At 59.1% G+C, this 68471-nt stretch overlaps 2 protein-coding genes across 7 annotated transcripts; both read right to left on the minus strand.

The window, feature by feature from the left end:
* Positions 1 to 2718: 2718 nt before the first annotated feature.
* DNAJB5 (DnaJ heat shock protein family (Hsp40) member B5) lies at positions 2719 to 18635 on the minus strand. Of its 5 annotated transcripts, none has more exons than XM_075740391.1 (4): positions 18579 to 18635; positions 11867 to 12111; positions 9171 to 9769; positions 2719 to 4808 (listed from the first exon to the last, which is right to left on the minus strand). In XM_075740391.1, exons 2-4 carry the CDS (start codon positions 12075 to 12077, stop codon positions 4575 to 4577), a joined length of 1044 nt encoding a protein of 347 aa, XP_075596506.1. In that variant the 5' UTR covers positions 12078 to 12111; positions 18579 to 18635; the 3' UTR covers positions 2719 to 4574. The 5 variants fall into 5 exon arrangements, with proteins under 5 accessions (XP_075596506.1, XP_075596504.1, XP_075596503.1 ...); XM_075740389.1 differs by lacking the exon at positions 18579 to 18635 and adding an exon at positions 16395 to 16560; XM_075740388.1 differs by lacking the exon at positions 18579 to 18635 and adding an exon at positions 14602 to 14801.
* A 16935-nt stretch (positions 18636 to 35570) lies between these two features.
* Positions 35571 to 45494, minus strand: PHF24 (PHD finger protein 24). 2 transcript variants are annotated; one of them, XM_075740577.1, is made up of 8 exons: positions 45086 to 45494; positions 40347 to 40719; positions 39159 to 39344; positions 38629 to 38707; positions 38336 to 38538; positions 37843 to 38009; positions 37505 to 37606; positions 35571 to 37404 (listed from the first exon to the last, which is right to left on the minus strand). In XM_075740577.1, the coding sequence occupies exons 2-8, from the start codon at positions 40713 to 40715 to the stop codon at positions 37308 to 37310; spliced, it is 1203 nt and encodes a 400-aa protein (XP_075596692.1). In that variant the 5' UTR covers positions 40716 to 40719; positions 45086 to 45494; the 3' UTR covers positions 35571 to 37307. The 2 variants fall into 2 exon arrangements, with proteins under 2 accessions (XP_075596692.1, XP_075596691.1); XM_075740576.1 differs by having other exon boundaries at positions 37164 to 37404; positions 38252 to 38538; positions 45086 to 45435.
* Between the last annotated feature and the right edge of the window lie 22977 nt (positions 45495 to 68471).

Consider the following 68471-nt stretch of genomic DNA (forward strand, 5'->3'; position numbering starts at 1 on the left):
AAACATCTCAAGTATGTAACACATTGCCTGGCAGATCTCAGTGGGGGCTCCATCAAACCAGCTAGATCTAAGGGCAGAGGGGAGTCCCAAAATGGCAAAAGGATGGGACTATCCAAAAACGCGGCTTGTGCGTAGCAGTGGGGAAAAACACACTGAAATTGGGAACACTGTGTTTAAATAGCACAGCCTCCTGCCGGGGCGGGGGCGGAGTGAGGCCAGGAAGGCCCCTGGGGACGGTGGGCAGCTCAGGTGCTCTGTCCTACTTCCACACTCTGCCAGCATGGCGCTTGCCCTGTCCTTGTGCCACCTCTGTCACAAAACACTGCTGCTTGCTCTGGCGGGGACACTGGCTATCGGTCCTCCTGTGGTACTGAGGTTGGGGGGGGGTGGTGCTTCCCTTGCCCCACACCGGGCCTTTTTTTGGGTTAACTGGCACCTGGAAACTTTTGCTCCCTGCTTCCCTGCCTGCAGTTTGTCCTGCTGCTCTGCAGGGACACAGATGCTGGCTTTGCTTTTTGTGTCCCACCAGCTCACTGCTGCAAGCCTGAGAGAGGCAGCTCCAGCCCGGGGTGGGGGGACCAGGAACCAGCAGCTTTCAGCTACTCGGGAAAGGGTAAAGGGCTGCTCTGTCCCCATGCAGGGAGCTGCCCAGGGTTCTCCCTGAAACCTTCCCCGGCTCTGGCAGGAGGTGGGTTTCTTCCTCCCCACCACTTTGGGACCATTGCCAGGACAGAGCCACCCTGGCATCTCTCTCTGCTGTGGAGGCCGGTGCAAGCAGGGCATGGGATGGTGGGGTGTGTGTCACAGCCCAAGTCTTCCCTGCTGCCTCTCCTAATTGCAAATGCTAATTAAAATTAGCAGAAGGCCTGGAAAATGTTCTCATCTCTCTTCTCTGCCACCTGTGGGACATGGCTCGTGGTGGGTACAGTACCCACAGGAGCGCCAAGAGCATCTGCCCCTGCCCTGAAGCCCTGTAAGCCTGCTGGGGGGCTGAGGGTGTCCCCCGAAACAGAACCTGCAGCAGCTGCTGAGCTTGGCTGGGTCCCCCCGCCCCCATGAACCCTCAGTTGCCCCAGGAGAGCAGTTGGCACCAGGGACTGGGTTTGGCCCCGGGCCTTGCTCCTTTCCAGGGGCCACTCCCCGCCCTGCAGCAGAGACCCCTGGTAGCTGCAGGGGCAAGATCCTTCCCACAGCACCCTCCTCCCCTGCCCAGCACCTTACTGGGGGGACTGGGCAACCCCCGAAGGTGGTGCGGGGAGGAAGGGGCTATTGGCTGCGTCTTGCCCTGGATGGTGTGGGATTAGCAAGGGGGGGCAGCTGAGGGCAGCCCTTTCATTGCCACCATGGCTGACATCTCCTTCTGTCCCCTTGGGGTTCCCCATGAGGCCCCAGAGCCACATCCCCCCTGCACCAGCCCTGCAGCCAGGCCCCACAGGGGACAATGCGACCTCATAGGGACCACAGCCCAGCCACGGTGGGTGCAGGATGGAGGACCTCCAGCCAAGGCATTGGGGTTAGAATATGGTCCCTGACCCAAGGGACTGGGGCCCTCCTGCAGCACCCCAAAACCCTCCAGCCCGGCAGGCCCTCCTGCCAGCAGAGGGCAGGCAGCTGCCATGCTCAGCGGGTCCCCTTCCCTCTCTTGGCCGGCACAGGTGCCCTGTGGGCCTCCCCGGCGCCAAGGGCAACACCCCCCCCCCCCCCCGGGCATCCCCTGGCCCACGAGCATCCTCTCCCCGTGGCTATCCCTGCCCCAAGGGCATCTCTCCAGCATGGGTATCCCCTGCTCTGTGGATGTGCCCTCCCTAGTGACATCCCCTGCCCCATGGCATCCCTTCCCCATGCGTGTTCCTGCGCCAGGGACATCCATCCCCCTCCCCATGGCCATCCCCTGCCCCATGGACATCCCTGGCAGCACTCCCAGCCCCCATGGCCAGCGGGGCTGTGCTGGTTCTGCCCCTCAGCCTGCCCAGCCCATTAGCAGCTCACAGCCCTGCCTGCTGACTGCGCTCCAGGGTTCGCATTTTCCTGCGTGATTTCATGGCCCCGAGCTCTTGCCTGGGAGGGAGCAATGAGCCATGGCCCCTGTTTGGGGTTTGTCAGCCTCTGCCCAGTCCCCTCCCGAGGCACAATGCCCATGGGTCTCTCTTTCATTACCTATCCTTGTGTGCTGCTCCTGCTGGGTGATTTTTGGGCAAACTTCCTGAGTATCAGCATGACTTTCCCTGGGTCCAACTTGTGCCACTGCCTCTTGCCCTGCCACAGGGCCTCTCCAAGAAGAACGAGGCACCCATGTCTCTCCAGCCTCTCCCCACACAACCCCCAAGGAGCCCCCTTCACCATCCTGTTCCCAGCTTCACCACCCCACTGGGAGCCCCTGCTCCCGCACTGTGGTTAGCACAGCTAACGCCATGTTATCAGGCGAGCAGCCATCCTCTGTGACTGAGCGGGTCACGTATTCATTCCCTTCCCCTCATTATCAGGCCCTGAAGGTGCTGTGCTCCAAGCAGACGAACCAAACAGATTTCTTCTTCCCCTCCTTACCAGCCTCAAGGTTCCTGGGCACCAGGTTGGCTACTCCCTTCCTTACCAGCCTTGAAGGTCCCAAGCACCCGGCCAGCTCAGTGGTGGGGCAGTGACCCCGGTGTAGAGCACAGTCCCCACTGCCTGCGGGAGCGCAGCCCAGCATCTGTCATCACAACATGCCTCAAGGAAGTGTATTTTTTTAAAATATTTTATTTTGTTGTTCTCTCAGTACTGACATTACAAAAAAGAAAAGGAAAAAGAAAAAAATTACAAAAAACCCACTATAAAACATTCAGGTCTCATTGAAACCGAGAAAAACAAAGCAGCTTGCATCTGCGCGCTGGCCTGTCTTCTCGCTCGCGGTGTCCACCAGGTTTCTCTACGTCAAACTCCACAGGGACCAGTGGAGGGAACCGGTGGCATCTCCTCACCAGCCAAACCGGGTGATTAATTAAGCAGCGCCTAATGGCTCTCCTCATCCTGTATGATACACTGTACAGCTGTACACCCGGCCCCGATGGATGCTCCACTCTCACCCCCCTGCCCCCAAAAGACCCCTTGTTTCAAGTTAGTGATTTCTCTTTTTAAAAAAAAAAGATTCCTGGGGCTGGGGGAAATATTTTGGCAGGGGTTTTCTCTGTGGTACTGTGGTGGAAGAGGAGCCATACAAAGCCAGGTCGAACGCGCCTCCTGTTCCGTAGGAGCCCTTTCCCGGGGAAAAAAACTGGCACGAGGCAGAGTGGGCCGAGAAAGGTAAGAAATATAAAAAGTCTCCTGATGGAAATCCAAAGGTTTTAAAAAAATACAGCATTTGAAAACTAAGCCACCAAGCAGACTGCCTCATGCGCCTCCCAGCTCCACCCCGACGCCCAGAAATACCTTCAGAATGAATCGTCCCTGTAGAAAAATATATACACTTGCCTTTCTCTTCTTATTAAAATCCCTAAGGTTGACTTCTAACACTAGTAAAACCCACAGCTCTGCTCACGTTTGGCTCTGCTTTTGCACCCAGACTTGTGCTACAACCCCCCCCCCCCGAGGGGTTTGATGTTCATGTGACTGAACTATCCCCTAAAAAAAAAGTCAGGGTGCACCACGCCAGGAACCCCAAAACGGGCAGAGAAAAATCTTTACAGAGTTTATCTAACAAGCTCTCTATATATGTATTTAAAAAAAAAAAAAAAAAAAAAGCAGCAATGCAAACTCAACACATCTGAACAAGAAAGCTCCACGCTGGGCTTTCCCCCTCCTCCTGCTGGCTGGGGCTCTGTGGGCAGCGGGTGCAGGCAGGGGCTGCCCATGGCACTGGGAACAGCCCTGGGCAGGGGCAGGAGGCTGGATGGGACCATCCCCATGTGCTCCATTGTTTGGCACAGCCGAGGCTCGGTTGTAGTCTTGGCACAGGAGAGTAGACTGCGGTCAGACTCGGTACCGTGGTCCCAGGTGAGAAACAGTTCTGCTCCGAGGTGGGGGGGGCCACCAAAGGCAGGAGCGATCGGCACCGCGGTACAGCCGGGACCTCGAACAGCAGCAAGTATCAAAGAGGGGAAGAGAAAAATTAATAGCAGGGATGTGAGACCCTGCGGAGTCCTATTTACACTATGCCAGACCTCAACAAATCCAGCCTCCTGTGGGAAAAGTGGCCTGAAATGCAGGTGACATAAAAAAACCTGCAACGTGATGCACCTCCCTGGGCAGAGGGCCCACGCTGCTTTCTTGTGCAAGGTGGAAAAGCTGGACTTTGGAAAAAAAAATAAAAAGTTTGGCAGCTAGGAGAGTTGTGATGGGCAGGAGCCTCCCCACTGCCGGAGTGAAAAAACAGGGCAAGAGGGATGGATGGGGAGAGGGATGGATGGAGGGGGGGGAGGTTGGATGGGATTTTTGGGAAAGTAAAGTGGTGTGAGGTTTTTTTTTTTTTTTTTTTTTGGGGGGGTTTTTTTTGTTTTTTTTTTGCATTTGAAAGTGCAGTGGCACCTCTGCTCCATGCAGGGCAGGTGCTGCGGCACGTGTGTTTGGAGTATTGCTGCTTGGAGGAGAGTCCCCGGGCTCTAGGAGCACGGGAGGTGCTGCTTCAGGATCTGTCTCGTCTGGGGAGCTATCCTGTCTGGGAAGCGGATTTTGAACTCCACGATCAAGTCTCCTCGCTGGTTGGGGGCCTTGGGGAAGGGCAGCCCCTCCCCACGCAGTCTCTTCACTGTCCCCGGCTTGATGATGTCATTGCAGGGCAGTGGGATCACCCGCCCGTCGATGGTGGGAATGTTCACGGTGCAGCCGCACAAGGCCTGGGGGAAGAAGAGGGGAACACGCCGTCAGACGGGGCTGACACCCCAAAGCGTCCCCACAGCCACATCCCGCACCCCCCTCCCCGGGTTGAAGTGCCCGGCTCCGTTTGGACGATGCCCATCGGTTAATGGTCACCAGTGTCAACCCAGGTCTCTGCTGGTGCCAGCCCAGTCTGACCACCATGAACTGGGCTGCAGGAGCCATGCAGGAGAGGGGTGCCCCAGGCAAGGGGTGCCCCAGCCTTACGGGGGGAGGGACCCCCCTCCCCACCTCCCAGGCTCCCCAGAAGGCAGCACCAGCAAGTGCCTGGCCACTTGCAGCAACATGACAGGCTAAATTTAGCCCTTTCCCGGCCTCACCGCCCAGCCTCGGACAGCCGAAAATCCAGCTGAGATCATCGGATGCCACCCCGGTTCGTCAGCTGTCACCCTCCAGAGCCCAGCAGCTCTGCCCGGCACTGGGGGTTATCTATAGCACAGCCCACGTCCCGTCCCACCCCACAACAGCCCCCCAAAAGGTTACACCGGCGCAGGACGGCGGTGCGGCCATGGCACAGCAACGAGCTTTCCTAGAAGCCGGGGTCCCGGTGGGGCTGGATCCCATTGCCATTCCCCGTTGCAAAGCCAAGAGCCGGTTTTGTGGGTGCCACCCTGTCGTAGCCCCGACCCCGTCAGCAGCCGTCAGCAGCCGGGGCGGTGGGTGCCGCAGCAGCCGCAAGCCGGCCTGCATTAACGAGCCACGTGATGCGGGAATGCAGCAATAAAATCCTTGTGTCCTTAAATAACTCAGACAGCTCTGGAGTACACGTGGGCAGGATTGTCTCCAGGCTTTTGGGAAGGCTGAGGGAGAGGACTGCGCACTGATGCTTCTGGAAGGGGGGGTGTGTGCGCTTGGCAGGGGTACAGCCTCAAGCTTCCGGGTGGGGGGCTGGCACAGGCTTGCCCCTCCTCAGCTGGGTCCTTGGGGTCCCAGCCCTCCTGTCCCCCTCACAAAAAACACCCTGTAAAGGGAGGGGAGGAGAATGCAGAGTGCTATTTCTGCGGTTGACAGAAGGATGTTCTGCATCCCCTTCCCCAGGAAAAGCCTCCGGTGGCAGAGCAGCAACAGGCACCAGAAGAAACATCTTTTCTTCTTGTGCTGGCCACTGGCTCAGGGCTGATGGCGAGGGTTTTGCACCAGGGTGACTGTGGAGGGACCCATGCTGGAGCCAGTGAGCAGAGAAAGGAGAGCTGGGGGCATCAGCTGGATGTGGAGCCATCAGAAAGTTTTCCCAACTCTCTGGCACACTAATGAGCTCATGTTTCCCTACTCTTGCACAGCTCATGTGCACAGGGTCTCTCCTGGGAAAGGTCTCCTACTGGGATGAGCTTTTCTGGCTGCAGGAGGATGCCCATCGCCAGCTCCGTGTGAACAGCAGGTGCTCGGCTGGATTTCCAGCAGGTTGGGGGGAAGCAAAGGATGATCTCCCCCCATCAATGCACTTCTGCCCTGGGCTTGCCCAAGCATGTTGGAACCCTCCTGCTCAGCACTGCCCACCATCACGCGCTGTGGAGGGCTGCACAGGTCCACATGTGCCAGGGAAAGAGCATCTCCAGCCAGAAAATGTGAAGGAGAATGGGAACTCCCATGGGAGCTCATGGATGGGGCAAGCAGAGGGATGCAAACAGAAGCAGGTGGTAACAGCGAAGGCAGACAGGATCTCAGTGTTTCCTCCCTCGAGCCAAGATACAAGAAGCCGAGGTGATTGCTCCTCCACCACATGTCCCTGTTTTTCATTCTTGCTCAACTTTGCTGGCATTTGGGAAAACAGTTGCTGAAGTAACACCACTGAAGTAACCGGGGGAGCTGCCCCGCGTCCTAGAAAGAGGCTCGGTTTATCCCTAGGGATGAAACCAACGTGGGTTTCATAGCTGAGCGCTGTGCTGTGAGAGCAGAGCTTTATCTAGGTCAGCGTTGGGTCCTCCTCCGCTCACAGTGAAGCCGGGAGGGGGGGACGTCGCTACCGGTCATGTCTCAGCCGGGCGCTGACACGCGAATGCTTCGAGGAAGGTGATGCCAGGTAAAGGATGCAAAGCAGGCGGCTGCTGAGGGCAGGCGTTAGGCAGGCGTTAGGCAGTGCTGCCTGAAGATCTGCCTCCCAGGAGAGGCAGCTACCGGAGGAGCAGCCTCCCACTGCCACGCGCCTGTAATTTTAGGAAGGGACACTTCCCTGCAGCTCGTGGGTCCCCGGGGAAGCCCTCGCACACCTCTGGCTTCTGCAGCAGCTGGGTGGCAAACACCCTGTTCTGCCCCGGCTGGGGGGCACGTGGCACCCAGCGGGGCCGGGACAAGAGGGCTGGGAGGGCATCGCCTCCCGCCGGAGGGGTCTGTGGGATGCAGGAGGAGGAGGAGGAACATGCTTTCGTGAATGCCCCCAGCACAAGCACCAGGTGCCTTACTCCCAATGGCAGCAGGTCACAGCACCCACCGCCTGCCAGCTCTGCACTGTGCTGCTCTCGTGGCAGCAGGAAAGACTAAAGCTGAAGCTAAAAAAAGACAAGTTCTCAAGGAGGAAGGGTGCAAGGAGAGCGCCCAAGGCTACGGCCGTAGGCTTAGGTGGTGAAGAGGTTGTACTCCATCACATGCTGAGGTGGTGGCGTATGGAATGGGGGAGCTTCTGGCATCTGCTCGTACTCCAGAGCACTTAAGGTACTTCTTCTCATGGAAGATAAAAGCAGCAGAGTATCACTCTGCCCTGGCAAGCAGCAGGCTGGGGATGGCAGCCGGGTCGGCAGCTCCCTGAGGATGCTCAGCACGCTGGGTCTGCGGTGGGGGAGGACAGAGACCAGACAATCCAGCTCAGACAGACAAAGAATTTGCCCGGACCAGCAATTTTCCACTTTGTGACTGCACCGTGCAAACCAAATGCCAGCACGCACCCCTTGCTTGTGGAGATCACAGGTGCCCAGCACCAGTACTTCTGGTGCGATAGCGCAGGGAGCCGGAGCAGGTTTTTCCGCTTGCTGCTCAAAGGACAACTCCAGGCGAGAGTCCCTCCAGCCTGAGCAGCGCATGAACTTGCGTTAACGTGGTCTGGACAGCAGCACAGCCAGCATGGGGTTAACTTTACAGATAGGGGAATGCACAGAAGAAAGTATCTGAGATATGGCAGGCATGACTCCATAAATAAGGCAGTCTCTCCCAAGTATTTCTGGAGCGGCCAGGGGAGCCAGCCACTGCAGGAATAAACTTCTTCACTTTGCACTGCAAAGGAAATTTAACTCCCAAGTCTGTAGGTTAACTTGAGCCGACTTTGCTCCAGGTGCACCCAGCCCTGCCTGATCCATGTGGCAGCTCCTTGCCCCCTGTACACCTGATCACAGCCCCAGCTGGATGCGGAGCCATCGAAAAGCTCTCCCAACTCGCTGGCACACTAACGAGCTCACGTTTCCCCACCTCAGGTCTGGCCCATTCAGCTTATTTCTATGAAATGCATTTGAGAACATAAATCTGTCTTCGGGGGGGAAAAAAAAAATGAGCTCATTAAGAAGACAGACAGCGTCTACAGTCTGAAAGGAACAGCAAATGGCAGCTGCCAAAAACGTCAGTGTTAAATGCAGTTGCCAGCTGGGATTTATTAAAAGGTAGTTATACAGCAGCGGCAGCGAACGGCACATCTTGTACTGGGGTAATCTCTTCTTCCTCTCCCACCTTCACCCGGCTTGCTGGCTCTGATGCATCCAGCCCTGCTGTGACCTCCAGGACTGGCAGCCTGGATGTGTTGAGTTTTGCTCGCTGCCTGAATATTTTGTTTATTTGGTTCTTTATCTAGGAAAGCCAGAGCCAAGGAAAACAGCTAAAGCATTGCACAAGGAGGGCGAGGTACCACCTTTCTCTGCGTGACCCTGCTCTGTGTCCATGGGGAGAGGCTCCCCACGCTGCCCTGGACAGGACCTAAGCCACAGCAGACTCAGCTACGAGAACGAGCAGGGACCAGACTCATGCCAGCCAACTTGGGTTTTCCCTTTTTCCTACAGAGGATCTGGGCTCTCTTCCACACGTGAATACCCTATGCTACAATAAAAGGACAAGACATACGGGGAAGGGAGATAACAGGTAATTACCACCCGTACTGGCTCAAGAAACGAGGTGTGTTCAGCAGAGACCGCAGCACCCGTGTCCTACACCCGGCACGGAGGTTAAGCACCTCCCAAACGAAGCACAAGTTGGCCTCTGCAGCTCCACTCTGCAGACGTCTTTGCTTGTGTCTCTCGTGACCTACCTGGTCCTTCCTCATTGGCGCAGGACAAGGACTGACTTGGCCCCATGTGCCACCACCCAGCGCCACATCCCACCTCATGGGATTTCCCACCCATACCCACCTCTTTAAGACTGATGTTTGCCGTGTAGACCACATTTGTCCCATCCCTCTTGAAGTGTGAGTGAGGCTTGTCCTTGAGGATGAAGACGATGTCAGCAGGGATGTTGTCCGGGGTGGCATCCCCTTCTTTAGGGAATGTGATTTTGGTTCCCTCCTTCCAACCCCGTTTGATGACAATGTTTAGGATCTTGTCCTCAGTCCGCATGGTCCGGCCATCAGCATTGAGCCTTCTGCGGGTGATCTTCATCCTCTTGGTGGAGCCGTGGTAGATCTCTTCTAGGGACACCTTCAGCTCATGGATGACGGGTGGGTCTTGGACCTTCCTCCGTGTGTGCAGTGACTCTTGGTGCCGACGGTGAACCCCATTAATGCCATTGAAGCCAAACCGGCCGAAGGCACTGAAAGGGTCGTCATCGTCTTCGATATCCATGTCATCCTGGTCAAAGCCATTGAACATCCGCGAGCGGCTGCTAGCGAAAAAGATGTCGAAAGGGTTGGAGCCTCCGAAGAAGGATGCGAAGGTGGCGTGGGGGTCTCCATGGAAGGTGTAGTGGAAAGTGTTCCCTGAGCCACCTGAAGAGCCACCTCCAGTTTTGAGACCTGGACGACAAGGGAGAAGACAAGACATGAATGCTTCCCGCTGGTGGATGCCATGCCGGGACCACACTTTCCAGGTGGGAGCGTGGTATCTGCTGGCCCAAGGCAGCCCTTCCAGCATCTCCTGGGCGTGCAGGTCACCTCCTCCAGCCCAGTCACCTGTGAAGAGCGTGGGCCTGGAAGGACACACAGTCCTGCCCCTACACCCAGCAAGCTCAAAATCCATTCAGGTTTTGACCCTGCTATCACTACTGAAACGCTTCTTGGATTCTCTCCACCCAATTAACGGCCTTTTCATTTAAAACCTTTCCTTACGAGCCCACCTCCATTTTTCCCCTTGGGCATGCTCCCTTCCGCCCAAATAGCCCAGCCTCTTGGGCTTGCACTGACAGCCACAGTCCAGGAGCATCGTGTCCTGCAGGTGAGAACAGGCTTCGAGCTCAGCAAGCGACTGTGGCACTGGGTGGCAGAGCAGGTGGAGGTCAGCAGACCTCCAGGTCGGAACACCTCTCCCTGTACACAGGCTGCCGTACAAAACGCCAGGTAAGCTCAAGGTTTGGACCTTTTGGCAACCATTCCCATGGGAAACTCCCCTGCCAGGTCCCGGGCTGAGCCTTACGTCACTGTGACCCCCTCAAGTCCCAAGCAGCCAAGACACACGACAAGTGGCCCCCCAAAGAGGTCACACATGCTCTGCAAGGCTATTTTTGACCAGGAGGGGCGGGAAGGGTTAAGCCAAGCCTAGCTCAAGGACTATTTTGAGGGCACTCCGGTGACAGCAAAGGGCTATTTCTGATGGGCTGTCCCTCATGCCAGCCCCCTGCAGCAGCAGATAGAAGGGGGACAAGCACAGAGCAGGCAAGTTTGGTGGCATCTTTTCTGATCGATGAAGTTAATTCTCTGTGTGGGTGGGTGGTTTTCGCTTCACCTTGCCCACCGCAGCAGGTGGGACCCAGAAGCCCCTCAAAATGCTGACCCCCAGGGCACGTTGCTCCAAAAAAAAGGCATCTGATGGGAAATGAAAGGTGTGGGGGGCCATGGACCATGACTGGTCCAATGCCAATGGGGCTTGGCGTTGCTGGTACTCCCCGTCCCACCGCGAGGAGGGGGCTGCTCTTCCCTCCCTCTCTCCTTAACTTGCTCTTGTTCTAGGTGCCTTTGGTGACGCCAGCCCCATCGGGTCTGATTTCAGGCGCCTCTGGGGAAAGGCTGGTTTCCCACTCGAAACAGCCTCTTCTCATTTTACACAGTAAATCACCCTGGCTCTCACCCTGGCTTGGTGCGTCCATCATAGCCCTGACATAACTAATGGGTTGAGAATTAACCCATTACTGCTTAATTCTGCCGGTGGCTCGTTAGGGGATGGCACCTGCCCGTTGGCCCACAGAGAGGGGCTGCCTCTTCCACCCAGCAGCCTGCTCCTGCCAGACCTCCTGCTCTTTTAAGCACCCAAGCCCTGGGCTGATTAATGCAGATGCTATTCAGCACTCTCCTCGAATGGGGTTGCACTCTTCCATCTTCGACTAATAAGGCCGCCTGTGGTGGAGTGGTTCTCCTCCTCCTCCTCCTCCTCCATGCCAACCACCAGACAACAGCAGCCGCTTGGTTTCAAAACAAGGATCTATTACTTAAATTGGGAAAAGCTTTGAATCCTGTAGGTCAGCCTGTACCAGGGAGAACAGCAGGACCAGTGCCCAAAGGCGGGGGGGATTGTGGGCAAAAGCAGTACTCCTCTGCTGGGACATTTAAGTCAATTAAAGGGTTGCTAACAAATTACCCCAGGTATGACCCAGGAGGTGAGCTCCTTCCACTTCCATCTTCTCAGCCGGCTGCTGCCAGGGTTTTGGGGTGGAGGGCAGGGAGAGCCACTCCGGCCACCCCGGGAAGCAGGGTGGTGGGTCGGAAAAGTGGAGCAGCCCAGGGAGGAGCGGGATGAGAGGCGATTTCTGGACGACACCCGTGGAGCCTTTCCCCCTGCCCAGCTCTGCGGCTACCAGCCCCATTTCGGGGACAGGCACGAACGATGGGGACAACTGTGTGAAAATGCTCCCCTGCCTATGAAAACCGATTTGGACCCAGCACCTCCCCTCGTCCCCTTACCTTCCTCCCCATACTGGTCGTAAACAGCTCGTTTCTTGGGGTCGCTCAGGACATCGTAAGCCTCCGCAATCTCCTTGAACTTCTCCTCAGCATTGGGGTCTTTATTCTTATCGGGGTGATACTTCAGGGCCATTTTCCGATAGGCTTTCTTGATTTCATCCTCGTTTGCGCCAGACTGGATGCCTAAAATCTTGTAATAGTCCTTCCCCATGACGGCGACACTGCCGGGAGCCGAGTACTTATTCCTGCAAGCAGAAAGACAGCTCTCCGTAAAGCGAATATCTCACGGGGGCAGCCAGGGACGGGACCGGCACGCACTTATCACGGATCCGATGCTCCCCACGTCCCACCGGCCAGCAGCACCAGAGCCGGCTCAAGTCCACGCTTCCCACCGGAGGTCAGAGCCCCGGTGCTGGGACGTGCCCTGGCTCCGGTTTTACCCCCCCGAGCCCCACGGCGTGGACGGGGAGACTCATCTCTGAGGCTGACAGGGAGAGGGAGAGCCCAAGCCGGAGTGCGGCGTTATTATAGTGGCCACGCCACCACTAACGTCAGGCCAGGACCACGTCCCTGTCCCGTCCCCTGCCGAGCCAGGAGGGCTGAGCCATGTCTAAATCTAGCGTCAGCCCCTGCCTGTACCCACCCCCCTGGCTCTCTCCCAGCCCGGGACCTGGGATGGGAGTCGGGACGATGGCAGCAAGTTTTTGGAGGCTGAAAGCAGTGGCAGGGACTGTGCTGCCACCTTCACCTTAAAGGAACTTCAAACATTTTGTTCCTGAAAGCAATTGGCATTCATCTGGAGATAAGCGCCTCCGGTGTGTCAGAGCTGTAATTTGTATTTAGCGACGAGAAAACGAAGCCGTTAGACAGAAACATCTTGTGATGGTGGGAGGGCTTTTTGATTTTTTTTTTTGTTTAAAAAAAAACAAAACACTTTCTAGCCTGAATTGCACTCCCCAAGAGCCTTCAATTACATTTTGCAGCAAGCCAGAAACCCAGGGCTCGCTCCCTCCATCGTGTGGGGGCTGAGATCTGGGCCATGCCTATACTAAGGCATAGAAAACCTGGTGGTCACAACCCAAGAGAGAAGGACGGGCAATTAATTCACCCGCCAGGCACACTGCTGGAGTCACAGACACCCGGGGAGCAGCCAGAGGAGATGGGAGCAGAGGCTGAGCAAGCCCCACGCTCCTCCAAGGATGATTCCTGCTGCTTCTCGACTTGCAGTTATCCGACACAAACTCCCGACCCCCACCCAGGCCGGCCTGCCCCCCCCCAGCTTACACAGCAGAGCTCAGTGCTTGTTGCCGGCCCTGCTCTCCCCCAGGCTCTGCCCCAGCAGACCCTCTGCTCTCTGTTTAGTACTTGTGTTCACGTCCTGCTCCCTGCTCCAGGTTTCACCCCATCCTTGCTCCAGATGCCCCCGGGCAGCCCCAGCCTATCGCACCCCTCCAGCAGATGGATTTCTGCATCGGGTGTGAGCCTTGGCCCTTTTCTTTACCACCACAGAAGTTACCAGGTGTTCTCCCCTGTCCTTACTCTATCCATAAGCTCCTGCTGGAGGTCACAGAGGGACCCCCCAATTGTGGCAGCTCAGATAAGGGTGGCTGGGCACCCCAGGGGTGCATGCCACGGAGCCCCCAACATCCATCCCAAGCATCCAAGGCTTGCCTTGGGTCATGCCTCAGGCAATAACCCCTCCACAGATGCACAGCTGCTACGGGGGCTTGGAAATCAGACACCTCAATCAGAAACACCAACTTCTGCTCTTTTTTGCCCCAGCCAGGGAGCAGGTACTTTGCTGCAGGTGGGCATGAGGGCTAAGGCACCCACAGCACAGACCTCTGAAAGACACATCGAGGGGAGATGGGGGCACCTGTGGATGCACAAGGCAGCCCAGGGGGTCACAGAAGAGGTGGGAGAAGGTCCCTGGGGGTGTAAAGAGCATCCGACAGCATCTCCCTTGTCTGCTCCTGGATGCCAGCACGTTTCCGTACCAGCTCCTGCACGCAGAGCCACCGCTGGCTCCCAGCCCATGCAGGCGCTGGGGGATGCTCTGCCCCCTGCCCACCTCCACCGCCCCCATCTGCTCTCCCCGAGGGGCTGGAGGGCTGCAGGAGACCCCAGACAAGCGATCGGGGTGGGGGTAGAGGTAACCTGCCAATCCGCCCTGCCAAAGGTCACCTGCCTTCCCCACGGCAGCCTCTGGTGCGGGGCAGGCGCTCCCCACAACCAGCACCAGGACTTGGACCAGGATTTGGCCCCTGTCCGGATGATGCCAACCCTCCCGTAGCGAAGGCAAGCCAGGCAGCGCTGACGGTAACGCTGCTGCACCCTGGCTCAAGAGACGCGGATGTAGCAAACGTTCAACTGTCCCCCCTGGGGACCACAGCACCCGACTCCGACCCTGCGCAGCCCAATCTGACGGCACCACCAGGACCCCCTTGCACAGCCGAAACCCTACAGCGCTTCCCATAAAAATACATCCCGTCCCAGCAAAACGCTGTCGCCCCCCGCAAGATCTCTGGTCTTGACCACCGAGGGGGCTTTGGCCGGGCTGGGGATGCCTGCTGGGGACGCTCTGCCGGCCATGGACCCCTTCGTCTGGCTGGGCTCGGGGTAGGGGGTGGGGGGAACCAAAACACATCCCCATGCCGCGATTTACCGTGCCGGTGAGGACCAGCTGCCGACGGGTGACCCGGTGGGTTAAGGCACGCTCCAGAGGCGACACTCACATGCGCGATGATGGTAAAACACGACTCTGTCCCCGCAGAGCCTCTCTCCTTCCCTCCCACCTCCGGGGGATCAGCTGCGCCTTGCCACCGCTCCTCTCTCTCTTCTGCTCAGTCATCCTCTCCTGCCTTCCCATTTAACCCCCTCGGGAGCGGAGCGGGAGGGGGGGGAAGGCGCCGCAGGGCGGGTTTGAGGCAGGCAAGGCCATTCATGCATCAACCTCCCAACCCAGATGCCTTCGGACAAGTCAAGGCCACCTGGCCTTAGAGAAAGCCACAAACATTTTGTGGTCCCGCGGAGCCAGCCCAGCCTCTATCCTCCTCTTGCAACCACAGATACACACGCACACACACACACAAATTAAATAAAAAATTAAATCTTTGTTCTGGCCCTGCACATGACATCAGCCCGAGCAACCGCTGGATGAGCGCGCCAGCTGAATAGCAATCGTTTGACATAATCCCTCTGCTCGGCACTCATCTAAGGGAACAAACCCACCCGGGCAGCGGCACTGGGATTTTTTTTTTTTTTTTTTTTTTTTTTCCATCTCAGGGTACAAGGTCACCGTGGGACGCCGGGGACGGGCACTGATGGTTTAACAAGCACGCGAGGTTGAGAGGCGGAAACCCACTTACCGAAACTTTACGAACACATTCAGAGTCCAAGCCGTCATTTTTAAAGGCTCTAATTTTATTTTAAACATCGCGGTTGTCCGCAGGTGCCGGCAGGTGCTGCGTGCCTGGTCAGGAGGCACCGGAGGTGGCAGGAGGACAGCGGAGAGAAAGGTGCCGGCTCGTGCCGGGGATGCCACTGCCGCCAAGGGATGCTCTGGAGGTGAGCCTCCCCCTCCGGCGCACCGAAACGGCAGCTCCCGAGGCAGCTCCTCGCCAGCCACCGGCAGCCGCGGTCGGCTCTGACCTCCGCTCCCAGCACGGCTCCGAAGGGGCTCTGGTAGCGGACGAGCAGGCGTGGACACGGTGCTGCCGGGGAGCTGCCGCCCTTTGTGTGCGGGGGGACCCTTCAGTGGAGTCGCTCGCCGAGCCGTAATCCTCCTTTTAATTGGTTTCCTGATGCTTTCTCGCTAAGCCGCCGGATTAAGACACTTCTGCCGTCAGCTCTGGCACCCTCCCTCCCCACCGCCGCACGGCACCCAGCCGCCCCGTTACCGTCACGTCCCCCGCGCAGCCCCCGCCAAGGAGCAGGGAGCGCAGCCAGGAGCCCCCCAGCGTCCCCAAAACCGGCTCTGCTGACGCCCAGGGCTGTGCACCCGCCAGGCGAATCGGGAGGGAGAAAAGTAGGGCGGCGGTGATGTGGAAAAAAGTCACGTTAACCAATTTGCACCTCCCCGGCTCTCGCCTTCGGATGCGCGGGGGTCCCTGCATCCCCCTCACCCCGGGCGCTGTCCCCCAGCAGAAAGGGTCCGAGCTCCCACCCGGTGACCGGGGCTCCCCGGCCGCAGAGGGGCACCAGAACGGTGCCTCCTCCCAGCCCGGCGGTGCCAAACCTACTTCTGAGAAGTCACCTTCAGGCGCGCCAAGAAATCCAATGCCACCGCGTTCCCCCCACTGTCCGTAACCATCGCTGGCGGGCCACGGAGAGCATCCTCTCTGGACGCCCCACACCGAAATGGGGTAGCCACACTGGGACATCATCCTGCATCGCACCCCTGGTGAGCGAAACACCGGGCAAGCCAAAGCCCCCCAGCCTGCTGCGTCCCCCGGGGCCGGCGGTCCGGTGGCTCTACCGGCACCCGGGCACGGAGTGCCGGGGTGGGTGAGCCGGGGTGGGTGCATACCTCTCAGCGCGGCTCCAGAAGAGCAGGATGGCCGGCATCGCAGCGTATCCCAGGTTTGGTCAGGGAGCCGGAGAGGATCTCAGCGTGCCGGGGCAGGCAGAGCCACCCGTGCCCGTGCCGGCTGGCTGGCAGCCGCAGGCAACCAGGCAGCAATGTCATGACTACCCGCAATGAATCATCCCCTCCCCAAGCCCCCACACGCACCGCCCGCCTCCCCCTCCCCACCGACAGCCCCTCTGGGGTGCCGGCACCTGCGTGGGGACGGGGTTAACCCTACCCTCGCTGCCTCTGCTGGCACGGCCCCCGCTGCCAGCCTCGCCGGCTGCTGCCTCCTGCGTGGGGATGGGTCAAAACCCCCTCGATGTCTCCCCATACAGGGTCCCCCATTTCCATGCCCACGTGGTGCTGTCTCCTGCGTGGGGATGGGGTCAAGCCCCGCTCCCCATCCCCCCAGAGAGGGTCCCCCATTTCCCGCCCTATTGGGTGCTGGGTCCTGGCTGGGGATGGGGTCGAGCCGCCCCCAGCGTCTCCCCATACAGGATTCCCCCCTTCCAGCCCCACTGCGGAGCTCACACTGATGTGGGGACAGGGTCAAGGCCCCCAGTGTCTCCCCATGCAGGGTCCCCCCCTGCCCAGCCCCACTGGGGTGCTCACACTGACACAGGGATGGGGTTAAACCCCTCACAGTGCCCTCCCCCCCTGCCCAGCCCCACCGGGGTGCTCACATTGGCATGGGGATAAGCACCCCTCGCCATACTACTCCCATGCGTGGCGCCCCATTTAGGGGTGCCCTATTTAGGGGCTCAGCGAAGAGCTGTCACCTGCGATGGGGAGGGGTTCTCCCTCCCCCCGCTGTGCCCCTGCCTGGGGTGACCCCTCACACACCCCCAGCCCCACTGGGACCCACTGTCTGCCCCAAGGGAGAGTGGGTTAACCCCTTCCTCCCCGCCACCAGCTCTCCTGGGGGACACTGTCACCTCGACTGGGGACAAGGGTTAACCCCTTCCTTGCTGGCGCCTCCGACCCCACTACTGTTACCTGGGGGGGTACCCATTTCCTCACCACCCAGTTCAGCCACACTGGGATACACTGGTGCCCCCCCGCGGGGCGGGGGTGTGTGTGTGTGTGGGGGTGTGTGTTAACCCCTTCCTGGCCACACCACGCAGCTACAACAAGGCACATTATTCCCTCCAAAGCAGGAGGGCAGAGAAGGGTTAACCCTCTCCTCACCACCCTCTCCAGCCCCAAAGGATGTACTACAGCCCCATGGGGGGGTTTAAGCCCTTCCTCCCAGCCCCACTTGGATGCTCTGTTACTGATATGGGGCAGGTGGATTAACCTCTAACTCCCCCCTCCCTCAGACCCACCCTGTCACTAGGTAGGGCTGAGCAGTTAACCCCGACCCACAGCCCCACCAGGAAATCCTGTCACCCCATGGAGGCAGAGGCACCAACCCCTTCCTCCCCTGCCTTCAGCCCCATAGGGACACCCCGTCAGGCCATGGGGGCAACAGGGCCAGCAGCTAGCCTCAGCTCCCCACCCTCACAGGGGCAGAGGGGTTAACTTCCCCTTCCCAGCCCCACAGAGAAACCCTGTTGCTCCACGGGCAGAGGTGCCGATCCCGCCAGCCCCACAGGGACATCCTGTCACTTCACAAGGCTGAGGTTTACCCCCCCCATCAGGACTGCCTGTCACCCCTTGGGTGCAGAGGGGCTGGTCTCCCTTCCCAGGGACCGCAACACCCAGTCAACCCATGGGGCAGGGGGACTGACTCCTCCAGCCCCACAGTGACACCCTGACACCCCATGGGGCAGGGGGACTGACACACCACCCCCCCCCCCCCCCCCAGCCCCACAGGACACCATGTCACCCCACGGGTCAGAGAGACTGATCCCCCCCCAAACCCACAGTGACACCCTGTAACCCCACGGAGCAGAGGGACTGACACCCCCCCCCCCCCCCCCGCAGCCCCATAGTGACACCCTGTGACCCCACGGAGCAGAGAGACTGACCCCCAGCCCCACAGCGACACCCTGTCACCGCAGGGAGCGGAGGGACCGCGGCCCCGTCCCCATCGATAGCCGGCACCGGCGCCGTGGGGGGGGGGGGGGTGGGGTGTCTGTGGGGCGGCGGTGTGGGGCAGCGCAATGGGGCAGGGCCGCCGCCACCGCCCCCAGCACTCACCGCTCGCGCTGTCCCGGGGCGCCGCGCGCTCGCTGAACCGCCCCCACCCCCGCCCCCCGGCCGGCCACGTCAGGGGAGTCCCGCCCGCGCACGCCCCGCCCCGTTGGGCCGGCAAGCTGTCCGTCCCCGCGTTACTCCTCACTCATTGGCTTTCCCCTGCGGGAGAGGCGGGGAGAGACGAGAGCCTGAAAGAACGACCCGCCCACTTCACCCTGCCTCCCTACCGCCGCTTTCTATTGGCCAGTTCAAGCCGGCACCGCCCCTTCGCGGCTCTCTCATTGGACGGACGCGCGGTTGTGACGGCGGGATCCCCGGGGGAATCTTCTGGAAGGCTGTGACGTCACGCACACACCCCCGGGGGCCGGGGCGACCCGGGGGGCTGGGAGGGGCCTCCGGCCCCTCCCAGCCCCCCGAGTCGCCCCGGCCCCCCCGGCGTGTACCGGGTTACCTGAGGGGATGGTGAAGAACCGTTACAGCCGTTAATGTCGTTTTTGTCGTTATTAGGGGGCGGGTTTGTAACCCCTGAGTGTTTGTCCCTTACTGAGGGGGTGTTTGAGTGGGGCGTCGGGGAGTCATGAGCGGACAGTGAGGTGGGTTGAGAAGTGGCTGAATGGCAGAGCCCAGAAGGTTGTGATAAATGGCGCAGAGTCCGGTTGGAGGCCTGTAGCTACTGGTGTGCCCCAGGGGTCAGGGCTTGGTCTGGTCTTATTCAACATATTCATCAGTGACCTGGATGAGGGGACAGAGTGTACCCTCACAAGTTTGCTGGTGGTGGGAGGAGTGGCTGACACATTGGAAGGCTGCGCTGCCATTCAGCGAGATCTGGACAGACTGGAGAATTGGGTGGAGAGGAACCATATGAAGTTCAACACGAGCGAGTGTAGGATCCTGTACCTAGGGAGGAATAACCCCATACACCAGTACAGGTTAGGGGGTGACCTGCTGGGAAGCAGCTCTGCAGAGAAGGACCTGGGAGTCCTGGTGGACAACAAGCTCTCCATGAGCCAGCAGTGTGCCCTCGCGGCCAAGAAGGCCAATGGTACCTGGGGTGCATTAAGAAGAGCGTGGCCAGCAGGTCCAGGGAGGTTCTTCTCCCCCTCTACTCTGCCCTGGTGAGGCCACATCTGGAGTGCTGTGTCCAGTTCTGGGCTCCCCCATTCAAGACAGACAGGGAACTACTGGAGAGAGTCCAGCGGAGGGCTACGAGGATGATGAGGGGCCTGGAGCATCTCTTGTATGAGGGAAGGCTGAGAGAGCTGGAGCTGTTTAGTCTGGAGAAGACTGAGAGGGGATTTCATCAGCACTTATAAATATCTAAAGGGTGGGTGTCAAGGGGATGGGGCCAGACCCTTCTCAGTGGTGCCCAGTGACAGGACAAGGGGCAACAGGCACAAACTGGAACACAGGAAGTTCCATCTGAACATGAGGAAAAACTTCTTCACTCTGAGGGTGTCAGAGCACTGGGACAGGCTGCCCAGAGAGGTTGTGGAGTCTCCTTCTCTGGAGAGATTCAAAACCCGCCTGGACACCATCCTGTGCAACCTGCTCCGGGTGATCCTGCTTTAGCAGGGGGCTGGACTGGGTGATATGCATAGGTCCCTTCCAGCCGCTGCTGTTCTGGGATTGATTCCTGGGCTCACAGCTTGTCCTTCCCCTGTGGTGTGGTCATAGTATCAGTCTCCCCATCATTTCTTGGGATGGGGCTGGTGTCTCAGAGCCTCCAGGGCAAGGTGTGAGCAGCCACCCATGCTCCTCCTTTCTCCCCTGCCCCGTGAGGTGTTCGTGGAGCCCCTCTGAGCTGGGAGAGTCAGTGTTTTCACTGTACTCCCCGCACAGTGGCTGAGTCATCGTATTAAACCAGCGCTTACTGTTACCCGTCTATTTCACTATTTGTTCGGCCGGCCACATACCCCCGGCGGGGGGGCTCGCTCCGCTCAGCCTGTGCCATGCCCGTGTCCTGGCCTTGCAAATGCTTTTTGTTGCTTTTCATCATCCTTTCATCACCCGGGGCACTGGAGGCCCTGCATCGGGGTGGGGGGGGCGGGGAGCTGGCCATGACCATCGCCACGCTCACAAATGATGTGCTTGGTGTGCAGCCTGCCTGGGCACAAACAAGGGCTTTTGTCCCGGGCTGGATGCGGCCCCTCTGCCGCTGAAAGCCGGGCCGGAGCGGGGTCAGGGCAGAGCACAGGCTCCTTCCCTGGGCACAGCGGGTGTCTTCACCCAAAACTGCTCCTCCTTCACAGCCCGTCTGCCTGCCGGCACATCCACACCCTTTTAAAGACACGCCGGGAAAGTGCAGGGAGGGGTGGCAGGAATAATTAAAGGTACGAAGCCGTTTCCATAGAAGGAACAATTACATAAACTGGCTCTCTTCCGTCTGGGGGAAGAGATGACTGAGGGAGGCATGACGGGGAATAATAAAATCCTGTGTGGTGGGGGGAAGGTGAGCGAGGAAGGGTTGCTCGAGCTCCCTTCCCTTAACAGGGCATTGTGTGCGGGAAGTGGCACCTCGGGGCGCGAGCGCGTTTTGTGAAGCAGTTTGGGATTAACCTGTGGAAAGGGTGGCCTTGGGCAGAGGGATGGAGGGAAGATGTGAAAAACTTGTCTGGGGCCAAAAATGCAATTAAGCAAATTCCTAGAAAGAGAAATCCACAGAGGGCTGGTGACCCCAGTGACCGTGCTTCTGGTGTGGGAAATCCCCAGGCTGCAGGAGTGGGGAGCACGGTGTGGACTCTGGACCTTCAGCTCTTCCCAGGGCTTTGCCTGCAGGTCCCTGTCCCAGAGAGGTGGGGAACCGCGGCCCAGGTTGTTCTTCGGTTAAAGCATCATTGCTTGGTGTCTGAAGGTCGGAGCAGTGGACACGGCCACCGAGATCTGCAACCTCCGACCCAAGGGCCGGCTGTGACACGCATTCCTGGTGGGCACCGTTCCACTGTGAAGCCACAGCAGAGACCTTTCGTCCATCGCTGCCACCGCCTCCTCTGAGCTGGACCTGGATGTCCCCAAGCAGGCACTGGCTCCTCGCTGCGGTGCTCGCCCCGTCCAGCTTGGACTCCCTCGCTCAGCGCGGCGCGGGGAAGTCTCGGCGACTGTGGCTGGGTGAGCCGGGGAGATGCATCTGAGGACACTGGGCTTGGCAGCAGCGGGGTTTGTACTCTGTTCTCCACGGCGAGAGCAGCACCCACGCATTCGGTGCTGTCTCTCCTTCCTGCCTGTTCCCATCCTCGGAGATGCCGCCCGCCTTTTCCAGCACCCTGAGCTGCAGGATGAGGAAAGGGCTGCAAGAAAAAAAAATAAAAATCCACGCCTAGGCTTTTTTTAATTGAATTAATGTCCCGTTCCCTGTCTGCTGCCGTCCTGGCTGTGGTCTGAAGTTGATGCATCCTTGAGGAAATGCTGGTGGGTCCCCTTCCAGGGTAGGCCTGGGTCTTAGTTCCTGCCAAAACTGTTGTCTGTGCAGGTGAGCCCTGTCCTGGGGATGTGGGGACCTTCTTCCCTGGGCCTTGTCCAGCCCCTGGTGTGTCCCCCTGAGGACACCATGGACCCCAAGTGGCTCTCACCAGCTCCCCACCACCTTGACTTTGTAGCCCCGGAGGGCTTGTGGCAGCCTGGCTCAGAGCACGGGATGATTTAGATGGGAATGGTCCCCAGGAGGTCTTGTGCTCCAGGCTGGGTCAGACACAAGGTCAGAACAGGCTCCTCGGGGCTTTATCCAGGCTGACCCCGAAAACCCCTGAGGACAGCAACAGCACTGGAAGAGCTTGTTCCAGCAGCACGTCCCACGTCCTGTGTCTCACCAGAGCCTGCCCGGCCTCCTCGGGCAAACTGGAGGAAGGGGGTGAAAGCTGCTGTTAGCCATAATGATGGGGTTCGGTTTGTCCTCCCTGGTTGGGGCTGAGGATGCCGGCCGCTGCCTTCCCCCTGCCAGTGTGCTGCCGGTTGCAGCCGAGCCGGCCGCTCCGCTCCGCGCTCCGCACCTGCGGGGGTGGCATAATGAGCCGTGTCCTTGTCTCAACCTGCCGCTTCCTCTCCCGGCAGCGTCTGTGCTGCCAGCTGGGTTTTTTTTTTTTTTTTTTTTTTTTTCCCCTTCTCCTTCCTGCCTCTATTCTTAAGTGGTTCCCAGCCGGTGCTGGCATGCAGCCTTTGCCGGAGACCTCCTCCCAGGCTGACCTTTGCAAACCCCCTTGGATGAGCACGCTGGGGCTCTCCTGCCACCCACATCGGGTGTGCGGGAGAGATGCGAGCGGCTCTGTGCGGCAGTGGGCAGCGGTGCGTGGGAGGACTCGCTCCTCTCTGGTTCCCTCCTGTCCACACCTGTGCTTGGGCTTTGCTGGAGTGGCCAAAACCTGAAGGCAAGAGTGAGCGGGAGGGAAGGGTGGTGTGAGGGATGCTGCAGCGCTTTTTTTGGGGCAGAGCCTGGAGAGGAGCAAGGCTGCACCAGGCAGATCCTGCTTCTGGATGTCTTGGTTTGGTCTGACCTACCCCGCAGGCTCCTACTCTGAAATGCCAACGCACGGGTCTAAACTGGGCTCAGAGCGTGTGGGCTGGGAAAGCCCCTCGTGGGAGCTGCCTCTGCAAACCCCCTGTGGAGCAGGCGAAAGGAAAGGCAGGGTCCCCATCCCGGCTTGCGGATGCTGGAGCACAGCGGATTGTCCCGGGTTGCTGTGGGAATCAGCGGCAGGCATGGGACTCAAATCCGGAGCGGCTGGACTCTGGCTGAGGTGCTCCCCGGCGAGGCAGGGCAATGGGAGCTGAGAGCCAGCAGCACCTTTGCGGCCCTAGCATCCTCATCGCTACCCACCTGCAACCTCATTTGTCCCCCTGGAAGGGAGGCAAGCCGCGCTAGGGAGCCCAAATAGCCCCTGGGGACCCATCTGCGTGTGGAGGACATGTGCTGAAGTTTGGCTTGGCTCCATTTCAGCTTCCAGCCTTCGCTCCACTTTCCTCAGCAAAGGCACCCTGTAGCACTTGATGGTTTCTCCGGGGGATGTCTCTCTCCAAGTTACGTTTTAACCAAGTTATTTCCAGTCTGCATTTGGGTGCCAAGCACACTGAGCTCCTCTAGTCTCTCCAGCCACACCATCATTTGGGGAATTTTGGCCCTGAAATGCATCCTGAGTCTTTGCTTTCCAAGGCAGAGGCATCCATGGGTGTTCCCAGCAGAGATGTTGGCCCTGAAGGTCACAGCTGGAGGTGGGTAGAGACAAACCCTGATGCAGCTATTGGGAGTGTGTCTGTCCTGGCATCTAGTTCTTAATTTGCTAAATGAGCTGACGGTGACAAGATGCAGTGGGCTCATCAGGACACAAAGCGGTACCCTGTTGACTGCTGTAGGAAGCTTAATACCTCCATGGTGCTACCAAATCTGTGAGCTCTTAAAAAAAAATAAATAATGACCCGGGGGTTGTCTGGCAAGGGCATTTTCTGAAAGAACAGGCCGGCCTGCCTTTATTCTGGTCTTGCTTCTTCTCCATTGCCTCCCAAACCTCCTTCGCTGTGACTGCCCTGGCACGCTGGCAGGCGGTGCTCAGAGGGATGCAGGTCATGTTGTGTTGGCCGCAGAAGACTCCACTGGTGCCGCGGTGGTGCCGGGTTGCTTCCCTCCCTGCCATAGCCCGTAACTACTAACCCCTCTGGTTTTGCTGCTTCCTGAGCATCCTATCTCCTTGATCCAGCAGGATTATGGATGGTGCGTGGGTAGAGCCATAAAGATCCAGAGTGCTGGAGGGTGCTGAAATGCCCCGGTCTTGTCTTTGCAGGCTGCCTGGCCCTGGGCATCTTGGCTCATTCTGATGGGGCTTTGTGTTTGCCAGCCCTTGGCCATGCCATGTGTCAGTGTGCCAGTCCTGTGGTGGCTCTGCGGACCTCCAGGTCACTGCCTGCTGCTGGCAGGGAGCAGCCCTGCCTGGAGCTTTTCGTCAGGAACCTGAGACACCAGCCAGTGTTGAGGTTGAACTGTGGGGGGGATGTGGCAGTAAGCGAGCCAGGGACGCTGGCAGGGACCGGCTGAGCATCTGGCTGGAGCAGGGATGCTTTTCCTTTGTGCCCGTTTCTCTCTTGGAGGCAGAGGGAGTGTGGGGAGACGGGATAAGTGGTGGTGGTGATGTACGAAGTGGCCAGTGGTTAACAGTGAGTTATGGGTCACCACCTGCAAGTCAAGCAGTTTTTCGTGTGTCTCCGGCCCAGAGGGCAGTCTTTGGAGGTTTCTGTTTAATCTGGTCTCCCTGTGTGCCCGTCGCTGTGGTATCCGGGCACATTCATCCCCTCCTGCCTGGGAGAGATGCCTGTGGTGGCTGCTCTGTATGTGGGCTTTTGCTGGATGTGTCGCTCCTCGGGAAGGGGAGATTGGTCTTGCCCAGGCGGCCTCGCAGGCATCTACTGATCTGCTGTCCTGCTCCTCCTGTGCTTCTGCTCATCACCTGCTCGTCACTTGCCACATCCCCCTCTGTAACACTGACATGAGAGGACACCCCGAGAGCAGAGAGCCCTGAGCTCTCCTCTCCAACCAGACCGATGGACAGGGCAGGGGGATTGGCTGTTCCCCAGCACCCACCAGTGCTTTCCAGCAGCCCCCTGAGCCAAGGCCCTGCAGGGACCTGATGCTCATCAGGGTTGGGATGTGCTGGGGGTGGTAAGGTGTCTGGAGGTCCTGCACAGCTGCCCAGCTGTGGGGCCACATCTGGAGCATCGAGGTTCTAATTTCCAAAGCCGCGTCCCATAGCCTACGGTGAAGATTGGAGATTGCATCCTGGCACATGGTGCCCAGAGCTGCTGCAAGGCACCAAGATAAAGCCAGCTGTGGTTGTCTCCAGCTGGACCATCACAAAACAACTGCATCTGAGCCTGGTTGGGGATGGCAGAGGGTTAAGGTGAGAGCAAGACTTGGCAAATGCCACCCTCCAATTTGCTGGAAGATACTGAGCAAAGAGGGAAAAGTTAGAGTGCCGCATAATTAGGGAGCAAACGAGGAGAGCAGCGGCGTCTCCATGTGAGAAGGGTCTGGAAGAATTAATGCTTAAGAAAATAGAGCCCCGAACTAATTCCCTGCTTTGCTTCAACCTGCCAGGGCAGCGGCACTGAATGTACAGCCCGAAGGAGGGTGGGGAGTGGGAGGGAGGCGGGAAGGAGAGATTGCTGCTGCTGGAAGGGAACAAAACCACAGAGTGTTCAATGTGCCGGGCTTGGGGAGAGGCACTGAGCTCCACAACGGCCCGTGGATTGCTGCCGCACGCTGTGATGGTGACAGAGCTTCTCTTCAGCAAAACACTGTTTTTATAAAGCATCACTCAGGCTGGGGTGGTATCGGATGACCTGTGCTCATGAAGGGGCAGATACAGGCCCCTGTGACTGGTCTTAAATTCTAGGTAAGGTTGAGGAAAAATAAGAATATTCAGAGTCAAATGGGAAGAGCAGCCAGTGAGGTGGAGACAAGGTACAGGTTCTGGGCTGCGGCGCCGATGCTTTTGCTTCCTCGAGGTGCGTGATCTGGTACCCACATCCCTGGGTCACGCTGATGTGAGCTGCGGTCCCCACTGCAAGAGATGGTCCCTGTCCCATGCAGATGCCAGCACAGCAGCGATTAGAGGGGGAAACTGAGCTGGGTACCCGTCCCGCAGGTCCTGGGGTGCCTGCAGGTACAACAGCATTTCCCTCCTGTACGAGAGGAGGGAGAATGGGATCGGGAACATGTCGTGACAGCTGAGCATCCTGGATGCCAGGACCTGTCACCTGCCCATCGGGTCAGGAGAGGTGCCCCGGCTAGGGCGGGATGCCGTGCTCGCTGCACACGCCGTGCCGGCTGCTGCCATGGCTTGGTGCTGCTGGGAGTCTGCCAGGTGAGGGGGCGGGCGGTGGAGATGGGATGTTTTCTTGGGCACCTTGTGGGGCTTGAAAAGAGAAGTTATTCTAGGAAAAGAAATGAGTTGAATCCACTCCATCTCCCAGCTCCGTGTGGTGGCTTGTCCCGTGTTCAGCTGGAGTTCCATAAGGATGTGCTGGCAGAGCAGGGTCGCGCTGGGGAGCAGGCAGGCAGGCAGGCTGCAGGCATCGCTCTGCCCCGCTGCTGCCTGGCCGTGCCCACGTGTGCCCTGTATGTGCCGAACGCCCAAACGGGGTCTGCAGAGCCGTGCGTTGCGGAGCGTGCCAGGTGCTAGGCGTGTGCACACGCCTGTGTGCTAGTGTTGTATCTGGGCAGGGTTGCACACAGGCATGTGCTGTGAGCCTGCGTGTCCCAGGGGAGCGTGCGTCAGGTGACAACCCCAGGCTGGACCTTCCAGCTTATAAATGGAGGTTTCTGTACACACACATCGCACGTGGATGTGGCACTGGGCGTGCACATATTGCATGTGCCCTGCACAGCCCCTGCCAGGTCCTGCTCAAGCTTTTGGTGATGGAGGGACCTGTCTGGCCATGGTGAGAGGTTTTTGCCACAGCAGCATCCCCTGTAGAAAGGTCTTCTCTGAGCTGTGGGGGCACACAGCTGGGAGTGCTTATCTGTGTGCTAAGGGGGCATGTTCTAACACAGAGTCTCTGGATTTGGGACCAAAAATTGGTAGGGGGGGCTTTCCCCACCCAGGGAACATCAGTCACCCCGCAATGCCATGAAGGGGGATGCATGCAAAATTAGCTCCAGCCAGGGTTCCCCACCCGCAGAGCTGGGGTTCGCATGGAGGGACACGCACGGGCACGTACTGTGCTCGCATTTCTGAGTGGGTAGCGGTGAACAAGGTGGCTTTGGGGGGGGGGATTCCTGGAGGGCGTAGGGGTGGGCGCACGTGTCTGCCGCACATGTCTCCCTGCGCGTATGTTTGCATGTACGGGCAGAGCTTCCGGAGAGGCTGAATGAATGAGGCAATTCACTAATTCAGCACTGGCTCTGGCGAGGCTTTTCCTTTAGAGGCAGGCGTGCGCCGGCGTGTGGGCTTCTGCCTGCGTATGTGCGTGGGCTCCTGCCTGCGTGTGCAGGTGGGCGTCGAGGGGGCTTCGGGAGATGTTTGCTACGTCAGGGAATTCACTCCGGGGGCTGGTGTACGCCCCCGCCGCGCTCAGTGCCTTGTCTGCTTGGCGCAGCATTGTGTAACTTCCGATGCCCCCGCCGGATCTCCTTCCCTGGCAGAGGGGGATGCTCCTGCTGCCCTCCTTGCCCGCTGCCAGAGAGACACCCCCCACCGGTAAAACGGGGCAAAGAGGGCAGCCCTAATGTCCTGTCCCACCCACCCCCCAGGGGTGCCAGTGCCTTTCCTCCCCACCACAGGCAGGGCTGGTCCCGAGCGGCAGGCCTGCTCCAGAGACAGAGGGACCGGCTGTGGGAAAAAGCCCTTGGCAGCCGAAAACCGGAGAGACTCTTTTCCTGTGCCTCCCAAATTTATGCGCCTCAAACTAGGTGTTTTCTCTGGGAGAGGTGAGGGGGGTATGGGTGTCCCCCTGCACCTGCAAAAGACACCTGCGTGCTGGTGCATCTCCCTGGATGTCAGGACTTGCAAGACCTGGGCTGAGACCCACCAACTCATCTCATACAATGCCGGACAATGGGGAGAGAAGGAGATGAGGCTGGTGGGGCCCATCGTGCCCGGCACCTGTGGCCTGTTGCAGGTGCCCAGGGGAGACAGGGCAGCTTTGCTGCTCTGGGAAGCAGAGGGATGGATGGGGCAAGGAGAGATCCACCTGACCTTTTTGTCTCTCCTCAGCAGCCGCGTTGCCATGCCAGTAGCGCTGTTGCCATGCTGGTACAGCCGTTGCCATGCTGGTACAGCCATTTCTATGCTGGTACTGCTGTTGCCAGGCTACGCTGAGGGTGTTGAAGGGGATGTCAGGTTGCTTTGAGGATGAGGGAGACGGGAGATGAAGTGATGCCGTATCCTCTGAATCCCACCTCACTTCCAGCCCAGGGACCTGCTGGGCACGGGCCGGCTCGGATGGGGCCAGGCGGTGACAGAGGTGTCACTGCCTGTGGGAGTCGGTGTGATGGGTGGTAGTCCCCAGGGCTGGGTCCTGTCAAGCTGCTGGCCTTGCAGCGATCCCCTGGCATTGCTCAGAGCTCAGGGTGCTGGAAGGGTGACCTGGCAGCAGCCTGGCATGTCCATGGTGGTGGTTTAGCAACCACATTTATAAAGTCATCAAACAAAGAAATCAATTATTTGACGAACCCTGTTGAACACATGGGCATGAAACCGTATGTGGTTATAGCCCCTTCCTGAATTTCCTTTCCTGCACCATCCTGGGCCATGGTCCTGCTCTCATAGCCTGTAGATGTTCAGTTGATGGGGCTCTTATCAAGCTTCATCCCCACTCCCTGACCATAACACACACATTTCAATTCTGCACCATTAAAGTGAGCCAGAGGCTCTTGAGGCTGCAAGTTTTGAGGGCTTTCTGGGTTAGAAATGGTGCTTCCCTTGCAAACGTCCTCCTGGGCTGGCAGGTCCAGAGGGCACATAGGTTCCTCAGCTCCGCTCCCCATGCACAGAGGAGCCTGCAGGCTCCCACAGCTTCACGTGCCAGGTGGGTTGGGATGTTTGTGCCCACTGCAAAAATCTTTGCAGAGCGGGAAGAAGAGTTGCCACCTGCAGGTTGATGAGGCAGGGTGGCCCAGCTGAAGTATCAGCAGGAATCGCAGCTCTGTGTGATTAACTTGCTCTTCCCCATCCTGCCATCAGCCCCTTAAGCACAGGGTGACCCAGGGAGTTACGTTTGGTAGCTGTTGGCTGCGGGCGCAGCTCATGTGGTGGGACCTCTTCCTTCCCAGGAGAAGGGATTGCCCTCGGAGGATGCTGAGCCCCTAGGTCTCAGCATCCCCTCCTCCTGCCTTTCACTTTTGTTGTGTGCCAGGTGCTTATGTGAGAGCACAGCTTTGCTGGGCCAGGGCTCAGGAGAGATGCCACATAGTGGGGTAATTTTTCCACTTTCCCTGCCATTAAAAATTCACCTTCTGGGCACCAAGGCAAATTCTTGCAAGACCAGCGCCCATCTGTCCCCCAGCAGCTGGCCTGGCACAGCCTGTCTGCAGGCACAGGGCTGGCCCCAGTGTGGGAGCAGCACGGCCGTGAGGCCAGCAGAAATAGCTCCTGCGCATAGCCTGCTGTCCGGCTGCTGGCATGTCACGGGAGGGCAGGGATGGGGCTGTGCATGCCCGGTGTCCTGCCCTGTGCAGGCAGCTGCTGGGCGTTTTCCCATGCACTGGGGATGCTGGCTGTCCTGCAGTGCTAATGGCAGAACTCTGAGACAGAGCCTGGCTGTGGTGTTGGGGACAGGGCAGGACACCCCCTTGGCCGAAAGTATTTTCTCTCCAAAAAGTGAGGTGGCAGCTCCCTGTCCCCCAGCTCTTGTGCTTTTTCTCACCAGCCTGGTACCCGGTGTCCCTTCAGCATAGAGGGGAAGTGCTGCCAGAGCATCCCACCCAGCCTCCACCTTCCCTCCACCCATCTCCTTCCAGCCCCCTTCCCTCCGCCCCCACACTCCAGCCTAAATAATTCCTCCTCTGCCTGGCGGTGTGCAGACTGCTCTCCTGTCCTTCCCTTAGTCATCACTCAGCCGAGCGAGACAGATATAGTTGCGTGCGGCTCCTCGCAGATCAGTCACTCCAGCCCCCAGATCGTTTTGCTGCAGGTCGCGGGGTGCCTTGTGCCAAACATGAGCTGCCTCCCCCTCTACTACCCCCATCATTGCTGCCAGAGCCCCTAAGCCCCAGCCCGGGGAGGAAGCAGCCCCCACTGATGCCGGGTGGGTTGGAAGATGACCCAGACAGGGCTCCGTGTCCCCATCTGGCTGCAGGCTGGATGCCTTTGCCAGTGCCAAGCACAACACAGGCTTTCTGGGGTAGCCTGGATCCAAATCCCTGCTTTCCAGGTACCCTGTCTGCCTTCATCCTTCCCTGCCCAGCCAGGGTACGCCTTGGCCCCATGGATCTCCCATATTAGTCCTGGACTGATGCCTTGTTACTGGTGTCCACATCAGGTGCCTTGACACGGGGGTCAGGCAGGAGGGGGGGGGGGGGGGGGGGGGGGGGGCAGAGGAGACTGTGTGTGCTGGCTTTCAGGTCCAGGGGCGCATCCCAGATGGATGCTGGGGTGCGAAGCACACATGTGGTGCAAGAAGGGATGCTGGGGTGTGCAGGGACGTGCACGGCACCATACAGCTACCCACCAGTGCAGCTGGGACCGGCAACGTCTGCTCCAATGCCAGCGGCAGGGCTTGGATTTGCGCAGCTGAAATGGGAAGGAGTGGCCTTTGCCGCACCTCAAACTATTTCCCTCCCTTCCTTATTCAGCAGCCGATGGTCCCCTCCACACCGGCCCTGGCACTAGATAGTAGCTGCTTAGTGACCAGCAAGGCACAGGCGGCTGCAGAGAGAGGATCAGCAGGAGGCGGGAGCCCCAGGGAGCTCGGGCCACCTTCCCCGGTGCCACCTCCCGGTCCCCCTGCGAGGCCAGGGCAATAGGCACAGGGAAGCTCGGCGGGAGGCACCCAGGACTTGTGGTGTTAATGCGCTGCACCTGCGTGTCCTTGCACCGACGCAGGAGAGGACCAGGACACCCTGCCCAGGTGCTGCGTGGGTTGCCAGGATGAGTCACAGTGAAGCTGCGGCGGGTAGCAAGATGCTTGCCATGCCCAGCACCACACCATGCCTCCCCCCTTGTCCCAGGCCTGCCTCTGCACCCCTTGCACCGTGCAGGCACCCCGTGTCCCCGTGCGTGGCTGTGCTGTGGGGAGAAAAGTGGGAGCGAGCGTGCCAGGAACAGGAGGCGGTGTCTGGCAGCGCTGTGCCGTGTCACGGTCACCGAGCCAGCAATGTGGGGGTGGCGGGAGCCAGCAGCACAGCATGCCGGCGGGAAGCCGTGCACGGCCTCCTGCGTGGGCTTCTGTGGGTGACCCAGACCACACACATGACCCAGAGAGGAGCACTCCACTTCCATGCCAGGGTCCCGTGCCCTATCAAGGCAGCTCATGCAGCACATGCTGCTGTGCTGACAGCGTGCTGGGGGAGCTGCTGAGGACGGGACACCATTTCCGTGCTAGGTCCCGTACAGGTCGCCCCTGGGCTGCCCTGTGCACCCAAGCGGCGTGCGGCCGGTCCCAGCAGGTGCTGGTGGACATCGCTGTCCCTACCCCTGTCACCATTCCGAGTGCCTGGCTGCATTTCCATCGCTTGAGCATCCGTCCCAGCCCTGCAGCAGTGCTGCATGTGGACAGACCTTGTGGCTGCTTGGGGGAGCAGTGGCTCCGTGCAGAGGAGGGGGTGCCTATGGCTTCTGCTGTGGGACATGGAGAGGGAGGGGCTCCAGCTCCCCATGCATCTCATGGGGAAGGGGTGCTGGACCCAAGGGAGCCCTGGGTCGGTCCCTCTTCTCCAAGGCACAGGGTCTCCTGACTCCTGGGTGCTACAAAGGATAGAGCCCACCCCAGGCTGCAGGAGCCTGGGGCTGCCCTGGTTGAGTCCTTGCTCCTAATATGGGGCGGGCACTCCAGCACTCACTTGCCACAGGCAGATAAACTCGCAGGAGGAGGATGCAATGAGGCAGAGACTGGGGTCAGAGCCAGGGTTGGGCAGGAGGAGAAGGGTTCACACACCACCCTACAGAATGATTGTTGGGGACTGAAACAAGTCCCTGCATCCCTTCTCCCTGTGTGCTCTGATGGCTGTGGGACCAGCAGCGAGAGGATGGAGGCATGGCTGGTGTGGTGACGCCAGCCCATCCACTCCACTGGGATGGCCTGGTGGCATGCTCTTGTCCCCAGCTGGCCATGCCGTCCTGTGCCCCCATCCCCGGTGTGGTGGCCAGGGATGGCTGTGCAGTGTGCAGGTCTGAAAGTGGCACTGCTGCTCCCGGCGCGGTGCAGAGGCGACACCCTGTGGCCACCGATTTGCTGGGGGGACACACACACAACGACACACTTCGTAGGGCCCCTCGCACCCCTCCCCAGCCCACTCGCCCCCCTCCCAGAGGTCTCCCCAGAGGGCCCTGGTCCTTCTAGGGACCCCGGCTTAGGGTGGGAGTCACTTCTCTGTGCTCCATCCTCGTCATCTCAGCTCTGTGCCCCAAACCCCCTCGGCTTCCCCCCCTTCCTCACCCCGCTCACGTCTGGGGAGATGTCGCTAAGCTGTGACACTTGTCCCTGCTCTGCATGGTCACTCCTGCTTCTGGCCTGGGAGGGGAAGGACGGTTGGGGCCACCAGGGTGGCACTGCCTCCAGGAGCTGTGGCTGTTGCTGTCACTGGTACACACTGCCCCAAGAACCCCCTTTTCCTGCCGGTGGTCCCTGGCTGGTCCTGCGGCGGTGATGGGCTGGGGCTCGGACATCTTGCCCCAGTGATGACCGGGTGCCACGGCTCACAGTGACACTGTCCCGGCCCGGCGGGTCACCCCTGTCCCCCCTGGTCACCACAGTTGCCCACACACGTCCCCGGGGGCTGGCTGGCTCTGGTGCACGGCACACCGTGGTCACCTCCCCTCTGGGACACACCAGACCTGATGACACTTGGCCAAGCCCAGGGGATCCCCGCGGACACCCAGAGATGCCCGGGCTTGGAGGAGGGTGCTATCCCGCACCCTGGGGTGCAAAGCCAAGCATCCATCTTCCCAACAACCGGAGGTTTTTGGGGTGGGTGGCAGCCCTGTGCAATGGCCGTGCGTCCCAGCAGAGGGTGCAACCTCCCCGCAGAGCGGGGCACTGCTGCCGCCTGGAGCCCCGTGGGACGGCGGGGACAGCCGGAGCCGGGCAGGGTGGGCAGCACGAGGCGCTCCGCATCCCTTGCAGATGGCGGGACCACCTGGGTGAAGGATGGCCGATGCTCTGACCGCTGCCTGCTGCAAAACGAGCTGGAGCTGTCCTCCGGGACCCCAAGATGCTGTCCCCGGCCCCAGGCTGGGTGACATTGGACTGGAGCCCCGGGGCTGGGAACCCCCACTGGGGAGCAGCCCCACGGGGACCACAGCACCCACTGCTTGGCACCCGGCGGTGGGTGATAGACCTGGGGTGATGGACACGTGGGCTGCACAGACACTGCCGCACTGCAGAATGAATTTAACACCCTGGGATTTCCTTCCTTGTGAGGTCCAGGGTGGAGGGCTTGACAGCTGGTGCCTGCCCCAGCCTTAAATCCCACAGGAGCATCCTGATCCTTTGGTTTGGGGCCTCCAGGGCTTTCGCTGTGGAGGTTTGCACCAGCAGCTGGGGAGAGGTTTGCACCAGCATTCAGGGGGATTCAGGGTGAGGTTTGCATCAGCATGTGGCGAGATGTTTGCACGAGCATTCGGGAGAGATTTACACCAGCGTTTGGGTGGTGAGGAGGTTTACACCAACGCGCAGGGGAATGTTTACACCAGCATTCAGGGATAGGTTTGCACCAGCTCAGAGACTTTCTGGGGACAGCGTCTCTGAAGTCACCAGTCTTGGAGGAGCAAGTGACAGATAAGAGATGCCAGGGCAGCACCCTGCCCGCTACCTCACCACGTCCTCCTCCCTCTGCCCAGACCTCGAGACTGCCCATGCAGGGACACAGCTGGCTGGGGCACGCTCTGCCCCACGGCAGACGCTCACCCGGGACCTGCAGCTGCAGCAGAGCATGCGTGCCAGGCAGCTGGGGCCACGGTGGTGACAGCACAGCTCCGCGGGATGAGGGCCAGCCCAGCCACCTGTGGCCCTCATTAGCCACCTCCCCAGGGACACCAGCTGGCTGCGTGGCCTGGCAGGGGTGCCAGGCTGCTGCAGGGGGTGGCAGGGTAGGCTGGGGCTGCAAAAGCCACCGGCACCTTGTCCCCAGGGGAAGGGGTGGGTGCAGAGTGGGGCTGAATCAGGGTCCGGGGGGTTCTGACCTCCCAGCCTGGATCCTGCAGGGTGCTCAGAGTGTGGGTTTGGGGTGCTGGTGGCGGGTGCTTCACCCCCAGGGTCCTCAGGACCTGTGTTCTGCCCCAGCTCACGCTCCAGCTCCAGCAACTGGAGCAGTAACACAGCAATCAACACCATCGTCCCCAGGCGAGGGATTCCCTGTGGCTTCCCTCCACGGGCAGAGGCCAGGGCATCACCCACCCGTGGCATCCCAGCTTCAGGCACACAAACCACCCACCAGCTCCTCCTTCCTCTGGGTGCCCATCCTCTTCCTCAAGCTGATGGGTGCCTCTCCCAAGAGCTTTTACAGCTAATCTGGCTTCCAGGGCCTGAAATGCTGACTGCTCCCCAGGCTGGATTTTCTCTGGGGGGCCAGTTGGACACCACCACTGTGGTCTGGACCCAACAGCAGCTGTGGAAATGGGCTTGCAATATCCGAGTCCAGCTTTCAGCAACAAGCTCTGTATCCCTGCAGACCCTGTGTATGCTTCCAGGGCACCTTCCCCCTCCTAATTCCTACCCGCCCCCCAGATCCAGCCCTATTCCCCTCGCAGCTGCAGCACAGTTACTGTGCAAGGAAAGCCCCCCCAGGCAGACAAGTTCCCTTTGCTGGCAGCCTGGTTCCTGCAGACCACGTGCCACCAGCAAAAGCCGCAGTTTTCCCTGGGAACTCTGTGGCTGTGCCTAGCGCTGGAGGAGCCTCCAACCACAGGTACCACTCTCCAGTCACCTCCTCCTGGGGACCCTTGGTGTCTCTGTGGGGTTATTTCTGGTTTCCCAGCACCGCTGCAAACAGCCTGTTCCCAGCATCCAGCCGTCCCCTGTGCCCAGTGCCCTGTTCCCAGCCTCCAGTGCCTCCACAGGCAAGGAGCACTCTCGTCCCAGTGGATGGGTGTCCCGCCCGCTGCAGGGGATGGAGCAGTTGTGGGGCCAGCCGGGCACTCTCCCCACTGTCTGCTCTCCTGGCGAGATGTGGGGCACCCTGAGTTTGCAGGGTCCTGGGTGCACCCCCTAGCTTTCCCCCCATTGCTGTTGCAGGACACGCTGGGGACATGAGGCCAAGCCTGCCTGAAGGGACAGGGACTCGAGGCTGGGGCAGGGTGTTGAACACAACATTTCCGGGGTCCCCAGAAATCCCTGGGAGAAGCCAGAAGCCCTGTAAGCGCACCGGCAGGAGGCTAGTTGGACACAGCTGTTTAATGGACACTTCTCAGTACAGAGTGGGTGTTGCGACCCACACACCCCCGGCCGCCTCCTTGCCACGGCTCCAGCTCTGTCCTGGACCTGCCATTCAAAACATCCCCATTGGCCTGGTACGCCAGGGCAGTAGAGGAAGGTGTCGTGGCAGTGGCATGCCTCTTGGTCTTGCATTGGGGTGACTCCCTGGAGAGGGTCCTTGGTTGGGGCAGGGGGGGCTGCACGGGATGGTGTCCCCATGGCATTGGGGGGTGGAGGTGAGGGAGCAACGGGGCTGCCGCAGGTGCATGTCTGGTCTGTGCACGCCATGGGCAGCCCGGCTGAGCCAGGGCACACCAGGCAGGGAGAGGCTGAGGGCACCACAGGGAGGGGGTTGGAGGGGCAGGGGGCAGCTGCTGGGGCTGCGTGGACCTGGGCATCCCAACCCCTGGCATATGCGGGGCGAGGTTTCCAGGGGTGCCTGCTCCTTCTCCTGCAGGCTGACTGCATCCGTCCACCTTAGGGCTGCTGGGCATCGCCCCTGCCCAGTGAGTGCCTTATCCCCGCAGCTGACACCCTGGGGGGCTCTGGGCTCTGCCTCCTCCTCCTTGCCCCAAGTACTAACGCCCCTGGTGAGGTGGGGATGCCCACTCGCTGTGCTGGGGAGGGAGCAGGAGTGAATGGGGAGTGGGAGGGAATGGGGCCGGTGTGAGACCAGAATGCTGAGTGGAGGGAGAACATCCCACAGGAACAGGCGGACAGGAGGGGATGAAGGATTCAGAGGAGCACTCCTGTGCCTCTGAGTTTGCCCTCCCCCCCCGCCCAGTACTTTCTGTTCCTGGTGTTCCTTCCCACACCATCGCTGTTGGCATTAAATGGTTGGTCCCCAGCAGGGCAGGGTCGAGCTGTGCACTCTCCCAGACACGACCACGAGCTGTGAGTGCAAGGATGGACCTACTGGGCTCCAGCCTCTGTTGGAGCCGGCAGGGATGTGAAAGTGGCCAAGCCAAGGTCAGCCACATTCTCCCCCAAGGACTGACCACGCCGATGAGCTGAGCTGGCGCTTACTGCAGACCCCCCGGTGCTGCTGCCGGCGGCGTGCAGAGGCTCAGCCATGCTGCCCCATGGCACTGCAGGAGGCTGGGGGTGCACGGCTGCTCTGGGCTCCGCTCTCACCCCACAACTACCCTGACCTGGCTCCAGGAGCAGGGAAAGCCCCACTTCTCCTCGGGGCCAGACCCTGCTCTGTCTGCGGGTCCCTGGGGACGGGTCCCCAGTGCCTCCAGGTGCTGGTGGATGAGGGGGTGCTGTGGGGCTGGAGATCACGGGGGCAACAGGTTCCCTGCCCCCTGTGCCCCACAGTGTCCCCAGGCACCGGAGCCCTCCCCGCAGCGGGGCCTGTGGGGGCACCCCCTGCGCCCCACGGCATCCCGGGGCACAGTGGGGTCTGTGGGGTGAGGGGGCAGTGGGGCTGCTCCCTGCCCCTCCCCGCTTCCCCCCCACCAATCAGAGACCCCAGAGCTGCACCCACTCCCTCAGCCAATCAGAGCCTGGCACCCATCCTCTTTGCAGCCAATCCGAAGCAGAGGCAGGGGGAGAGGGCAGCACGGCTGCTCCCCCACCAGCCAATCGGCAGCCAGCTCTGCCCATTGGAGGGGGGGGGAGGGTGGGGCAGGTCTCCGTGGCGGGAAAGGCCTCGCCGCCCAAGATGGCTGTCGCTGGGGGCTAGGCCGGGGGCTGCAGGTGGAGGGCGGCGCTGTTGGGACGGGCAGCCAGGATGTAGGCGACGTTCTCCTGCAGGAAGCTGGGCCAGTCGACAGGTCTGCAGGAAAATGTGGGCTAACCGGCTGCCCCCGACACTGCTGCTCCCTCGGCATCGCCTCCAAAATGGGCGTGCCCCCCCAGCCCACCCCCAGCCTCACCTGGCCTCCTCCTGCTCCACGACCAGAGGGGTCTTCTCCGGGCTCTTGCCGCTGCCGCTGCTGGCGGGGCTGCTCTCCGACATGGGTCCCACGTGGCTGATGCTGTGGGGTGGGAGGAGAATGGTGCCCTTCATCCCCCCTCCTTGCACCCCACCTGGCGGCGGCAGGGGGAAGAGGGTGGACGGGGCCAGGGTGGGGCTGCGGGACCGCGGAGCGGGAGGTGGTGGGAAGGGGTGGGGGGTACCCATTTATGTGCCGAGCCCCTTTGGTGGGCGCTGGGGCCGTGGCGGGAGCCCTGGCAGGGATGTCACCCCAGCCCAGGGTGGGCGTCCCCGTACCTGACGTTGCAGGATGGCATCTCCTTTTGGTGCTTGCGGAACCAGGCGTGCCGGGCCCGGCGGCACTCACCCTCCCCGATGAAGCCATCGCTGTCCTGGTCCAGGGCGAGGAAGGCCACCCGTGCCCGCTCCCGCTCCTTGGCTGTCAGCAGCCGCAGGAGGGCGTTCTGGGGGAGCAGAGAGGGAAAGGGGGAGCGCTTGTCCTGCGGGAACACCCCCCCGGCTCCCCTGCCCAATACCGTGGGGGTCTCCCGCCCTGGGTGTCACGACCATGGGTGCCAGCCGTGGGAGCTGGCACTGGGTGCTGTGGATGTGGTGCTGGCGCTGGGTGCTGCAGGTATGGTGCTGGGCGTGGGTGCTGCGGCTGCGGGTGCTGGCCATGGGAGCTGGCCCCAGGTGCCGCACTCACCGGTACTGGCTGTGGAAGCCAGCCCCAGGTGCCATGGCCGTGGGTGCTGGCTGTGGGAGCTGATCCTGGGTGCTGCAGCTGTACCTGCGGCCGTAGTTTCTGCAGCAGCTGGATGGACTCGTGGGAGAGGAAATCCTGCCACTCGATGTGCCCCTTCTTGTCGGGGTCCAGGGCGGAGAACTGCAGGGCTGCCTGCTCCTCCTGCGCCTCGGCCATGGGCCGCTCGAACTGCTGCTTGTGCACCAGGTGCTTGTAGTGCAGGAAGTCATCCAGGGTCAGGCAGGTCTCTGCGGGGGACAGATTGGCTGTGTGATGCTTGGGGAGGGGGCACCCCCCTCCCCCAACTGTCTGGGACCCGACGCAGGGAGGGTCTGCACCTGGAATGATCTTGCAGTGCTGCAGGGTCTCCATCAGGCTGTACATCTCTTCCTCCGTCAGCAGGAGATTGAGGTTGTCCTGGGGAGGGGGGCAGAGAGGAGCCGTGGGGCAAAAGCATGGGGTGGGGGGAGCACCTGGCCGTGCCGCAGCACCAGGATCCCTGGAGGGTGTGTGGGTGTGGACACACAGAGAGGGACGGTACGCTGTGTCACCCAGGGGTGCTGCAGTGGTATGGCTCCATGCCCCTGGGCTTTGGGTGCCATTCCAGCTCTGCCACAGCTCCCTGTGTGCCCAACACCACGTCCCATGGTGTCAGGTCCCCCTGTCAAGGTGCTGGGGGGGCTGGCTGCAGGGGTGGGGAGGTGGCGACGGGCCAAGGTGGGCGGCAGGAGCTTGGGAACAGCAGGTCCCCTGTCACCCCAGACCAGGCTGTGACGTGGGACCCTGCTGATGTCTGCGCAGGGCACGGCTCCCCAGGGAGCACCCACCACCCAGCAGAAGCCCGCTGTCCCCCACCCCAGCCACTCACGCAGTAGTAGCAGCTCCAGCCCGTCTCGGTGTGCGCTGTCTCCGTCACCTCCACGGTGCTGTCGTTCTGCAGGTAGCCCATGCGGCGCAGGCAGCCGTCATGGTACACCCGGCTGCAGACGCGGCAGGGGAAGAGGCTCTCGGCCGTCCACACCTCGCAGATCTCACACATCTCGTCGTTGAGGACCTGGGGAAAGGTGGGCAAATGCTCAGTGGGGCAGCGTGGGCAGGGGGCTGGCTTCACAAGGTGGGGGTCAGGGCGGTGCTTCACAGGTGGGGATGGATGTTGTGGGGCAGAGGGGATTGGGGGTGGGGTTGTGTGGGGCTGGCATAGGGAACAGGTGGGTGGTGGGGTTCAGGAGGCATGGCTGGTGGGGTTAGAGGAGGGTGGAGGGGTTTGTGGGGATGAATGGAAGGTCTGTGGGTCTGGCTGTAGGGTTGGTGGGGCTGTGGCGTTGTAGGTTCTCGGGTGCAGCATGGTAGGCGTGGATAGCCAGGCTGTGGAGTTGTAGGCTGGCTGGTCTTTAGGGTTGTAGTGCTGGCGGGTGGAAGTGCTGATCTGTGGGTTGGCTGGTTGTAGGTGTGGATGGATAAACTGTAAGGCTGTAGGTGGGCTGGGGTGTAGGATTGTTGGGGTGGGTGGATGGGTAGGGTCATGGGTGCAGGTGGGTGGGCTGTAGGATTGCAGGCATGGGCAGATAAGGTAGAAGGGCTGGGCTGTACGGGTCGCAGGTGTTGATGGATGGGCTGAGTTGTAGGCTGGCTGGCTGTAGGCTGACAAAGGCATAGATCAGATGATACTTCTCTTTTCCCCAAAGCTGGAGCTGTCTGTGCCCAGCAGTGACTTCTCCTCTCCAAGACACCCTGGGGTCCCCCCAAGGCATGTCTGACCAGTCGCACCCTCCTCCTCCCTGCGTGGCATCTTCAGCTGCTCAGCCCAGCCCCTGCCCCCCTGCCCCACTGAGCTGCCTTCATGGAGCTTTGCAGTGCCCGGGGAGGCTGTCACTGCCTGGTGGGCACTGGGGATGCTAGCACGTCCCTTGGCTCTCCCCTGCACATCTCCAGCCCCGTCCCCATCCCTCCCACTGCATCCCCGTGCTCCAGCCCCGTCCCCATCCCTCCCACTGCATCCCCGTGCTCCAGCCGCTCCCCATCCCTCCCGCTGCATCCCCGTGCTCCAGCCGCTCGCCTGCTCCCGTTGCTCCAGGCTGATGTCCAGGGGCTCATCATCATGCAGCTCCCGCTTGGGCCGGATGAAGGCTGGTGGCGTGAACCTGTTGGCTCGGTCAAACTCCTCCGGCTCCACACCCCGGCCATCCCGCAGCCGTTCCCAGGCCGCCTTGCTGGCGCTGCTCTCCTCTGGCTGGGAAGGTCCTGCTGACGCCTCCTCCTCTCCCTCCTGCACCGTCTGCTCCAGCGTTCCCTGGCGTGTCCCCCCCGCCTCTGCCCGCCGCCGTGTCGATGGCTGCTCCCGCAGCCCGTCCTTAAAGGCTGACACGGCCAAGCTGACCTTCTGCACCTTCTCCACCGTCTGACGCCTGGACATCAGCACCCCCATGGCTCTGTGGGGGTGAGGAATGTCTCGATGCTAAGGTCTCAGAGTGCAGTGCTGCTCCCCACCCCTACATGTACCTGGCCCCAAAAAGGTGTCCTGGTGGCTTTGCCCCAGCTGCATGTGGAGCAGGGCAGGGCAGGGAGAAAAGGGGGCTCCTTGGCAAGCCAGTGCTGGGGTCATCCGTGGTGGCCATGGGGAGATGGAGCCGAAGCCATGTGGAGATCTGGCCATGGAGGGTCTGAGAGTTGCTGGGGGAGCAGGACAGCAAGCAGGGACCGGGTTTGGGGGCACCCTGCCTCACCCATCTTTGCTCTGCAGACTCTGGCTGGAAACACATTCAGGCCCTTCCCACGCCAGACCAGTAAATCCCAGAGGGATTGGGACCAGCTGTAACCCTGCCCCTTGCATGCATCCCATTCTGCCTCGGAGAAAGCCTCTTTGGCCAGCCAAGGGTGAGAGGTGTCCTTCCAGCAGCTCTGCCCAGGGCTGGGGCATAGCAGAGCTGGTGCTGGGTCTTGTACCGTCCCTAAATTTCAGTTTGCCCCCCAGTCTCTCTTCGGCTCACTTGCTTGTGTGATCGCTGGGCGTCCTGCATCCTGCAAGGAGCCATGCGGAGAGGTTGGACCAGCCATGGGAGGTCTGGGAGGGTGCAGGAGGGAGGGGGAGCAGTGGATGGATCTGAGGCGCATGGATCCCAAGAAGGATGTTTAGGTGCAGGACTGAGGGAAGATCATTTTAGGATAAAACAGAGAGGGCGATGGCAGCAGCAATAGCAGGTTGGGCTCTGTGTCAATGGGGATGGGCTTGGAGAAGGGTGGGCTGAAGTTGGGGAGAAGGAGGATTTGCTTTCCAGCAGCGTGGGGCACAGCATCACCCCATGTGTGTCCTGGCACTGCCCCTGTGCCCCGCTGGGGCTGCGTTGTGGAGGATGCTGCAGCCCAGAGGCGCTCCCAGCTGGTGCTTGGGACCAGCAGGCAGCACTCGCTGCCTGTGCAAGCGGGGGGACGTCGGAGCAGCCATCTCCTTCCCTGCCGGCCTCAGCAGGGAAGTCCCCAGGTAGCGGGATAATTAGCCGCACGCGTGCAGACGCTGGGATCTCGCGGCTGTGGGAGGACACGGCGCTGCGGGCACTGCTGTGGCAGGGAGCCTGGGTAGGGTAATTACAGCTGCCCCACATCAGCAGTGCCGAGCAGAGCGTGCTGGCAGGCGACAGCTCGGTGCCTTTTGCTTGTCCCTACACCTGCAAATGCCTGGCCCCCGCACTCTCGCCCCGTGATCCCCCAGCCGCGTGGGCTCGGTTCACGCGCACGCGCAGGCGTGCAAACCCAAACATCGCCATGTGCACACGCATGTGATTTCCCAGCCTCCCCCCCACCACTGCAGGACCATCTGCGTGCAGATTCCCACGCGCAGAGCCGGGTGTGCGACACGTGTGGGCCCCATCCTGTGTGCGGGGGGTCTCAGTGGTGGGCACGCACGGACGGGGGTATTTTCACCTGTTGGCCCCCATGCCTGGTTTGGGGCTGGGGCCCTGTGGCGTGGCAGGGCAGCCTGGGCAGCAGCGGGGTGGCTGATGTGTGGCCCTGCCATAATCCCCCCAAAATGAGGTTCCCCTGCATGCTCACAGCACGGTCGCCCCCCCTGCCCCGCCCCACTGCTGGAGGATCCCAGCCCATCTCCCTGTTTCCTGTCTTCTTCTAAGGCTACCCCGGGCGTCTCCCACCATAGTCAGTGCCACCAGCTGCTGCGTGTCTGGAGGGCATCACTCCTGTCACGGCTTGTGTCTGTTCTCAGCCCCACTGGCCGGTTCACCCAAACCTGCTCTGCACTCTCCAGGACCCACTTTTCCCCATGTCTGCCTGACCCACTGGCTCTGCGAGGTGGGACATCACCCCCACACAGAGCCTGGCCCGGCTCAGGGTCCTTCCAGGCTTGGGGAGTCACCCCTTTTGCGGGGACCCCTGGATGTGGGGAATGGGGGACCAGAGGCACCGTCGCCCCACTGCAGCCCAGCTACCCGAGCAGCCCCTGCGTCCCTACGTGTTCCCCAGGAAAGATGTCTCTGCTGCTATCTGTGGCCACCCCCCGAGGCACCTGGTGGCTGGGGACCCGGTGCAACCGCCCAGCTCACCTTGGCCCGAGGCGCCGGAGCCTCGACCTTGCTGCCGGGCGCCAACATGGGGGCTATTTTTAGGTTGCCCCCACGGAGGAGCTAAATCTGGGCATGGGCCAGAGCTGCCTGCAAACACCCAGCTCCACTGAGCCCTGCTGGCACCGAGGGCTGTCACAGAGAGTGGTGGGCACCTGCCCACCCTTTTACCTTCCCTTGCCCCAAGCCCCCTGCACTCCTGCCCTGTCCCCTGGGCAGCACCCATTTGCTCCTTGCTCCTTGCTGCTTCATCCCTGCAGCAAAACACTGAGCCAGAAAGCGCTTCATCCTCCTGGCACCCATGTACTCATCTTTCCCAGCCCCATGCAGCTCTCTGTGTGGGGAAACTGAGGCACGGAGGCAAAGCTGGTGCAGCTGGAGTGAGGATCAGCCCGTTTTAGGCAGGGATGGGGTCAGTGGTGGGACAGGGCTGGTGGCCAGGAGAAGGAAGCAGGGTAGAGCATCCCGATGGAAACAGAGCCAATGGTCCCTGCACAGCTCCAAAATCTCCTCTCTCCCATGGCAGCAGGAGTGGGGAGCAACCGTGGCTCATGCTGGGGTTATGGGGTGCCAGGTTTGGCTGTGAGGGCGGCAGTGGGTGCACGGCGGCGGGTGACGCGTGGGTGGGTGTATTGCAGCGTGGTGGCGTGGGTGTTGTGATGGCTGGGAGCGCAGGATGGATGCAGCAGGAAGCAGCACAGGGTGGGTGTGTTAGGGGTGGGTGTGTTAGGGGTGGATGTGTTACGAGGTGGAGGTGTTATGGGGTGGATGTGCTACGGGGTGGCTGGTGGTGCGGGACGAGCATTACAGCCTGGTGGGGAGCGTGCGGGCTGGGAGTGTTGCAGCGGCAGTGGGCACGGCGTGGGTGGCGGCTTTGGGTGCAGGGATGTTGCAGCAGCTGTGGGTGCGGGGTGGTGTCTGTGGCAGCTGGGGATGCGGGATAGGTGTGTTTCGGGGGCCATGGGTGCAGGGTAGGCTGTTGTGGTTCCCAGTGGTGGCAAGGGGAGCTGGAGGTGTGGAGCCATAGGGCCCGTAGGGCTAGCTGCGCCTCCCTGCTTGCCCCCCCCACTGAGCCATTCTCCCTGCTCCACGGTGTGTCCTGGGTGCAAAGCCCCACCAGCAAGCCAAGGGCCGGCACGTGCTTGGGCTGGTGCATGCCATGGTCAAGGTCCATGGCACCCCCTGCACCTCCCCTCAGGGAGATGCAGCAGGGGTGTGCCAGGAGCAGGACCCCTCCTGGGCTCTGTGGCTGGTGGGGAAGGATGTGCCTGGTCTCAGGCCTCCTCCCTGCCCTCACCAGGCTCCTGGTGTTTTTACACCCCCCCCCTCCCGCCCCATGCAGTGACTTCCTGGGAGCAGCATTAGGGACCTGGGGGCAGAGGGATGGTGTACCGATGGGGAGGACACCCCAGGGACCCCAGGGGCCTTGGCCAGCCCAGCTTGGTCTGAAGGGCACTGAGCAGGGCTGGGAGGAGCTGTCATGGCTGTGGCACAAGCCCTGCACACCCTGCCAGCAGCTGTCTGCCTGGGGTGAGGGCAGCCAGGCAGCGCAGGCAGCAGGCTCTGCTTGGGGGACTCCACATCCCACCTCCTTGAGCTGTCTGGGGATGCCCAGAGGGGTCTGGCAGCACCCCCTTGTCCACTCTCCCTGGCAGATGGCACATGCTGGGACTGTGGCACTGCCGGGGCTGCTGCTGCGAGGTGACCCGGTTGCCATGGGGCAGGGGGATCCATGGCTGATGGTACCCTCCCCACCCTCTGCAGGGCTGCAGGGGCCCGGGGGGGAGGTGGCTGGAGCCCCAGCCGTGCTGTGTCCCCCTCCTGGGGACACCGAGCTGGTGGCTGCTCTCCCTGCTGGATCAGGCTGCCCATCCTGCCATGCCATGGCAGATTTTCTAGGTGTGTCGCACGTTTCCATCCCCCGGAGAAAATGCCGTGACAGCAGAGTCCCTTCCCCTGCAGCAGACACGGCTCCTGCCCAGCTCCCCACTTCTCCTCCTCGTCTCCCTCCTCAGCCCCTCTCCCCAGCACCCACATGAGGACCCCGATTCCGGGCAGAACCCTCCCACCCCATCCGCATCCCCCATCCCAGGAGCTCCGGTCACCCTCCCTGGCACCAGGACCCCACGGGCAGCCAGGGGACCCACCCATGGGTGTCGTGACATGCGGCCAGATCATGCCATGCACCGTGCGAAGTGCCAAAGGTGGCAAAAAAGCAACTTACCAGGGTCAGGGTCCGTCTGGGGAGCACGAGCCCTAGAGAGCGGTCCACACGATGTCCATCGCCGCTGCCTCTGGCCACGACCCCCTCTTCACTTGTGGGTGCTCACCACATCCCGCGCCCTGCGTGCAAATCCCCGCCGGAGGATGGAGCGGCACGGCTGGTACCCAGGGAGCCAGACCCCTGCACTTGCTGCCGGAGGATGCAGGAGACAGTGAGATGCTGGGAGCGGATGCCTGTGTCTAGCACACACGCACACACACACATACACACACGCGCACACACAGAGGAAGCAGGGAGCTTGTGACTGAGGCTGAGCAGATGCAGCCTGGTTTGCTGTCCCTGTACCAATTGCTGCCTGAGCTGTGTTAAACAGCTCTCTAAGACACGAAGCATTTTTTTTAACTGGGCTGACGTGTGCTGGGAGATACCAATAAAAGCTTTCCCTGCACCGGCCCCCGGGGGCCGAACTGCCTTTCTTCAAGACAACCTCAAGGACTATGAAGATGGGGCTGCACCCGCAGAAGAGCGAAGGTCTCCCCTGCCCACCTGCCAGGGTCTTCCCCAACCCAGTGCCCCAGCCACAGGCTATCTGCAACTGCTTTAACCCGATGCTTGCTGGTCAGCACTGCAGGCAGGCTGTCGTCCCTGCGCCGTGGTGCAGCAGGGGCACGGTGACTCCTGGCTATGTGCAGCCCTGTGTGCCCCGGTGCAATGCAGCACTGAGAGTTTCAGTTCTTCTGGTCCTCAGCACTGGATGTTACATGGGTGCACACCACAGGGCTGCAGTGGGGCTGGGGGGTTGTGGAGGGTGTGAGGGAGGTGATGGGGCAGGAGGGAGGATGCTGGGATGGAGAGGAGGGCATAGCCCTAATGCAGTGCTTCTGAAGGTAGGATATCTGCTCCACATACATCCCCAGCTGCCCCACACCAAGCTGGTGGAGAAGGTCACTCGAGCCCCAACACCCTTCTGGGAGGGGGTACCACTGGCTGAGGGGGTTGTGTTTTCCCCGTCAAGATCTGTCAGCTGTACCTAGGGATGATTTAGGGTGCAAGAGCCCCTTAGCCCTCCTAGGAGCCGCTTCCAGGCAGGCCTGGGATTAGTGCTGAAGGTTAGAGCAGAGGGGCCTGGGCAGTGGGGGTGGCTGTGGGGCTGTCCTGCCCCTTGGCCAGGTGGGATACAGCGGGAGAGGGATGCTCTGGTCAGCCTCACTGCACTGTTCTGGTCACTGGGATGCTGTTGGGAGGGAACCCCACATCCCTATCTAACATCCCGGCCGTGCGAGCACCTGTGCCCTCCATGGGGCAGGGCCTGGCTCACTCCATGCAGACCTGCCAGCCCCATGGAGGAGTGGACATGTGTGCAAGTGTGCAACGATGTGCGTGTCTGCAGAGGTGCTCAGGAGGGCTTAGTAGAGCAGTGAGCAGCAGCATGGGGAGCATGGGGTGGGAGCCATGGGATGAAGGACCATTCCATGGCTGAAGCTTGCTGGCTTCCAGGAGATGGGCAGCACCATCCCTGAGATCTTTTCCACCTCTGAAAAAGCCCGTGCTGGACCCAGTACCCGATGCCTGTGCAGTGCCCTGCCTCTCCAGGAGCAAGGAGCTGGGGCAGGGCAGCCTTGAGGGTGCTCCCAGCACTGTATTTGGGGCAGGTTTGCTCCAGCCTGTGCCACACAGTGGTGCTAGGCTGGTCTCTGACCCCTGACTGCTGCTCCTCACCCTGTGCCAGCCCTCCCTAGACCTATGGGTGCCAACACTGGTCCCACAATACCACTACCTCCATTACAGACCTTTCCCACTCCCGCATGTCTCAGCCAGGAGTGAGCTGAGACCGTCTGCAGCTCATGTCACCTGCAAGCAAAGCCAGGGGCTGGGAAAGGCAGTGTCTGGGCACTGCGCCGGGAACTGAGCCCGTCCACAGCTCCCTTCCCTGCTGGATGGAGATGCACAAAGCCAGGCTGCAGACAGGATTTGTCTGCTTTCTGCTTGTGGCTGTCAGGTCCTGTCTTGCTTCGCTCCATCGGCTATGGGAGCCTTGCAGGGAACCTTCAGTTGCCCTGCCCTGGCCTGAGGTGCCTCTCTGTGCTTCATCCTTCCCCAGGGGTGCTTCCCTTTAGGGTCAATCACATTTTGCATTATTTGGCCCCGGGAGCACGGTGCGAAGGTGCTGGGATGCATGTGGGGTGGATAAAGTGGAGGCCAGCGGAAAACATCTCTGCAGACGAACCCTGTCCCCAGAGGACTGGGGAATAGGGGGAGGCGGTGGAGGAGGAGTGTGCCGGCAGGCTGCGAAAGCTTTAAGTGCCTCTGCGGGGAGATCCCTGCCCTGGCAAGGCTGAGTGCAGTGGTTCCTGGAAAAGCAAAGGTGAGGAGGAGCCCCAGTGCTGCTGCTGCTCAGGCTGCCGAGGGGCTTAGGGGTCCTGTTGCCGTCTGCCCTGGTGCTCTGCAGTCCCTTCTGTAGCCCTGCAGCCATGGACGGAGCTGGCTGAGCCTGGGGGATGGCAGCTCCTCGCCAGCACTTGGGTGCATCAGGGCCCAGTCGGTGAGTGTGGGAGTGCTCTCCCAAAGGACAGCTGCAGCCCAGATCTGCTTCTGCAAGGAGCATCCAGCAGCGCCTGCCCCGTGCAAGGTGTAGGATGCTCTTGCACTCCCCAGGGAGAAGGAGGACACAGTCCCCTGCCCTCTCTGAAAAGCCACAGCATGTCTGGGCACCCATCGGAGCGGCTGCGACAGCAACAGGCTCGGAAAGCTCAGTGGAGCCGGCAGCTCCGGGCTACCGGAGGAGGGCTGCAGGGGTGGAGGTGAGAGCTGAGCTGCAGTGGGAATGTGCATTTTCGTCAGCTCTTCCCCCCCCCCAAAATCTCGCATGACGCCCGCGTGTAGGTCACTGGCTGCTGTAGCGACGCGGCGTGTGGGCTCACCATCTGTGGCTGCTTCTGGAGCCCACTGCCTGGGAACCCTGCCCTGTGCCACCTCGGCTCATCCCGGCTCCTGCCCGGCCCCCGGCCCTGAAGCTGCCAGCACCCTGGGGGGGCCGCAGGGCAAAGGGTTTGCTCTTTGATGGGGGAAACACGAACTTTTGGCTCCTGCCAAGAAGCAAGAGCAGCAGCAGTGGGGCGCCTGCGCAAGCCGGCATTCCTGCCAGTCAGCGGGAGGTGATGGAAAAAAGAACTTGTCAAAATAGCGAGCTATCTTTTTTCAGGAGATTACAAGTTTGGCTGAGGGAGATAATAGTGTTGAGGCACTGCGGGAGGGAGGGTTCGGAGAGACATCGGGATACCTCACGGCAGCTGGTTCAGGAAGGGAAGATGATGCCAAAATCAGTATGAAACAGGATAGAAACCGGCTGCCTGATGGGCTGCCGTGTGAGACTGCAAGCAGGGAATGGCAGAGCGTCGCCCATCACTGGGAACAAGTGGTGCAGGAGCAAGCCCGTGAGTGAGGGAGGCCATGCCTGGTTCCCTCCAGCTGTCCCAGCCCATGCCCTCCACCTGAGTTGGCTCCACGCAGGGGAAGGGGCTCAGGATCCCACCCACAGACTTGATCCCAGCTGCAGACATAATCCGTCTCTCCAGTGGCACCCAAGCAGGACATCTCCTGATGCTGGCTGCACATAGCAGCTCCCAAGGCCATCTGCCAATGGCTGTCCTCCATGTCCACTGACAGCTGTCCCTCATGCCCACTGATGGCTCTCCATCACTGCCCCTGAACATTCACACTGGCTCATCGGTGGCTGTCCCTCACACCCCTGGTCGTCAGTGGAGGTGCTGTTCATGATGCTGATGTCTGTCCGTCACACTCCTGCCATCGAGGCCAGATGATTGACACCGCCTGTCACACCCCCGGCCATCGATGCATCCATTTTATGGTGATCCCACACCCGACAGCTCAGCCATTGGTCTCCACAGCCTCCAGCTCCCTGCAGCCCGAGCCTGGTGGTGGACGGGGGCTGGGGCAATGTGCCCCCCACCCCAAACTGTTCAACCTGCTTCCCTTGGGGGGCTGGTTCCCTGGAGCAGCTCCTCACTCTGGGCTGCTCTGATGCCTTCCCTCTCCCGTTCCTGTCCCCACCAACTGTCCCCCCAGGTGTGTGTGGGGGGTTGCAGTGCAGATGCCATTGTGTTGCAAACTGCTAATGAGGTGGTGGCTGCTCCTGCTCCCCATATTCACCCTACCATGGTCTCGGGTACAGGGATGGGTACAGGGATGGGGATGGCAGGTCCTGGCTCTCCCCCTGCCTTCAGTGGCCACAGTGCCCTGAGCAGGAGCTGCCAGATGGTGCCCAGCATGGATGCAGCCCCTCCTTTGGCCCCTGTCAGCAGCCGTGCAGTAACGAACACGAAGTAGGTTAAGACGCCGCGGATGCTGGCTGTGTGCCTCACGGCTGTGGCACTGTATTTGTTTGCTCTGAGTTTTTCCCTTCCATCCCGAGGATGAAGTGCAAAGCTCCTGCAGGGCATAATTACTAAGCAGCTCTGTGTCCACTGTCAGGGTGCAATGGCTGGCTTTGCCCACTCCCTAGCAGCTTTTGCAGCACCCAAAAATCCCCCAGTAAAAAAGCCTGGAGCAGAATTTGCCTAACGAATCTGTCTTCAGCCCTGCAGCTCCGCAGGTCCTCAGAGTTTGCAATCAAGGTCTGTCAGGATGCACGTGGTAGCCCAAATCCCATCTGGGGCAGGGCCAGGCACCAGTTTGCATGGGTAGAGGGCACCTCACCTTTGCCCAGCTGCAAATTCGGGCTGAGCTCCAGCTCCAGCTGGACCCGACATCCCCCCCCCGGGGCACGAGCACATTGTGCTGCCCGGGGCAGTTTTAGCTCCGTCCAGGGCCCTGGCCTGGTGCAGAGCTGAGTGCTGCTTCGTCCTCACGCTGTGTCTGCTGCAGCCCTGCCTTACTGCCGTGTCCCCACGTAGCAGCCCCAGATCTGATGGACGTGCAGCCCTGAGAGGACGATGCACCCCACCAGCTTCTCCAGCTGCTGGAAGAGGGAGATCCAGCCTGCATCCATCACCTTGCTTGTCCCCCTTAGATGAGTCCCTGGCTGCATGCTGCTGTTTGCTCCCTGCTGCAGTCCTGCAGTCACAGCTTGGCTCTTTCCTTTTCTTTGTACAAAAATGGACTTGGGGAGCCCCAGAGAGAGCATGAGGTGTCCAGCACCGTGCTACCTCATGCAACCATTTACCCATGTTGCTCCTCCATGAGCTGCTTTCATCTCCATGATAAGGCGGAAAAACTGGTGGGGACCAGTGCTAGGACCTGGGGAGGGGGTACAGAGAAAGGATGTGGTCCAATGGTGCAGATGGGTGCCCAAACACTGTGTGGAAGGTGCAGGGGTGAGGGAAGCAGGGAGATGAAGCAGGCAGGAGGAAGCCAACAACCCATCCTGCTCCAGGGGCCATGCCCTGGGATCTGGGGTCTGCAGGAAAGAGTTCTCCAAGGGCAGCTGCCTGGGCTTACCCTGGGCTGTCCTTCCCTGGGGTGGCACGTCCCTGCAGAGCAGCGGGTGCACGGAGCCCTGGCTCTTTCGACCCTGTCCCTGCAGCTGGCATCTGGCCAAGCCTGGCCCTGATGAGAAGAGGATGCTCAGGACAGATAATAGCTGAGCACTTCAGAGCTCTCTGATCTAGGAGCACTTCTGCAGGCATTAGCTAAATGACCCTTTTCAAAGGGCCATTCCAGCCAGCTCCCAGCAAACAGCCACCCCCCACCGCCCCCCTGGCCTGTCCTGTCCCCTCTACCTGCAAGTCTCCAGAAAGGGTCGAGGCCAGACGTCGTGGCTCTCCAGGGACTGGTACCCCCTTGTCCTCAGCAGGGACATGGGTGTACCCAAACAGCGGAGCCTGGTGCAGGGACTTGTCCCCCAGGACACTGCAGGGCTCTGGAGAGCAGGGTGAGCCCTGGGGCCGGGGAGAAGGGTCAAGGCTGGGGTGAGAGGGGGGAGTGCCGGGCCTGGACCATGGATGGGTGCAGAGAATGGGTTTGCAAGTGCAGCGTCCCAATGCCAGCCCCACAGCGCCTTGCAAGGGATGCACTCGTCCCCATAGGGAGGCAGGGGCAGGGCTGCCAGCCCTCCCTGCTGCCCACCCTGCCAGCCTGGCTGCCCCCCTGCAGCGACACCCGTCCCTGCATCCTCCCTTGACAGAGCCATCCCTGCCACAGGCCGGTGGAGCATCCTCACAGAGGAGCTTTTCAAGTGGAACGGAAACGCCTAATGAAGGCCGACTTCATTAACCGGGTCTGTCATGGGGATGATTGCTGCCTTCCTGAGCCACTTTATGAACAATAAAGCTGTGAGAGGAGAGGAGAGGAGAGGAGAGGAGAGGAGAGGAGAGGAGAGGAGAGGAGAGGATGAGGTTGCCACCGTGGCCTGTTTTGGAGGCTGGGGGCAAGCAGGCAGTCCCTGGGGCTGTAAATAGATGCAGAGCCCAGCTGGCTCCAGGGGAGCATGGCTCAGCGGAGCTCAGAGCTGTGAGTGCTGGATCTGACCATTGCATCCCTCTGGGGCATGACTGAGTCCCGTCCCATCATGGAGGAGGGATGTGGTGTCACTTACACCCAAGGCAGGGGCTGTGCAAGTCTCCTGGGTGCTGCTATTCAGACAGGGACGTAGTGTTTGCAAGTGGGTCCGGCAGCCTCCACGTTGCTTTTGGCATCTCCATCATGCCGCAGGATCCTACAGGCCGGCTTCAAGCAAAGGCTCATCCACAGCTTCTCCAAGCCTGGAAACCTAGTCCTTTACCCACATGAGGGTCTGTGCAGGCTCCCCAGGCTGCATCTCAGCCCCTTGTAGGACCTGTTGCCTCTTACCCTTCTTGAAGACCCCTGAGCACCTCCGATGGGGTGAGCGGGGACAGCCCCACGGAGTGGCAGAGGCCGGGCACACCACTGCCCTGCGTTCGCCTCTTAATCAGCTAATTGTGTGTTTGGGGTTTCAGGCGAGGGCCCCAGCCTGGCGTTGCCATACCAACCGCATCAGCATTGCTTTCAAACATTTACCAAGCAAGCTTGAAATGCGGGGGGGGGCGGGAAATAAAAAAGGAGTGGAGGCCAAACAGAGGGTTGATGGGAGGGGAGAGTAAAAGGGCTGTCTGTGCCTCTTTCATTATACCGTGCGGAGTCCCGCAGGGCAGAAAGCTCTGATTAAAATGGCTCTTGCTGGGATTCAGAGGCTTTTTGGGGAAAAAGAAAATGCCCCTGCCTGCTGGAGTCTGTCTGAGGCACTGTTGGTGGTTGGATAGTCTTGGTTTCTTCAGCAGGGTGAAGGGAGGGCTGTGAGACGAGTGGGCACAGGCTGTATCCCCAGGCAGAGAGCGTGGGGACGGGGGGGCACCCGTGGTCCCCAGAGCTGGCCAGGCTGGTGCAGCCAGCTGGGGCGGTGGCTCGGTGGAGGAGGGAGGAAAGATGGCTGGGGGGTTGATGTGGGGCCGATCTTACAGCTCAGGGGGTCTGGCTCACATTTGTCCCTGAACTGCTGTTGTCCCGGGTATGGGTCAGGACCCCGTCCCGGCAGCACTGGCCCCCCCAGGCACATGTCTGCCCTGCTTTCTGCAGCTTTGTTGGGTGTCTCCCTGCTCCCCGGCTGTGCCCCTGCTCACCCTCCTTCCAAATCCACCTCTTTGCCACCCTTGGCCTTTCTGTGAGCTGGATCAGGCCTCTCCAGCACCTCCTGCCCAACCGGACAGGCTCTGGCATGCTTTTCTTTGCCAATACCGGCATGGCATGAGCCCCCTCTTGCCTCCTGGCCCCCCTTCATCCTCTTTGGCAGTGACCAACCTGGTGCAGGAGAGGGAGCAGACCCCAGTGGGGATCATGGAGGTGGGCGTGTGTTCCTCGTCCTCCTCACCCAGTTTCCCCTGCAAACCCATTTAACAGATCAAAATTTCATATGCTGAGCCATGCTGGAGCCCAGAGCAAAGCACGGTTTTGCAGATTTTAGTCAAAGGAGGGCTACGTCACGGGCAGGAGGCATCAGCTGCTGCAGAGATGCGGAGGAGACGGAGAGAGGGGAGGGCAGGTTGGAGGAAGGATGGCATATAAGGAAACCCAGTTTCTGAGGGTGACACGTGGCCTTTTTGGCATCCTGTCTCATGGGATGGCCCTTGCTGTGGCATCTGAGTGCCTCCGCCCAGCTCCTCTCCATCCTGGCATCCCTTGGCGGGGCTCTGACACCCAGCCGAGTGGCGTGTGAGCGTGGTGGCACAGGGCCATCGCCCTGGCTTTGGAGGAGAAACAGCCAGTCCCTTCTGCCTGCTCATCGCTGAAGCTTCAACATGTAGGGCTGCTTCCCTTCAAACCCCTGCTCCTCCTCCCCTGCGCTGAGTGAATAGCTCCATCCCTTGCACGCTGGTGAGGCGGCTCAGCCATGAATCACCATGTGCAAGACTGCTCCTCAGGCGTTTCTTGGTCTCTGGAGAAGAGCCCATGCAACCATGCTCCCTCCTGGCCGTGCACCTCTGCCCTGGCCACGCTCTGCTCCTCAGAGCCCCCAGCTCTCCGAAGACGAGCCTCTGCCGAGGGAAGGGGCTGTTTCTCTTGCATGAGCCTCTCTCCTTCCCCTCCCAGGTGTCTACATGAGCTCTGCATGCCCTCACTCCCATCGTGGTCAATGAGCATCAAGCAGCACCCCCAGAGAGGCTGTCTGCTCACCCTCATCACGGAGGGCTGCAGGGACTTGTGTGGTACCTGATGACCTGGGGGACCCTGCCCACCCCACAACTCCTTCCAGCAGCATGTGGGCCCCTGGGAGTCCTGTTTCCCACTTGTTATTTCTACACTGCTGTGAGCTGCTGGAAGTAGCAGTGGGATGTGGGGTGGCTGCTCCAAGCCTCAGGCTGGGAGCAGATGCAGAGATGAGCGCAGGAGTGTGGCCCAGGCTGTGCTGGGGAAGTGCTGGGATCACCTGTGCTGCCCAGGGCTTTGCAAGAAGCCATGAGATGGCTCAGTGGCCACAGTTAGTGTGGTGCCAGGCCTCGGCTTATCAGCCTTGCCGAGCACTTCTGAGTGGTCCAGGTGGATTTCTGCTGGCAGAGTGTAGCCCTGGCAGCTCACGTCTGCCGCAAATGGTGTGCAGGCAGACCCCCTGCCTCCTCCCCTGCACCCCTCAGGGCCGGCGTGCTCAGTGGCTGGCGCTGGGGCTCACCCAGAGCTTGCCACAGTGCAAATCAGGGCATCAACAGGGCAGAAAGGTAAGTCCTCCCCCTCCAGGCTGTGTGCATGCTCCTAGCTGCTGCCGACCCTGCTTTGATGGAGTAATCTGGCAGGTCTCAGGGGGATGCCCTGTGCCAACGGGTGTGCCTGGTGGGAGCACCCTGGGATGTCCCACCTGGATCCTGCACCCTCCCTGTGGCTTCCCAAGTATGGACCAAGCACCAGCCAAGAGCTGGGGCAAGAAAAGGCATCCCCTGTCACAGCCACCAGGACAGGCTGTGTCCTCCTGGCTGCTGCCTGCTTTGCCTTGCTCTGTCACGAACATCACGGTTTGGTCTCCATCCTCACCAAGTGTCCTTTTGACAAGGAGAAACGTCCAAGCTGTTATCCCTGGGCTGTTTCTCCCCTGCAGCTTCAGAAGGAGATGGACCCTGTGACCTCTATGCAGGTGGTGGCGAGAGGGGACGTGGTGTCCTGGGACTATGCATTCCACCCCAGGAGGGCTCGAGCTCCCCCGCAGCACTTCTGGGCCTCCAAGGGCTGGGCGCGAGCCTGCTTTCCAGGCAGCTCTGTCCGTGAGTTTTACAGCTGCCTGGAACATCTCCAAAGGATTGATTTACTGTAATTCCTCTGGAAAGCAACTTTTGTGATTGCTAGCCTGGAGATCTCAAGCTGGACTTAAACAACAGGATCCTAAAGAGGCCATGAATAATTGAGCCTAATAAATATTAATAACTCGCCTGCATGGTGGCAGGGCATGTAATTGCGAGGAGCGTTCTGGAAGCACAGCTCTGCAGGCAAGCTTGCGCTCCCGGCAGGGCCGGGGCAGAGCCCACTTAACACTGATGCTGCCGGGCCATGCAGAGCCGTGCGTGGCCACCAGCCCTGCCAGCCTCCCCTGGGGTTAGCGTTGGCCAGGGGCAGGGGGTGCTGGCCACCATGCGAGTATTTAGCTGTCTTCGGTGGGCCTCTCTCCCATGAGCTGGTCTCCTGTTGAACCCGAGTAGACTTGCAGCATCCACTGCATCTTTTGACAGGAGTGTTTGTGTCTGAGCCGTCCTCGTGCCTCAGGCACCCTGGAGGACCTGGGACATCTGCTTCAGAAAGTCCTGCCTGCCCTCATGTACAAGCCAGATGGAGGTATGTCCCAAATGTGGATGCTCCCAGCTCTTTGTCCCCAAGGATCAGGTGGCCTGTCTGTGGCCAGACTTCATATAGGACTGTCCCATGCATCACAAAAACTGATACACTGCAAAACCCAGCTCCCAGGGCCAAGTGATACCGAGAAGGCACAGTCTAACCTTTGTATGACCCAAGAAATCCTCCAAAGTTTGAGTGCAGACGGGTTTGGATGAGTGAAGACATGAATGAGGGATGAGATATTAATGGATTTTCTATTTGTGACCAGGCAGTGATGGGGAACGCATGTGGCCACCTCTCTAGGCTGAGGGATGTCCTGCAAGGAAAGGCTGAACTTGTCACTCAAACCCTTTCTGAGCAGCACTGAGACATTGATCAGACCTTGTGCAGGTATAGGATCTTGCCCAAAGTAGCTGAGTTTTTTGGATGAAGTATAACTACAAAACGCAAGACGAAATCCAGCCGTTCTCCTCCTGGGGTGCTCTAGTCCCTCACTGAATGGCATGCCTGAAATAACACTCATGCCTGTGGCTTTGCCAATGCCTGATCAAACCCAGCATTTCCCATGGCTCTGCTTTTCAAGTCAGATGAGGAAGAGGAGTCTAGAAGGGATCACAAGCGCTCACATGGAAGGGCACAGCCTGGAAAGTCTCAGCAGTGCTGTGAGCAGGGTAGGGATGTGTATATGGAGGCTTTGCCAGAGCTTCTTGGGTGTTGCAGGTCAGGGTGAGAAGCTTTGCAAACCACTGTTGGCTTTGCTACCTGATGCTGATGGTGTGATGAAGGATCCGACATGGCATACAGAGGAATGGGGCAGAAAACCCTCAAGCTTAAGGCAAGGGCTGGGGAGAGTTTGGGTAGGATGTTGATGACAGGTTTCTGCTTGAAAACTGTGCTGCTTGGGCAGCTAAGACCTGCGAATGCTTGGCAAGGGTATTGCGAGGCTGTATCCCTGCAGGAGCCTCTCCCGCACTGAGCAAGTGTTTCTTTTCCCCAAACCGCCTAGCTGTTGAGACTGCATCTTGCAAATGCGGTTTCAGACAATAACAGCTTGCAATTATGCAGCGCTTTCAAAACCAAGATATCCTGAATTTCGTTAACGTCTTTGTATAAAACTAGCTGATGCAAAGCTCCATCCTGAGCGGAAACATCGCAGCTGGGATCACCCAAAGCTTTCCTCTGTGCTGGAGATGGTTCATCCTGCAGGAGATTTTAGGGCATTGCTGGCTCACTGGGACCCAGCGCCTGGGCTGGCAAGCCAGAGTAAAGGGGGCACAGAGACATCTCATGGTCTCTGACCCCTGCTTTCTGTGTTTTCTGTTGCTGTATGGTTGCAGGAGGAGGACTTTGACTCCATCCAGGAGTCAAAGGGATCTGTGGTCTCTGGGGGAAGGGGAGGCGAGGATCAGTAGAGGGAGTGGTGATTGCTGTAAGACCCATTACAGAGCACAGCACGTAAAGGGCAAGCAGGGATTTCCCAAGGAGAACTGTGCTGGACTTTGAGGGTGGCCACTGGTAGCTGGTGGGTGGCCAGTAGCGATTGAAGTAGCCAGGGGGCTGACACAGGGCTTGCCATCAGCAACAGGGGCACTGACACAGGATGAACCTTCAGCAAAGCCTCAGGTGCCACTAGACAAGGGTGTCTGACACCTGACACAGCCCCGGTCTGGGAGGGATTAGATAAATGTGAGCATTGACCCCCTGAAATACAGCACGGGGGATGCAAAGTGCCGCACTGAGGTGCCATAAGCCCAGGCTGGGAGCTGAGCACTGAGCGGCAGTGCTGATGGGAACAACCCGGGGGTTATCGTGGGCGCTGGGCTGAATATGAGCCAAGAGAGCACTCTCGCTGCGAAAAAGGCAAACCACATCCTGGGCTACATTAGGAGGAGCGTGGCCAGCACATTGAGGGAAGTTATTATCCCCTCTCCTTGGTGCTGGTGAGGATGCACAGATCGCGGAAGCCATTCTCGAATAGCTCCTAACAGCAGCTCTCTCCCCAGCTTCCTCTGTTGATAAATAGATGTGAAAATGCAGACGATGATACAGGGGTTGCTGCAGGAGCAATAAAGGGGAACTGTAGTGTTATCCCAAGGCACTTGGAACACTTGCTTCGGACATAGACTCTCTTCCTTGAGAGTCCCATATAGTTCAAATGAGACATTTGGGGAAGCAAGCAGCTTTACGCTTAGATATTAGCTTCTCCTTTGGACGAAAAATTAATGAAAGGCTTGGCTGAAAAGAGCCTGGTTTTTTTCCTGTGGTCACCGATACCCCAAAATATAATAATATCGAAATGCTTCCAGTTGCTCTGTGCTGCTGTGCGGCTGCTCCCCATGTGAAAGGCAATATAATACTTCGTCTGCTGGACTGTTTGCAGGCTAGTGGACCACTTCGGTGGTAGCTGAAAGTGTGAAAAAGTGAGTGGTCAGTAGCTTGGCTGATCATTGCTATGTGCAGCTGACAGTTCTGGGGCACTGCAAGGGAGCAGACAGCAGAAATGAGTATTTGCCCGGGGTCAACTGCCCAGCCTTTGTGCTGCACAGAGCCTGCTCACATCAGTGTTTTTTCAGTCCCCTTTTCTTTCCAACTACAGCTGATTCAGAGTTTCAGATGAGACCCATCTGTCGTGGATGGGTAGAAGCACCACAGCACATTACCCTCCTCAGGGTTAACTTCATACCCTGTGGTTGAGAGGAACTCAAATCATTTTGGGGGGTCTCACAGCTATTTATGCACTGGGCATTTTGAGAAGTGTCTGAGGCTGGTGACACCTGGGAGTGATCGCACTGCTGGGTGAAGCGATGACTGTGCCCTCATCATTTCAGAGGGAGCCGGCATCGCGTGGCGAGGCTGGCAAGGAGGCACACACCGGAGAGCCGGTGGCGTGGCCATGCCGGTGACAAGTGGCTGGGACAGACATTCAAACCGGTGGCATGGCCAGGCTGGTGACAAGTGGCTGGGGAGAGCCTCATTCAACAGGGAAACCGTGGCAGCTCCTGCCTTTATAGGTGATTGCAGAGCATCGATCCCCAAATCCTCTCCATTGCTCAAAGCTTTTAGGCTCCCTGGGCTCTTCTATGCTCAAAGGCAGCTGCATGAAAGAATGTTTTCCCTTTGTAAATAGATGCAGTGACCTGCTTCAGCATTGATCCTGTGAGGCTGGGCTTCAAATTCAATTTGTTTCTGTCGTACCTGTGAAGAGTTTGGTAAATTGATTTTTAAGAACAAAAATTTATTGAGAGTGATTACAGCTGATAAACATCATTTTAAATAATAAGATGATGCTTATGATCACTGAATTGTTTGCCTGATGGGTGAAAAAATGTACAGTTAAGAAAACTCTATTTTTCTAAGATATCACTTAAAGCACTGACCTTTATTTTTCATGAGATGACTCCAATTTCCATCTCTTTTTCAGGGAATGAAGCCCTTGGAAAGTCACGGAGTGCAGCTGACAGTCCCTAAACCTGCAATTTATGCGACTGTTGTAATCTACGCACATCCGTAACTGATGAATATGCATCATATCATTTCTATGCACGGCAGAAAGTAACCTACTTCTGGCCCCCAGCAAGCTGCAGTCAGTCTGGCTGCATCTTCCTGTGGCTTTGTGCCTGCAGTTGGGCTGTGGGATTTTGGGCAAGGTGGGGACACCATGGGAAAAACCCGAGTTCAAACCCAGTCTGTGGCTTAAGACTAGTTCCATCCATCCATCCATCCATCCATCTATCCATCCATCCATCCATCCATCCCATGGGTGCCGGGCATGCTGCTCTGTGCCTGCCTCCTCTTAAGATGCATTTAATGCAGCGTTTGGGGGACAGTGAAGCCGTAGCTTTCTGGAGGAGGGGGAGGATGACGGCCACCCCAGAGGCAGCCCTGAATTAACATCTTGAAGCAGAAGTGGCAGAGATGTGATAGACGCAGAAGAATGGCCAAGTGACACTCTAATGAGTGTTAATGGGAGGCAGGAATTAAATCCTGCCGGCTCATTAGCATGGGAAGACGAGCCATCTGCCATGGCTGGCAGGTTCCCTGCCGCTGTTTGGCGGGGGCTGCCTCTGCAGGGATATGGGGAGACAAGACTGGAGGGTCCACGCTGCTTTGCCTGAGGCAGTTGGGAGCCAGTGCTGGGGAGTATTGTGCATGAGACCCTCCTTCGCCTGGATGGGGGGCTGCCTCAGGGGGACGAGGAGTCCCTGTGCAGTCTTATTTTGTCCATGGACCCCCCAGCCCTTTCCAGCCTGGCCAACAAGGCAGCAGGACCAGTAGCAGAACTGGCAGGAGGACAAGCTTTGATCCTGCCAAAGGAAGATGATGGCCATCAGACGGACTTTGCCACCCTGTGCTCGTGCATGGTTGAAGACGGGAGCCAGCCTCATGCTGCAGTGCCTGCCCTGCAGTGGTCCATGGAAAGGCTGCATCAGCCGCTGCCCAAATTCTTGCACGTAGTGGCCTTGCCCCCTGTACCTGCGCTGCGCCTGTGTCCCCTTGCTGAAGCCAAAGTGCCTCATTAAGCTGGAGCAGGTCACACGTCAGCAAGTCGGGGCATCCATGCGGGGCCAAGGCATACCCTGCCTGCGCTGCATCCCTTGCCCAGCCAGTGCCCGTAGACTATCGTGGCAGCGGTTCCTCCAGCTGCAGCAGGGCTGCTGCCTCAGCCCAGGGGACCAGGCACTTGTGCCCCTTCTGCTCCATGCTTCCTCCCCCTCCTCCCCCCAGCCTGGCCACCCCTGTGGCGCAGAACTGAACCTCAGTCCCCCTGAGAGCCTGAGCAGCATGGACCTGACCCAGAGAGAGAAGCCCCAGCAGAGTGGGGGTCTGCCTGCTCCCTTGGACCTCTGCATGGCTGCAAAGCCCCTTGGGCCCTGATGATGTACATGAACACAGAGGGACTGGAGCTCTGGTGGGAGCCATGCCTGTGCTGGTGGAGGGTCCCGGCAATGAGCAGTGCTGTGGCAAGGCTGCCACATGGAGATGGGCACATGGTGGCCTCCCACAGGGAACGCCACACCAGGTGGCTGTGCCACCTCCCTGCTTAACATCCTCCAGCCAGCACAGCTCACCTCTACAGGACGATGCAAGCAAACTGTAGGAGCAAACTACAGTGCCCCTGCCACCACGCACGTGTGCTTGTGCTACCTGTGCCAAGCTAAGGGTGCCCGGGGTACTGTGGCGGTGCTGACCAGCCCTAATCTCTGCTTGGTCTGGGAAAAGCAATGGGTAAGGAACTGGCTGGATGGCTGCATCCAAAGAGTTACAGTCAATGGCTCAATGCCCAAGTGAAAACCAGTAATGAGTGGTGTCCCTCGTGGGCCCATAACTGGGACCAGTACTATTTAATATCTTCATCAGTGGCATAGACAGTGGGATTGCGTGTACCCTGAGCAAGTTTTGCAGCTAAAAAAGTAGTGGGGGCTGAAAAAAATAGTGAGAAGGCATGTGCTTTAGAAAGGCATTATTAGAAGCTGAAGCCCGAACTGTGCAGTGAGGAATTTCACTGGTGGGCTCAGCAGAGAAGGGGGGAGCAGCTATCTGAAATGAGCTGGGTGTGCAAGAGCAGATGCAAACAGGAAGTTGGAAAGTGTATAAAACTGTGAACACTCCTGGGAGTTATGCATGGCTGACCACAGCGATGAGGAGGAGGAGGACAGCATTTACTACCAAAACACATCCTCAACTTTGACATCTGTTTCCAAAAAAGAATGAAAATGCTGTTACGCAAGATGCAGAAAGAAAGGCAGTATCTGTATTCAGTGTTTGGGAAGAAGCAAGGAAGGCTGTGAAATACTTTTCAGTTTATTGGGCACTAGAGGGGACGCTAGAAGACATACACTCAGGGCAAATATTTCAAAAGTAGCTGCTCAGATAAATTGTACCTTGTAGAGCCTTGACAGAATGGGTTGAGGGATCCTAGCTGCAATGTTTTTAATTTCTTATACAACTGGAATTTCCCAGGTGTTCCCAGGGAACTGGTGTTCCTTGGGCAGACAGGCACATGCCGGGTATCTCCCCGGTCAGGCACCCACGTTCCCTGGGGCACAGAGCATCCTTCATGTGCATCAGGCACACAGGGGTGGCATGACTGTTACTACAAGTATCTTGAAATAAGAATGACTGCTTGCTTTTTCCTGGAAAAACCAAAGCAGAGTAAAGCAAAGACAATGCAACTCCCACGTGAGGTTTTAAAGGGCAATGGGAGCACACTCTGTGGCAAGGGGCCCGTCTCTCCATCTCTGTCTCCTCCATCCCTGTGGATGGTGAAGGAATGTGAGCAGCTTGTGGAGAGACGTCACTTCTCCACAGATATGGAGGCAGCCTGCGAGCTTGCTGCTGGAAGGGAGCATCTTTTTTTTGGTGTGCATGTGCTAACAGTTCTCCTCTTGTCTGTGGTCCTTCAGAGGTATGATCACCAGTCTGCCGAATTGCTCTCCACAAAGAAAACATCCTAACTTTGCTTACTCACTGCTTCTTGCCTACCTAGCTCACAAAACAAAGTCTCCAGGTAGCTTCCAACTTGCTTTGTCCATTCTGCAGCTTTTTGCAGATTCTGTGATGTTTGCACAATTTGAACTCGGACATCTCTTGTAACCTTGTTTGTGCTGCCATTTCTTGTCCTTCCCTGTGCTGTGAAGGATATTGTGGGTACTCTAGGACGTGCAGCGTAGGTTGGAATCCCCGTGGCAGTCTGGGGACTGCAGGTTGTCCTGAGCTGAAGAGGGGCAGGAGGTGATTCGGGACAGCATGCGTGACCCCAGGCACCAGTAGCCATCTGCAGGGAAGTGGCACCTCTCAGCTTATTCCTTCAGGACCAGTTCTGGACTTGATAACAGTCAGCATGATGGAAAATGAATATTAAATGGGTGTAGATGAAATCTGCAGGCACAAGGAGACAAGCAAGGAGCTAAACCATTGCAAGGACTGGCCAGCTGTGCAGCCACCAGTGAGGGCCAGGGCTGTGAAAAGCTGATTTGATGGCTCCCTCTGGCCATAGGCTTTGTGACCCTATGGAAAATGTCTCCTGCAGTTGCTCCATTCCCATAGATATCCACAGAGCTGGAGAACGTGTTTATTTTCCAGGTCTGTTATCTGCAAAAGGTGTCCTCCACTGCCTTGTCCTGTGAGGTTTTGGGCAATGCAGAAATATGGTGCTGCTGCTCGGCTGGGCATCACCCACAGGTTCTTAATGCACACAGGAGCTGGTCATCACTTCAAGGCAGCTGGAGCAATAGTTCTGGCAATGCAGTTGGGCTACTGAAAGGCAGAAGGGCTCAGCTCTTTCCTGCTGACCTTGGGAAATTATCCTCCTCGAATCAGCACTCATTACGCCACGTCTGGGTACTGCATCCAAGTTTGGGCCCCCCAGTACAAGAGAGACATTGATGAACAGAGTTCAGCGCGGGCTGCTGAAATGGCAGGGGCTGGAGCTCCTGCCTGGTGAGGAGAGGCTGGAGGAGCTAGGCTTGTCCAGCCTTGAGAAGAGATGGCTTTGAGGAGATATCCCCCAACATCTCTGGGGAGATTATTGGGAAGACAGAGCCAGGCTTTTAATGGAGGTGCATGGGAGGATGAGCGTGAGTGATCTAGCTTGTAGCACGGGGAAGTTTTATTCCATGGGGACAGTCGTGTGTTTGAAGAGGGGCCTGGAGAGGTGATAGGATCTCCAGCCTTGGAGGTTTTCAAGATGCAGATGGGCAAAGTCCTGTGCAACCTGGTCTGATCCCACCACTGCCCCTGCTTTGGATGGGAGGTTGGACGTGAGACCTGGTTTGGTTTGTGAGTCCACGAGATGGATTTGTGAGTCCGTGATGGCGGCAGGAGGAGACTGGGGAGATCAGCACCTGAAAATGGTCTTGGCCAGAGGGAGCCTAAAGGAGGGATGGGAGAAGGCTGGAAAAAATGACTGCCTGATGCTTGGTGGGAGGAAAGCCTGCTCTACCCTAGGCAGTCCCTGGTGCCTGATCTGAGCCTGGAGATGAGTTGGTCTTGGCGAGGACCTGTTTGGAGCTCAGGGCTCTTGGAGCTGGTGAAGAAGAGTGGGACCAAACAGCCTGAGGGGCTGGACAAACTCAGATAAGAAACAAAGCCAATTCCTAGCATTTCCCTGTGGATCCAGACTCATCCCAATGTGCTCTTCTGCCAGCCCTAAAGGGGATGAGAGAGGGGAAATTAATGGAGCTGCCTGGAAAGTGTTTGTAAACACTTTTGTCTCACACAGAGGGTGGTGGGGCAAGGGGCTGAGAGTGGTGTGGGGCAGGGAGGTCCCATGCAGAGCATGCCCCGGGGCTGGGGACCGAGCTCCTTGGGTGCTGAGGCTTGGCCAGAGCTGTCTTCCAGGAGAAAAAACAATGCGATGCTGACATCTTCATTGGGAACAGAGCAGGGCACGAGGTTACGCCTGTTTCAGAGGCGGGAGGGTATAAATCAGAGAACGTGCGGGGTCCGCAGGGGAAGGAAGCTGGCTGGGCTGTCTCAGCCCCTGGTGGGACCCATGTTTGTTGGTGATTAATGAGAGAACTGCTAGGTCTGGAAGAGCTGATTAAGTGTGCGCGGGAAGGCCACCAGGCACCCCGGCCAGCTGGCAAGGAGCAGCCCAGGGCCAAGCTCTCTTGTCCCTGGATGGAGTGGCCGCATCCCCCGTCCCTCAAGGATGGTCCCTGACCCTGCTCGCCCCCATATACTCAGCTTGGCGCTAGCTGTCCTGGCTCAAAGGCATGTGAGGAAGCGTGCACGCAATTTATCAGCACACACAGTTCCACTGCAGCACAAGCATTGCTTCAGGAGGATGCCTTCGCTCCAGGGCAGCTGCAGTAATAAATCAGGAGGTACTTTCCTGAAGAGACTTTTCTGAAGCTATAGGTGATCTCTGGTTTTGTGGTTGAGGTGCTGAGAGACTGGGGGCTGCAGCTATGAAGAAACCAGCTGGGAAAGGGACAAACGGTATGACCACTGCAGTTTCTCTCTGCCCAAGAGGTGCTGCCGCTACGTCACAGAGTTGAGAAATGAGGTCTGTGTGCTCTCCTCTTCCTTTTTAATCCTCCCTTGCCCCTCATCCATGAACAGTCACCCGAAAAGCTTCTCTATCTGGTTATATCCCTGTGATTTTCTGGGATGCGTTTGTCCTCCTGACTAATGAGAAACAGTCGCCTCTCTCACCATGGTTCACGGCGAGGACATTCTTCAGTGCTACGAGTTCCCAGGGTCTCCTGGTCATCGTGGGGTCCTCAGTGCTCCTCTGGCAGCTCCCCTGGCTGGAAAACCCATGCCTTTCACCCATGTGCCTTTCAGGAACATGCTTATATTAAAAAAAAAAACAAAACCAAACAACAAAATGAAACAAGAAACAAAACAAAAAAGAGAAAAGAAGAATTGAAAGTACTTTTCCTGTTTCTTCCTCCGATTGTGCTCCTCAGTTAAATTAATTAAACCGTTTGTCTCAAAATCTCCCCTCTGTAAATCTGAGCAATATTTCTGGTTTAACTAACTAGGTTTTGGGTCCAAGTTGTCCTGTTTGTATTATCGGCAAAAGTTTCAGGCTGTCATGCCTGGAAGACATCACGCCGGCCATGCTGAAAAGGGGATGGGATCTTCTTTAGCCGAGATGCTGCAGATGGACACCCGACAGACTCCCTGCACCTGGGCCATCTGGATCCCTGCTCACCTTGTGCCCTGCCAAAATCCAGCTGTGCTTAGCCTGAGCTTTGTGCTTTGCAGCAGTGCAAGCATTGCCCATTCCCTGCCATCAAAACCCCTCACCGGCAGGCAGAAGAAGTCCTGGCATGACTGCAAGTGAAGCCAAATGTCTGCAGCCGTTTGAGCCTGCTGTAAAGCCCCCCCAGCCTTGTGTTGTGCTGGCCCTGGGGAGGATGGGGGAGCTGGTGGCAGGGAGGGGAAGGAGAAGAGGACAGACCTCCCTGTTTGGCATGCCTGGAGCTGGACAGGCTTGCTCGGGTCCCTGCATTGCCTAGGAAATGGGCTGTGTGCTCTGCTCCTGCCCTGGTGCTGGCACATCAGCCACCCTGTGTCCCCAAAGCGCATGGGCATCAGGGCAGTGCATTTTAGCCCACTGTCATGCTCTTGCAGGCAAACTGCTGAAGGAAATATCTTTCCCACCTCAAAAGCAGTGATACTAGGGGACCTTCTCCATCACACTAGGGGAAAACAGCACGTTTCAAGAACAAGCCCCTCTTATGGGAGCATCTGGCTTTTCTCTCCACACACACACACACACACACACACCCCCCCAGCTCTCTCTCACGTTCATCCCTCGGGACTCAGTACTGAATGGCTGGAAAGGGTCATGTTTGTCAACTGCCCATCATATACTGCAGTCCATCAGGACCCCCAGATGGCTGCACCCCCTTCTTTCCCTGTGCAGTCACAGTGAGGCCAGCTGCAAGCTGCTTGCTTCATACACTGGCAAACATGGGGCTACAGATGGGCTGGGGGTTCAAAGTGATCCCTCGAGCTTGTTAGTAGAGGGAGGACAACCTGTTTACTTTGACAGGGACAGCAGCTTGCTCGGTGGGTGGCTGCAGCAACCTCAGCACACAGCTGGACAGATGCAGGATGGCTTCTCTGTTGTCTTGGAGCCTCCTGGCCACAAGAGTTTGAGGGCTGCAAAATCTGTAGTCAATCTAGTGATGAACAGCTCCAGCCAGCAGCTACCGGCTGCAGCTGTGGGGCAGCACGAGGACAGGGGGCTCAGGCTGGCAGGACTGGGATGGAGACTCCCCTCTGCCCTGGGCTGGCTGCTCAGCTCCACTGTGCCCTGCCGGGATGGTGGGGTCCCCCCTCCCTGAGGGGGCGAGCATGTTAGTGTGCTCGGGAGGATGGAGGTGACAGCTGGGCAGAGTGCTTTGGGGGACAGGGAACACTGGGGTTCATAGATTCATAGACTGGTTTGGGTTGGAAGGGTCCTCAAAGCTCATCTAGTTCCAACCCCCCTGCCATGGGCAGGGACACCCTCCACTAGACCAGGTTGCCCAAGCCCCATCCAGCCTGGCCTTCAACACTTTGGACACGAGTCCTTTCTGACGGCATTGGGCACCTTTTCTCCAGCCTGGCTGCCTCCCTTAGCTTCCCGATTGACGGACCTGTGCCTGGTGACCCCGTGTCTGCAATGTCCCTAAGCTGGTGGCTGGCTCCTGGCCAGGCTGGGTTAGCATTGAGCCCTTCTTGGGAATTCCCTGCACAGATGCCACGGGGTTTATTAGCCTTTATTTTTGTGCAGTGCGACTGCAAAAGCTGTTTGCAGAAACAGGCTGGAGCTGTTTGCAAACCTTCCAGGCTGGGTCTTTGCCTTAATCTCTGTGATTAGCTCAAATGGAAAGGAACAGCTGGGCAGCTGGGGAGGCTGGGAAGTGGGACAAACACATGTGAGATCCAAAGCTTCCCAGAAATTGCACTGTATTGAGTTTAGTGCCGAAGTACCGGACAGACAGCTTTTTATAGGGGCATCCTTGGAGTGGGAGAAGGGAGTGGGCAGTGTGTGGTGCGCTGGTGGCTTTGGCCAGCAGATGGTCTGGCAGCCAGGGGTGGGCAGGAGAGCCCTGGCTGGGCTGTGAGGAAAGACGAAGGTGTGGGTGCCACATCTCCCCTCGTTTCTTGTTCCTCTGGGCTTCTGTTTACATAGTTTGGTGTTTAAAGCCGGAGGAGACCACTGGGTTGCCCAGTCTTAGCCCTACACATTCCAGACCACAGCTGACTGTGAGGTTGCTCTGGGGCAGGGAGGCATTGCTGCTTACATGAAGACCCACAAGGGATGCTGCTGATTCCCCCGTGGGTTTGGTGGGGGTCCTGGGCTGTCCCAAGTGCCCCAGCTGTAGCTTCCTGCACCCAGCTCTTCTCAGGTAGCTTGGGACCAGCACGCTGGGGTCTTTCACAGTCAAGGGACTGTGACGGAGGTGGATGGACTCAGCATGTTGCTTCAGGGAGCTCCTCAAAGGGAGATTTGGGAGTACAATGTCAGATGGGCTGCGCCCACCCCAGAAGAGCTCTTCTAATGTCCTGCATCACTCATGTTAGCATATATAAAATGCCTATTCTAGCAAAGCGTGCCGAGCACAGGCATCGGCCAAGTCTTGGGACAGCGGGGATTTCCAGAAAATTTAGAAGAAAATGTTATGCCAATATTTGACAGGGGTAGAGGGGTGACCAGAAAGATGGTGCACGTGTCTGGGGAGACACTTAGCCCCTACCACATCCCCAAGCTGCAGGACATCTCTGGCAGTTGAAAGTTTTTAAATAAGATGAGATTTTTTTTCCTGAAATCTGTGCGTGACTCAGGAGATCCCAAGGCAGATAACATCAAGTGGGAATGGAGGGCGGCGTGACCTCCAAGAGCTGCTTGGATGTTTGGACAGTTATCCTTATCTTTGCAGCACTCTGGCCAAAGTGGCTGTGTGCGCTCAGCTTGGGCTCGACAGCTTGGAAATGCGCTTAATCTTTTAATTCCCTGTGATACATGAGCAATTGCAAATTTCAACAGGTTCCGGGAAGATCTATTGTCCCGGGTAAAAAGGCTAATAATAATATGATGATGGGAGATGAAAAGGCACTCAACGAGAGGCAGAGAGCAGATGGGATCTGTGTGATGGGCCTGATGATGGGAGGTGGGGGTCTGCCGAGCAGAGGTTACTTGCATGAGAAGCTGGAGCCATGCCGAGGTGCAAGGTCAGAGGTTGGCTGTCCACCCTGGCTGTTCCAGTCTCCCCTTTCAGAGACCAGGGTGGTGTATGTATGCTTTTGGTTGTAAACATACTACCCGGCCTTTGCATTTATGTACCAAACATACCCTCTCCCCGCACCTGCTTAGACCAATTTTTATGCATGCTACCACAGCCACAGCACAGGGACAGGGACATAAAACCTCCCCATAGCAGCAGGATGCCGTTGCAGATGGCAGGAGAGGAAGATGGGGGGTCCTGCACCCCAGGGGGTTCAGGGCATCCTGCCAGGCTGTGGTGGGGATGTGCTGAGGCTTGTGCCCTCCCTCCCAGCCCCTGAGTGCTGACACTCCTCTGGCAAGGAGAACTGTGGGGCTGGCAGGCTCTTACTCTTTGGAAGAGAAAATACAGATGGTGCTTCAGAGGAA

The sequence above is a fragment of the Balearica regulorum genome, chromosome Z, assembly GCF_011004875.1.
Source record: "Balearica regulorum gibbericeps isolate bBalReg1 chromosome Z, bBalReg1.pri, whole genome shotgun sequence".
Lineage (NCBI taxonomy): Eukaryota > Metazoa > Chordata > Aves > Gruiformes > Gruidae > Balearica > Balearica regulorum.

Excerpts from the sequence above, each read along its gene's own strand:
- DNAJB5 (XM_075740388.1), bottom strand. The coding sequence starts at position 14,735 with ATGGGAAGGCAGGAGAGGATGACTGAGCAGAAGAGAGAGAGGAGCGGT. Across the intron at positions 12,112-14,601 it reads GTTTTACCATCATCGCGCAT|GAATAAGTACTCGGCTCCCG; the intron begins GTGAGTGTCGCC and ends TTCTGCTTGCAG. Across the intron at positions 4,809-9,170 it reads CAAACATCAGTCTTAAAGAG|GCCTTGTGCGGCTGCACCGT; the intron begins GTGGGTATGGGT and ends TTCTTCCCCCAG.
- PHF24 (XM_075740576.1), bottom strand. The coding sequence starts at position 40,715 with ATGGGGGTGCTGATGTCCAGGCGTCAGACGGTGGAGAAGGTGCAGAAG. Across the intron at positions 38,539-38,628 it reads GCACTGCAAGATCATTCCAG|AGACCTGCCTGACCCTGGAT; the intron begins GTGCAGACCCTC and ends TGTCCCCCGCAG. Across the intron at positions 37,405-37,504 it reads GTGGAGCAGGAGGAGGCCAG|ACCTGTCGACTGGCCCAGCT; the intron begins GTGAGGCTGGGG and ends ATTTTCCTGCAG.